Raw genomic sequence first — 61,466 nt, 5'->3', positions numbered from 1 at the left:
TTTCGAACTCGATCGTGTGATTTGTGGTATGTTTTATCCCATCACTTTTATTCGTCCAAGGATCCAGTTCCCGTCATCACCTAGCTCCGTCACATCTAGTCATCCTGCATCACCCTTCAACCTTCAACGAACTTGATAGATTGCAAAGAAAAATGTCAAAGGGTGAGAGTTAGGGTGCCCACCCTTTCACTTTTATAGAGGGAAGATGGATAGGCCCTTAACAAGCTAACAAAAGAAAGAAAGAAGAGAGGGGAGAAGTGTTCTAGGCCCATTAGTGGGATGGAGGGGAAAATCCTTATAGGTTCGATTTCCCCTCGCTACAACAGATAAGTGAAGGGGCGAGATAAAAGAATGGAAAGACAAGAGATAAAGACGAAAGAAAAGGAAAAGGAAATGCGGATGAAAGTTCGAATGAAAACAACGAAAGAAACGATGATAGCTTGCCCGTTACCCGGGATATTTGAATCCGGGCTTACGCGTCGTCGCCTTGGCTTGCCGTGCGGGCTGGACGCAAACCGGCGGTGATGTCGATGACGATGGCGACTCTCCAAAGACCATCCTGGGGGCTTGGGCTGCGTCGCGCCATCATGAGGTATTAGTAGGGGAGGGGCACACATTTTAGGCACTCTGGCCAGCCAAAGTTGGGTGCCCCTTCCTTATTCTTCCTTCTTATATTCTCCATCAATGATGTAACACGACAGACGCCAGGATCGAACGGCTCGTGTTACACCACAGGGAGGACGGGGCAGTCATGTCATGCAGCAGAGACGAATAATGTGGATGTAATATTAATGATAATGTGACAATAAAATCGATGAGAAGTATAAATCCGGTGTCGACATACGCCAACGTCCACTAGGCTTGGTAAGTGTGACCAGGGAATGCCACTATGCTCCCGATGCCCCGGATGACAGGTTGAGGGCGGATAGTGCGAGTACGACTATTGCCACTTGTGCGTGCACCGTTCGACGCACCAACAAAGATCGTACCAATAGAAACCTATTCCCACTGACATATTCCTATCTATCACTAACCTAACCCGACGTTGGAGACATGCTTGGGAGGCACTGAAATAAATAATTGAACACGTAAGAAGGAAGAAGTGTGATGCATGACAGCTAGATGATGGATGCAAAATGACCCAGGAGACACGAAGTGAGGACAACAGGTTTCGGATGCTAATAGGGTGTAGGATCGAAGGGATAAACCACACCACAAATCCACACGATCTGTTTTGTAAACTTAAATCCGATGAAATAATGGTGGTGCAGCCCCTTTCCTCGTCGAGGGCGGGAGTATTATCTTCAACCACTGCAATGATGCCTAAGCACCAAATCCAATACTTCGAATTCGCGTTCGCAGGGAAAACTCACGAAAGGCATAATCCACTATTTGTTGAAATTCAAAGAAGCTCAAAGAAAATCCGACGGCGGTGAACAAATTCTCGAGGAATACTAGACGAAGAACACAAGACACCAAAGAGTTCAGGCGTACCTCAGCACCGGAGTGCGTGTTGAGGCTGCGGAGAATTCTGGTCGTAATGAGGCTCGGCGATTCGGGCGTTGCGTGGCCTTGACGGTGGGGTGTCTCTGCACCAGGGGTGCGTGACGAGGATGCGGGAAATTCACGACGTGTCGCTGGCGGGACAATTGATGTGCGCTTCGACAGGATGTCGCGGATCCAACTACGAGGTCAGTTGGCGAGGGGTCAAGAGGGGAGTCACCCCCTTGCGGGGTTCACGGCAGCGCCCCGAAATCTAAACGGTATTTGCGGCGGCAAGTAGCTTCAAGGGCGTCAAGAAGTACGGGCAGCTGGGCGCGTGGCGTGCGCGGGCGGCCGGGTGCGCGGCATGCGTGGGCAGCCGGGCCACGCGCGCTTGGGGCTGAGGGCGAGGCTGGTGGGCGCTGGCGGCTGGCGCGCTGTGTGTGGGGGCGTCCGTGCATGCGGCGGTGCCGGAGGCAGGGCGAGTGGAGGGCATGGGCGGCCGGGAGTGGGGCTGATTCTAGAGAAGGGTGAGGACCTCTTTGTCGACGGTGGCGGCGGCAACGGCGGCGGCTGCGGTGGCAGCGGCAACGGTGGCGAAGGTCCAGCGACGCTAGGGTTAAGGCAAGCTTTTCCAAGAAGAAAACTCAATTCTTGAAATAAACTTTGCCAAGTGTTTCTTACGACATTGGTCTTCATATAGGCCATGGAGGAAAGAGAAAATATGGGAAATGACGTAAAAAATAAAACGTGGGAGACGTGTAATCATGTCACATCAAAGGGCAGTTCTGGATCTGTCATTGACGACGTGTCATGACGTGGGACGTCTCGGGAGGGGGTGGTGGCACGTCCGAAGTCTGGCGGTTATTTGGTTGATGTCGATGAGGAGTCTGCATGCCCGACATGTCTGATGATGTTGGTGGCGCGTTCGATGTCGATGCGTTGATGTCATCGCCACCAAAGTGTGGGTGTACCCGATTCCTGACGGTTGGCCTGACGTTTGTACAGCGATAACGGGGCCGACAGGCGACTCGGTAAGTGGTCGGGAGATGACGAGCGATGATGGGTGATAACTTGCAAATTAACGTGATTAATTAATGAATTTTACATTATATTTATTTGTTTTAATGATTATATCTGCATGTTATCATATTAAAATAAAGATAAATCACTGACAGTTTCATTTTATTATTATTTCTGTTTTTTTATCATATATTACATGGAATTTAACCTCATTGTAGTGAATAAATATTTTTTGCAGGGCCCTCAATATTTGGCTTAAGGTTGGTAAGGGTTTTTTAAATTTTTCTGGAATTTTTCCATATTTTTATATAATTTTTTGACCTTTATATAGCCAAGAAATGATTTTTATATATTTAAATAATACATATTTAATTTATTTGGCATTTTATAATGTATTTATATATATACTAAAGGGGCATCCACGTCATTCGCCCAAAATTCGGGTGAATGAGTGGAAGATTATTATCAAATAATAAGAGAGAGAGAGAGCGCTTGAAATTTTTTTAGAAAAAATAAGGCCACCGACATGCACGTGCGTTAAAAAATTACGCAGCGCGCATGCGGTGTCGAGTTGAATTTAAATCAAACAATGCGGCACAATTACTTTTTAGTCATCAAATGCCGCAGCCGATTCGCCACGTGCATTTAATGCACGCGGTAACCGACAGCATGTGTGTATTATTTAACGCACGCGGTAATCAAGCTGCGTGCTTTAAAAATGCGGTAACCTGACCTCTTTTTATTATTTATTATTCTTTTGTAGGCGCTAACGACGACGTGGCTTCTTTATATCCATTAAAATAAATGCATTATTCTCCAACGGACGCGCACAACGACGTGTCAGAGCGCGATCTGAGAAGGCAGAAAATGAGAAAAACAGATGCCGACCAATAGAAAAATGCCATTTCCAAACTTCTTGGAGGAGAGATAAATAAATCCCACGGCCTAGATTAATCCTCACTAAAACCTTGATATCTTGAGATCTAGATGTCCGATTGGGCTGAAATTTTGAGGGTAGATTCGTCTTTTCTCCCTCTGCAATCCAGACAGTTGGATCTTTAAAAGGAGGTCTAGAAATGGACGAAAATTACTTTTTGAAGCTCTCTCCAAGGAATTGGCCAGGAAGGACGCAACGGATGCTTTGGAAGTCAAAATTCTTGATTGTGCACTCAAAGTTGTAAGTTTCTGATTTGTATTTCAATCTTCTTCTTGAAAGATTCTAAAACACAAAGGCATGGGCAAAATGTCAATGCCCTAGAAGTTGGTTTTGAATGAAATTAGCACTGCATTTTGATTCTGATTCAAGATCTGATTTTGGATTATTAATTCTACATTAATTTAGAACATTTCTGCTTCATTAGATTTTTAATTTAGGGTTGGATTTCATCATTTCCCCAAATTCTTCTCTTTCTCTCTCTAGGTTAATTTGTCTAGTTCCTCTCCCTAGATTTCGGTTTTTATTGTTTAGGAATTTAATTTAATATATAAAAAACCTAAAAATAAAATTTGATTCGAAAATTCATCCATCTTGAAGTCCAATTTAAAAATCCCTTTCTTGATTATTTAATTCCCAATTTTAATTTATAAAAATTGTCTTAAAATTTTATAATAATTGGGGAATTAATAATCTGAATTAGTCTGATCTTAAAATTCAAATATTTCTATCTTGAGATTTCTGACCGAAATATTTAAAATCAAAATAAAGTTTTACTTGATTTTGATTAATTAAAAACATTATTAAGCATAATTAAGATTTATTAATTACAAAATTAATTTATCTTTGAATTAATTCATTAAAAAATTCTTAGTTGTTGCCTCCCTGTGGTTCGACCCCTTGCTTACTCTATATTCCATATTTAATGATTGAGGGAAATTATACATTTTATTGTATAAGTCTAAACCCCAAATCAACGACATATTTACGTGCATTTTTAGGATTATCAATGGGGGCACTAACGAACGACGGCAGTGATGGGAGCATCAACGGCGGTGATGCACGTGGTGGCGGTGTCGATCAATGTGGTGGCGGTGACGATGGTGCAATAGCAGAGTGGCGCGAGCGTGGCGGTGGGGGGAGGCTGGAGCAGCAGCGGACACAGCAGCGAGGCATGGTGAAGGGTACCGTGACAGACGTAGAGGCCGGCGCACCAAAGGGCGCTACAACAAAAGCGGCGTTAGGTTCGGTGGCGTAAACACCAACACGGCTCAGCGGCGTAAGCGACAATGGGAGCAGAACAGGCGCAACGATGATAGGGCGCGGTGGCGCAGAGGCGGCAAAGTGAGGTCGTGCGGTGATGCGAGAGAAAGTAGGACGCGATAGCTAGGCGACAAGGTGCGGCGGTAGCGGCAGGCGGCTGGCGGCCGCGGTGGCAGTTGCAGCTGCGGCAGCGGTTGGCCGCCACGGCTGCGGCTTGCGGCCACAGTGTCAGACGTGGCTGCGACAAGCGACTGCGGCCGCTGTTGCAGCTATGACTACGGGTGATGGCCAGAAGGCCAAGGTGGCGGCGTGGTCCGCCGCAACGGCGGCACCGGCAACCTAGGGCACGGCGGGCGCAAGCGGGAAGGCCACCGTTGGCGACGGCGATTTTTGGCAATCTCTAGGGTTTTTTTCTCTCTCCTAACTTTGTAGTGGCATTTTTGTAAAATGGCAAAACTCAATAAAACACTAAAAAAATAGGAAAAATCCTTTAAAATCTTTTTTAAGGATTTTTCCTTATGGGCTTCAATCTTTTTTCTCCTTTCTCTCCTATGGGCTGCCCCACCTTTTATAGGGGCAAATATGGGCCGTCCCCCTTATAAACAAAGGGGAGAAGGCCCAATTAAAGTAATTAGGGCCCCCTAATAGGAGAGAGAGACCTACTAACATGCCCACACTCCCGCTCACACATGCACTAATATTTTGGTCCGTACAGCGGCCCCAAACACGTGCGAATGAACGAAAAAACAAACACATAAGCGGCCGACATGCAAGGTCTACTAAACAAAGAAAACATAAGGAAAGATAACGTCAAACTTTTTTGGCCCGTTGACGAGGCCGGGTACACCGAAGGCCGGGTCTTGCGCGTGAGCCCTCGCACGACGAACTGGTTCGATGGGGTCTTCGATGCTGGATGGTCCCCCAACAATCAACCAAGAAGAGTGTCTTCATGGTGATAAGATCTAAAAAATCTTCAAGAAGGCTTAAGGAGGAAGTTGAGATCAAAGACCTTGGTTGTGTGGATACTTCTAGTTGGTAGGACATGTGAACAGCTTCAGAAAAATTTCCAAGGGATGAAGGCAAGAATAGAACAAGTTCCCCACAAGGTAAATGTCATGTGTTCTATTTTAGTTATTGATTTATAATTGATCATAGCTTCTGTTTAATAGAATACTGTTTTATAGCCATCAATAAAATCACCATAACCCAAAATTCCATTCGAAATTCATTGAAACAAGTTGAAAATGTATATGCCCTAACCACATGCCGTGTAGTTTCAACGCCTCACATCCACACTTAAAACAATTTCATGTGTTTGATCAATATATTGTTGTTTGAGTTAAATTAGAATTTAATGTGACGAAAGACCAGTTGGTTCTATGATAGCTTTCAAATGGACAAGATTGGCAGAAATGTTGTACAACGCCAGCAATAGCTTTCATCTTATGAATTTCTATTCTATAATACCAGGTTATATATTTTTTGTCCAGGTGGGAGATTCTTGAGTTGCAATTTCTTATATGGACTATATTATATTTATTTGTAGTTATAAGTTTTCATTTAATCCCCAAATAAAGTGATCCATTATGTTAATCTTGGGATTAAAATATTTCATTTTTTTTGGGGATTAATAGTTATGTGTCGACACTAAGTCAAACTTGAACATGATGATGGGTTAATTCAATGGAGACTAAAAAGGATAAGGATGCTCATCTGGCGTATAAATAAGGGTAGTCCTTATGTGACATGTATGGTTTTATTTGAAATATCACATTATTCTCAATACTTAGGGAACTAACTGTTATCTAAAAATACTACCTCTCAAGATCAATAACTACATGGGATCGGGTATATTCTGTTATTCATGCTCTATTAGTTATTGATTCGTCCTTAAGATATTAATACAAGATATCCTGAAGATTTTAATTCACTTTTCTTTAGTAGAGGACTCTTGTTAAACTCAAATCAGCATGTAAGGTCATATGCATGTGGTCAGATAATGGTGGAGAATATGTGACCTATAAGAAATTATAATTGAAGAAGGGGATTATTATAGAGAAGGTGATTCAAAATATGCCATGAAAAATTGTAGTTTCATAGAGCATTGAAAAAATAAATTTTAGAGTTAAAATTATGTTGGTGTTTTGAGTTTAATAAATAAAATTTATACACCAGTACTCATTTAGTAATTTTAGCATGTTGTTGAGTATGGATTGTCTCCATAGAGAACAGATCTTAGGGATTAAGTTATCTCTAAATAGTGATGTGGATAGGATGAGATGGAATATGTATATTGTAAGGGGTAGTGATGCAATGGAAACAGTGAGATGAGATGTATTTATTAAGTACTTAACTAGGGTGTGGTAATATGCAAGAAGAGACGTAGGTGAGATGACATGAATAAGATGAGTGGGAATGAGGGAGTAAGAGAGGTGAAGATATAAGGGGAAGACAGTGGATATAGGAGATGAGTGAGGAGGTAGATAGAGGAAGAAAGTGGTTTAGGGTTTATGCTTCAAATAGAGGAGAGAACATTGGACAAGATCATGATGATGTAGATGATACGTGACACATGTGGTAGATGGTGATGGATGATGATAGGTGTTGATGGATGATGATGGATGGAGATGGATGATGGTGTATGGTGGTGAGAATGGTGGTGTTGATCTAGGTAATCTGTGTTGAAGAAAAACCAGTGTAAGGCAAGAGATTAACCTTAGATTCCTTTGTTCTGCCGGTATCACGAAGATTTAGTGAAACAGATAAGCTCTCCTCTTTTGTGTTCACCTTCTGTAAGCACTGAAGACACAAAGAAAACCCTTCATGGACCTTCAAAGCCTCACTCTCTTTCAATTTACCTCTCTAGGAGGAATTGAGTTTAAAGATATTTTTTACAACGATCAAGGGCTCAATTTATAGATCCAACCACATGCAAGGACAGAGGAGAGAAAGAAAAACCTACCCCAAGATTTTTCCTTGATTAGTCTTCTAGATCATTAGATATCAAGCCCTAGCCATTGAGCCATTGATTTAATCCAAATATTTCTCTCTCCTCCGCTTCTTTAGCGCCGTGACATTGGCCTCGGAGTTTTTTTCTTTATCCTTGCATTAAATGTAATGATTGGCTCTGATTCATCTGCATCATCCTCAATTGATAGCTCCCATTATGCCATGTGTCCCTGCAGTAAAAAGACAAAAATAAGGAATAGCGGTTTATGATTAGTATAGACAATACTATTGATATAATAAAGAATATGTGTGACATGGTGAGGCATCAGCCTGCGCCACATCATTGCATTTAAAAAAACTATAAAATAAGGATGCCTGCACACCACGTGTGCACATGGCACCTTGTGTCTCGTGACATGTTGGTCGTGCTGCCCTTGTTGACCAGTCAAAGGTGGAAACAATTATAAAACAGTAACTTTTTAAAATTCTGATCTCTACCTCACATTTATTGTAAAAATAGCTCTTTTTTATTTGGGGGACATCATCGCTGTGGTTAAAGTAATAAGAAAATTAAACGCTAGTCATTAATGCTATTATGACATTGCTAATTGTGATGTCATAAATTATAATGGTTGGCTAATGCCAATCATTAGCGAGAGTTAATGATTTGCAGATGTCAATCATTACTTTGAATGATCTATGGTTGAATTTTGACAAATCGAATGACAACATTTGGCGCGATGGTAATAAGGCCCCTTAATAATTCATATAAAATTAAATAGAAATCCAAAAATATATAAATAAAAAATATTTCAACTTAGAAAAAATATATATTCATGGATATAATGCCCACATATTCAGCACAAATCATATACCGACCCAAAAAATGGTTTTCATTCAGAATATAACATCAGAAAAATCCCAAAGATACTCAAAAACTCACAAATTTTGAAAAATGCTCTAAAAATGGATTTTATCATTTTAGTCTTGATAAACAATTTAGTGTGAATAAACATGTAAATATTGTCATATTAAAATTTTAATAAGGTATGTTATCAAGCATGAATAAACTTCAAAGATTGGACAAGCAAATTTGGATTTACAAATTCAATCAATATGATTTCATTTGTAGAAATTGATTCAAATGTTATTCGAATTGAGTGATCTCTCTCCCATGCTAGCTCACTCTCTATCTCATTTGTTCTCTCTCTCATGCTCACACACTCTCTCACTATCTCATTTCTTTCTCTCTCTGTTTTGTTCTCTCTCCCTCTTCCCCCCTTTCTCTCTCTTATTCTCTATATTTATCACTCTATCTCTCATCAGGAACAGTCATCTTCTCCTGGGCTCCATCTTCTAAACCAAATCTTACATTCTCTAATGGAAAATACCTCTCTCTAACCTCGAATTGTGTACAAGTCAAAGAGGGCATGTGACTTGAGAATGGGCCACATCATTAAAAATGTGAAGATTATTCCTGTATGATGGGACTCCATCACTAGCATTCCCGAGGTTTAAGGCTCATTGCATGCTTCACTCTTCCTGGAAACTGTTATTTTTGGGGTTCCCATGATAAGAACATAAATGATTACTCTCTATGTCTCTTTATATTTTATTTCAATGGTTACCCATCTCACTAGGCATTCAATCTACAACAATCTAATTATGTGAATCCACTAAATCATATTGAAAATGAGTTGTCTCTCTAACCCTCACTCTCTCACTCACACACTTTCAATCTCTAGCTATATATTTATCTATCTATTTATCTATGTATCTTAACTAACTCTCTCTTTATCAATCTATATATATGTCCCTCTCCTTGACAGAATGTAGAGTGTTGATTGAGTAAGTGAGGACTGCAAGCAAAAAAGGAACCTCCATGAGATGAAACAAATCCAAGGCCTCTAGGTCTCCACCTGAGCTTTGGGAGCAAGAGGGAGAGTGATGTAGGAATAATAAGAGCAAAAATGAGAAACTTTTGTTCCATCGGTGAAATGCCCTAATTTGTACATAGTTATTGGATCCTCTACCTGTTAGAATGATCTGGACTTCAGTGTACATGGGGTACAGCGGAAAAAACTCATACAGGAACATATGGACAATTGTATGAGCTTGTGGGTAGACTGTAAATAGTAAAGAAAAATGTCTTCTCTCCAACACTCCTACAACTAGAGACAACTAACATGAGGATGTAAATATTAATGTAAGTTTTCATGTGAAATCTGTGGATGTAGATGTAAATATTTATGTTTCTTGGTGCTTTTGTTTTAACTGATGTAAGAAAGAGAAAGATCACAGGAGACAGTTTTGGTGTGGATGTCAAGATTTATATTTCTCACAGTTATTGCTCAAACCAATGGAGAGAGAGAGAGAGAGAGAAATAAACAAAGAGATATTACTCTTTTTTTAACACGATATTAGTAGATTGTATGACCTAAGGGAGAGGAGTCCTTGAAAATTGGTAGTTATAGAGGGAAAGAAAAAGACAGGGCTTCAGATAGTAACTTTGAGAATTTCTCAAAGTAACTTCATACATGATTCATCTTAGTTCAAAAGTGTGTTGCATATCATCAGATGATAAAACACAAAACTGGGCCCAGGCCTTCATAGCAGTAATTGACAATTCCATCGAGCAATGATACCCCCCAAAAGAAGAAAACTGAGATAGAGACCAAGAGGCAGAAATGAATAAAAAGACAGAGAATGATAAAGAGAAAGAGAGAGGAAGAGAAAAACAGAGAATGAGAGAAAGAGAGAGGATGTGAAAGAGAGAGAGAGAGAGAGAGAGAGAGAGAGTGGAAGAGAGAGAGAATGAGAAGGAGAGATAGTGGAAGAGAGAGAGAATGAGAAGGAGAGAAAGTAGAAGATAGAGAGAATGAGAAAGATAGACAGAGATAAAGAAAGATAGACAGAGAATAAGAAAGATAAAGAGAGAATCAGAAAGATAGATAGAGAGAATGAGAAAGAAAAACAAAGATAGAGAGAATGAGATAGACAGATATAGATAGTGTCAAAGATAAAGAAAGATAGAGAGTGGATGAGAATGAAAAAGAGAAAGAGAGAGAAAAATAATGAGAAAGAGAAAGAGAATGAGAGAGAGAATGAGAGAGAGATAGAATGAGAGAGAGAGAGAGAGAGAGAAAGAGAAAGAGAGAGAATGAGAAAGATAAGAAATATAGAGAGAGAATGAGAATGAGAAGAGAAAGAGAGAGAGTGTGTGAGAAACAGAGAGAATGAGAAAGAGAAGAGAAAGAGAGAGAGTGAGAAACAGAGAGAATGAGAAAGAGAAGAGAAAGAGTAGAAGAGAGAGAATGAGAAAGATGGAGAGTAGAAGAGAGAGAGAATGAGAAAGATGGAGAGTGGAAGAGAGAGAGAGAGAGAGAGAGAGAGAGAATGAGAAAGATGGAGAGTGGAAGAGAGAGAGAGAATGAGAAAGATGGAGAGTAGAAGAGAGGGAAAATGAGAAAGATGGAGAGTAGAAGAGAGAAAAAAGGAGAAAGAGACAGAGTAGAAGAGAGAGAGAGAATGAGAGAGACTAGAAGAGAGAGAATGAGAAAGACTAAAAGAGAGAGAGAATGAGAAAGAGAGAGAGCGAGAGAGACTAGAAGAGAGAGAATAAGAAAGATAGAGTGTGAGAGAGAGAGAGAGACTAGAAGAGAGAGAATGAGAAAGACTAGAAGAAAGAGAGAATGAGAGAGAGAGAGAGAGAGTGGAAGAGAAAACAGAGAGAGAGAGAGAGAGAGAATGAGAATGAGAAAGGGAGAGAGAGTATGTGTCAAAGAGAAGAGGGAGGGGGCAAAAGCGAGAGAAAGGGAGAGAAGATAGAGAGAGGGGGCAAGAGCGAGAGAGGGAGAGAAGAGAGAGAAAGAGTCACGGAGAGAGAGAGAAACACAGACACAGACAGAATGACTACCCTGTTCGGTCCGATGAGGGAAAAACCCACAAACCATCCCTACCATCTCCATCATCGGGCCTGCCGTCTGAGCCCTTTCTATCTTCACCTTGCAAACCACCATAACTTTCCATCCACTGAAGAATCTCGCCTTCTTCTCCCCAGTTTAGCCTCTCCTGCTCACCACCCATTCCCTGTGCAACTCTCTCCGACATCACCAAAGAAGATCCAACGCAAGACTGAATCTTTGACCCCTTCAACGTCTGGACACCGCCAGTCGAAAGAGAAGAGGGAGAAGAAGAAGAAGAAGAAGGGATGGCAAAAGGACTGAGGAGAGATAGATTCGAAGAAGACGACGAGAAGGGTACTGCCGGAAGGCCTGTGAATTCCTGCACCATGGCACGAAAATTAGAAGTGTCCGTCGCCATCACTGTCGTCAACTCTCGGCGACTCTTCCTTGGCCGCTTCATTGAAGCGCGAGAAGCGCCGTTCAGAGGAGAATGGCGCCGAGGCAGAGAACGAGGTTGAGCGATGGCGTTGGGATGGACTGAAGAAGAGGGAAGAGAAGGGTCGAGAGAAGAGAGAGAAGGGTTGAAAGAGGACTGCATGCTGCTGCTGCTGCCGGAGTCCATTGGAGACTGCCGAACTGGTCTAGAGAGAGAAAGAGATCAACGGGTGGGGAGTTTTCTGTGAAGGGTTGTGTGAAGTGTTCGTTATGAAGGGGCTAGAGAGAGAGAGAGAGAGAGAGAGAGAGAGAGGGTTGTAGGGTTGTTCCGTCTTTCTAAACTTGGAAGGTATTTTAGAAGCTGGAAGGAGAATAGAAGAGGAGAGGAGAAAAGAGAGGAGGTGCCGGAAAGGGAAGGCCAGAGGGTAGGAAAAGCTGGTACACGGATGGATGGGTTGAGAGCAAGAAAAAGAAGGCCTGGTTGCTGTCTGGATTAAATTGTAAAAGTTGAGCGCCGACTGGGAGTTTAGATTGGGAGAGATAAGCAGAGACGGAGAGAGAGAGGGAGAGATAGGTGAAGAAAGAGAGGTCTAGAAAGGTATATATGAAGATAAAGAGAGAGAGAGAGAGAGAGAGAGAGAGAGCTGAAGAAATAGATAAAGAGAGAGAGAGAGTTGAAGAAAGAGATAAAGAGAGAGAGAGAGAGTTGAAGAAAGAGATAAAGGGAGAGAGAGAGTTGAAGAAACCGATAAAGAGATAAAGAGAGAGAGATAGGTAGAGAAATATATTTACAGGGAGCAACAGGTAGATAAATAGAGAGAAATATATGTGGAGAAAGTGAGAGAGAGAGATAGAGAAATATATTTACAGATAGAGCAACATGTAGATAAATAGAGAGAGAGAGAGAGAGAAATGTAGATAAAGAGACAGATAGAGAGAGAGAGAGAGGGAGAGATTCAGCCCATGCTCCTCACATCATTCCATGCAGATACGACGAGAAAATGAAAAAACCTTTCAGAACATGGGCCATAAAAGTGGATAGGCTATATTTAAGTTCCTAGGGTAGCCTTCCCATCAATGATAGAATCCAATCGAAACTAGAAAAGAAGATAGAGAGAGAGAGAGAGACTGACTAGGTCGACAAAAGATAAGAACTATCACGGAAAAACTACAATAAATTGGTAATGATATGGACAGATAGGGATATCTAGAAGCAGTAATAAAGATGTAGGAATACATGTAGATATAGAGTTTACCAGGTGTATGGGTGTCAATCATTTCTGGATAGTAACCCTATCTGGAAGAGAAAGGGTAGCTACGTGACCGTTTTCACTCTAAGGAGAAGTGGCTGAACTCCTAAGCTTCATGACTAGCCTGACGAATGGCCAGTAGATCCCTTTTCCATCAATGGTAATTGGCTTTCGAAGCTTCCCATGAAGGATCTGATAACTTTGAGCTTTAAAATTCGGAGACAATCTTCCCATTGGAAGATATGGATAGATTGTAAGATAGATAGAAAAGGAGAATGTAGAGGTGATAAAAAAAGTAGATACGTATAAGATAGATTCCTGGCTAGAGAGATAAATATATGGTCAAATCAAAGCGTGCATTAAAGATGGATGTGTATACCAGATAGATTCGATGCATGTATCGGTAGATTGATTGATCACCAGGCAGTTTGGTAGACTGGTAGGTAGGTGGATAGATAGGTTGAGGTAGATAGAGTTACTAGCAAACATAAAGATACATGTTTATAAGTAAGAAGATTAATACACAGAACTAAAGATATGTGATACTTCTAGTATACAAGTAGACCTCTTTTTGTAGTCTTACAGAGCATCATAAGATGGTGACTTCAACTCAACTGCCGTCGATTTATGCAACTATTTAATATCATTTAGCAGATATTATATAGTCCACATATTGTTATTTTTTCTGTTTACTGATGGTATATTGGTGCCATGATTCAAGAGTATATAATTAAGGGTAATGTAAAAGATATTAGGTTGGATTCGTATATAGAGTTTATAGTTCTTTTGCGTTGATTGATGGTAAACATCTGTAATAAGAAAGATGCATATAATCAGGTAATAACTGGGTTGATTTTCTGGAATGATAGACTGACAGGTGGGTCTTTCAACTACCAGCAGCTGAATAGTCCAGATATTAAATTGTACTGGTGGGTCTTTAAATAGTCCATATATTGTTCTTTTTTCTGTTTACTGATGGTATATTGCTGCCATGATTCAAGAGTATATAATAAAGGGTAATGTAAAAGATATTAGGTTGGATTCGTATCTAGAGTTTATAGTTCTTTTGCGTTGATTGATGGTAAACATCTGTAATAAGAAAGATGCATATAATCAAGTAATAACTGGGTTGATTTTCTGGAATGATAGACTGACAGGTGGGTCTTTCAACTCCCAGCAGCTGGCATAACCATGAGGGCTGTTCTGTAGAGAACGATTAAAGGGAGCGACAATATTGAGAAGGATAGGGGAAGACTATAATAGATATAAAATTTGATTATTAGTTATAATTACTCTCTTTTTATTGCTCCTATATTTCTGTCATAAGAAAAAAACTAGAGATTGGAAGTTCGTCGTTATGTGGCGAACAAGCGATCTACTTACAAAGTCGTTCATTCTTTCATTATCTAATTATGACTCTGATTATAATATTTAGAAGCTAACGAATGGGAAGAAGAAACTGATGACACAAATATATAGGAGAAATACACAAGTGAAAATGGTGAAAAAACGAAACGAAAAACATTAAAAAAAACTCTCTTTGATACATGATCTGTTTATGAATCTGATTATAACAAATGCGAAGAAGAAGTTCACGACACATGTATTTATCGGAGAAATACACGCTTGCAAACGGTCAAAAAACGAAATGAGAAACACGAGGAAAAAAAACTCTTTTTTGAACATCATCTATTTATGAATCTGATTATAATGTTTAGAGGCTAACAAATGGGAATAAGAAACTGATGACACACGAGTATAAAGGAGAAATACACGCTTGCAAATGCTCAAAAAACGAAATGAAAAACAAGAGAAAAAAACTCTCTTTTATGCACGATAATTTCCCACTGTGAAGAAACTCACGACACGTATTTATCGGAGAAATACACGCTCGCAAACGGTTAAAAAACGAAATGAGAAACACGAGAAGAAAAACTCTTTCTTAAACATTATCCATGTATGAATCTGATTATAATGTTTAGTGGCTAACAAATGGGAATAAGAAACTGATGACACACGAGTATAAAGGTGAAATACACGATAGCGAACGCTCAAAAAACAAAATGAAAAAGAAGAGAAAAAAACCCCTCTTTTATTTACGTTAATTTCCCACTGTGAAGAAAATAAACTCGACGGATATGTTCTTCTGGTCCAAAACACACGCCTTTGTCTTGTTCGTCCGTTCGCGAACATACTTCACCTGGCATTTTCCTGTTCGTCTCCGTTCACGAACGTTAGCATTATAATTAAATAATGCGATTTAATTTTTTGGAAAGATCAGGGGATTGACACGAGGCCTTCTCACCGGCGAGCAGCTGGCAGAAACCGTGAAGGGTGTTCTAGAGATGGAGCTAATGTAACGAAGAGCGCAGTAGAGAGAGAAAGGAGAACAGGGAGGATGTGGGCGAAGTGGAGAAGGCTAGAGAGAGAAGGGTGGAGATGGGCTGGGAGGAGGTATTCGAAGTGGGGAGATCCCGGTGAGACTGAATTTGAGGTGTTGAAAGGCCATCCAAAGGCGAAGGAAGACGCAGTGGCTGCGCGTCTGCGGCGACGTCAGATGATAGGGGACGACAAGGGAAAGAAGATGAAGGAGTTTCAGATTTATCGCTGGAATCCCAACTCCGATCGCAAGCCATTCCTTCAGTCTTTCTTCGTCGACCTCTCAGACTCGGGAACAATGGTATAAGACGTTCTCCGGCCTCTCTCTTTCTCTCTCTCTCTCTCTCTCTCTCTCTCTCTCTCTCTCTCTCTCTCTCTCTCTCTCTCTCTCTCTCTCTCTCTCTCTCTCTCTCTCTCTCTCTCTCTCTCTCTCTCTCTCTCTCTCTCTCTCTCTCTCTCTCTCTCTCTCTCTCTCTCTCTCTCTCTCTCTCGCGCGCTCTCTCGCTCTCTCGCGCTCTCTCTCTCTCTCTCTCTCTCTCTCTCTCTCTCTCTCCTATCATTTTATCTTTATCTATGCAGTTAATATATCTCTCTTCCTCTCTTTCCCTATCATTTTATCTTTATCTATGCAGTCGATATATCTCTCTTCCCCTATCTCACTATCATTTTGTCTTTATCTATGCAGTTAATATATATCTCTTCCTCTCTTTCTCTATCATTTTTTCTTTATCTATGCAGTTAATACATCTCTCCTCCCCTATTTCTATCATTTTATATTTATCTTTGCAGCTAATCTCGCCTTTTTCATCTTTATCTACAGCTGATCCGTCAATTCAATTAAGTGGATACATCAATATAAATGGATAAGTTAAAATAAGATAGGATACACGTATTATATCCTTTTTGCCCACGGGACGTCGCTTGGTTGGTTGGATAGAACACGTTTTATCTGTGTTTTTATGAGTTTTTTTAATTGCATCAACTTCTTCGGTAATGATATAAATCCAACTATCTTATCTAATGTTTTTTCACATCAATTTAATTATTAATGTTATCCATGCATAGCCACTTTTTATGGGCATCCATACAGATCATAAATAAGATATGCTTGCATATAGATACATGCTCTCTGATCTGTAACTACACCTGAGTGCATTTCTAAATGAATAGAAAGTGTGTATCATTAGCTTATTCTCAATATGGAATTTACGGTGTTTAAATCAAAATTTTAACTATCTTGATGTCCAAATGTGAACATATTTCTACTCTTGGTTAAGGTTTTGGACGTGCTGCAGAAGATTAAGGGAGAGCAAGACTCAAGTTTGAGCTATAGAAGATCATGCAGGGAGGGCATATGTGGATCATGTGCCATGAACATAGATGGGCTGAACAATCTGGCCTGTTTAAAGCCTATCAACACCAACCTATCCCAACCCTGCACCATCACCCCTCTTCCTCACTTCTTTGTCATCAAGGACCTCGTCGTCGACCTCTCCAACTTCTACCAACAGTACAAGTATGTCTCTAATTTCCCATTCCCACATATCATGAGAGAAATGAAGGTTTCATCGAGTCAACTGTTAACATTCAACCATCATGTCAACGTTGTCGACTGTTGTTGATGTTGACCAATTTTGGATGGCTGGCTGGCTGAGGGATACGTCATTGACCCTTGGTGACTTTGATGGATTTGGATGTATGGTTAATTGTGACACCATCAGTCATGTTGATGTTGATGGTAATGATGTTGACCCATGTTGACATTGATGAATGATAGATAGATGGTTGGTGGTGACATCTGTGAGGGTTGATGTGGCAACTCTAATGGTCAAGAAGCTTCCGGAATTATCTAGATACTTCTAGAACGTTATAGAAGCGTGTATCTTCAAGATTATTCTTGAAGCTAATGGCTTTCTATAAGAAGCTTGTGGGTCTTTCTAGATGTTCTAGAAAGGTGTAGAAATCTTCTCAGAGAGGGGGGGTCTCTAGGAGTTTCCAGGGAGCTTCATAAAAGGATGTGCTCACCTCATCCTTATGAGAATCCGTGGGAGCATCTTTTGGGAATTTAATCCTTGGAGGGTTTAATCTAAGCTAATTGGGAAGTTGGAGAAAATCTGGGGATGACATAGCATCTTTGAAAGAGGCTTTTGTGCGGAGATGACACTTCGTGTGGAGCTTCTTGTTGGTTAAGTCCCTTTCGTGAACTTGTTCTCCTTTTGTTGTCGATGTTTTGGACCTCTATGAACATTAATTGGACCTCTATTATGAACATTGAGCATCCCATCCAAGATAGTTGGTTTTCTCCATCATTGTGGATTTTGTTTACTCTCATTCTTATACTCTTCGTGATTTTTTAGCGTAGTCAGATAAATATTTTAGGCTCCATTAATTTAAGACCCTCAACAATATCATCGACCATCATTGATGTTGGAAAACTTCAGATGGATGGTGGACAGCAACATCATCGATCCTCGCTGGATGTTGACAAATTTGGGACAGATGGCAGACGGGGATGTCATCGACCATCATTGATGTTGAAGAATTTTGGATGAGTGTTTGACAAGATTATGATCACAAGTCATCGACATGCATCCCCAGGATGAGAAGACGATGATGTGACAAAATCATTGTCATCTCTCATCCATAAGTCAATCAAAACTGGAGAAGATAATGACCTCTTGAGTGACGTACAACAATCCCACCAATGATGAGTTTTGGATGACAGTGATGGGTGGGTCAAATTCTGCCTTATCAGGTCCATAGAGCCATGGCTGAAGAGGAAGAAGGATGCGGAGGAGAATGAAAGGGAGTACAGGCAGTCGCCAAAGGAGAGGAAGAAGCTGGATGGACTGTACGAGTGCATACTTTGTGCTTGCTGCAGCGGTGCCTGTCCCGAGTACTGGTGGAATCCTGAGTCTTTCCTTGGCCCTGCCTCCTTGATTCAAGCTTATAGATGGATCTCTGACAGGTTTCAATTTCTCCTGTTTCTGCCTGCCTTCCATAAATTAGGGTTCAGCACCCGTCAACCTTAACGTCATCCAGCTTCGTTGACGTTGAAGTTGACTCATTTGGGGAGATGGATGGAGTCATCATCTGTAGGTTGTCTCCAGGAGGATGACAATGACTAAATATCCCTCTGCACTCAGTGTGACGAGTGAGGTTGACATATGTCTCATTGACGTTGACTAGACAATATGTGACATTGGCAGCTACCATCAATGGCAACTGCCTAAAGTGCCCACCTCCTTATTAGGGATGGGCACGTCCAGATGACGATGATGTATGATGTCAATTTGATGATGATATCAACATTGACATTAAAGTCAACGTCAATGTCAAAGTCATCAGTGAAATTGAAGTCTCTGACTACGTTTTAATTATCTTGAAGTCTATGACAAGTGAGGTTGACATATGTCTCATTGACGTTGACTAGACAATATGTGACATTTGCAGCTACCGTCAGTGGCAACCGCCCAAAGTGCCCACCTCCTTACTAGGGATGGGCACGTCCAGATGACGATGATGTATGATGTCAATTTGATGATGATATCAACATTGACATCAAAGTCAACGTCAATGTCAAAGTCAGCAATGACATTGAAGTCTATGAATAAGTTGACAATTGTCTTGAAGTATATGACAAAAGAGGTTGACATGTCTCATTGATGTTGACTAGACACTATGTGACATTGGCAGCTACCGTCAATGGCAACCGCCAAAAATGCCCACCTCCTTACTAGGGATCGTCACGTCCAGATGACGATGACGTATGATGTCAGTTTGACGATGATATCAGCATTGGCCTAAAAGTCAACATCGATGTCAAAAGTCAACAGTGGCATTGAAGTTTAGTCCATAGAATGTTTAGTCAACATCCTGCCCAGACTTGCCAAAGGCCCAAAACTTTCCTTTCCCAACTCTGGTGCCTAAATTTTTGTACAACACCGATGATGAAGCCTTCATCATCAAGCATTATTTTTTCATCAACGGCTATTTAATCATGGTAGAAAAGGGTTAGAATAAGAAGTAATGCCGATAATGGGATGTGTAGTCGGGACGAGTATGCGGCGGAGAGGTTGCAGGCAATGACGGAGGACAGAGACAAGTTACACGGGTGCCGACGAGTAGGCAACTGCACAGCCAACTGTCCTAAGAGTCTTGACCCAGAGAGGGCCATCGAAATCATGAAACAGGAGCATCTCTATCCGTCCATCATCCGGCCCTTGCACACTCAGTTGGCTGTGTGACCATTGGATCTTTTACTTCAAAGACATGTAATGCTCTATCTTAACTTTGCATACTTAAGCATAGTTTTGTACCAAAATATCATGGGGAAACATGATTATCACATGTGTGCTACTTATTTTGACTTGTATGCATGTAATGCAGGGTGGAAACATCAGTATTTATCATGGAAAGCTAATTTACCTCCTCAAAAAACTGCTGATTTCCAAAATTCTAGAAGTTTGCAAGATCTTTTTTCATTGACATGCTTCAACTGTATCAATGTTCTTATTCTCTCTCTGCCCAATGGAGGTCGACCAGGTGACTCAGCTGATAGCCCACAAACACAAATTGTCACAATTTTTCATAGTGATAACTGGGGTTGGCCAACCCATGTCTACTCCTAGCCATCATTTCCATGGCTTTTATCCCATTTATTTGAATACATCCATATTAAATGGTTGAAGTTCAATTGCTAGTCAGAGGACAAAGCTCGGAAATGAAGAGGGAAAAAAGGATATTTGTGAACAAAAACAATCAGACGTGCAGTATGATTATATATAGAAAAAAGATGATGAGGAGCTGTATGAGAGTGATGACCTTTTTTTGACAAGGCTATCCACCTAAAGTAGAGTCACATAGGAAGGTGCTAGGTACTATCATCCTTATATCCCACTTATATGTGCTCTAAATGACAAAAATATTAAATGATATTATAAACTAAGAGGAGTTCATAGAACGGTTCAATATTTTTTTTGTTCAGATCTCCTTGAGCGGTTACTTACTATTTAATATACACGAAGTACATGCTAAATTCTTCAAACTGCCGTAAACACCAAGAAGAGAACAAAGAAACATAACTTCTTTCCTTAAAAACCATTATCTTAAATAGAAAATAAGAGTGAATTGGAGGATCTGAGTCTTTTTGTCTCAAAAATGCAATCAAGGCACACCATTTATTCAATATCAGTGGGATGTAAGCTGGGGTAAACATATTTGGTCATAATAAATAAAAACCATTTTTGTGACCTCAATAGCTATAGTTAGACCTAAACTCAGGTCAGTCATCACTTACTGGAGGAAAAACTAAATACCAAGTCCATGGCTGATGGTCGATATATCTTTTTCAGAAGCATTCAATTCCTGTGGCAAAGAACACTTGATTATTATCTTTTTAAGATCAGTTCCCTCAAAACAAAAAATAAGGAGCAAATCAAGTATAGTTTAGATCGTTAATTGATAGTATCAGCAACAGCTATCTCTGCAAATTGGGATGAACATGCACAGAAATTCAAATTGCAAAATAATAATTAAAAATAGATTTTTTTTCTCACCCTTCCCAGAGTGGAAAACCAAAAAACCTAAATATTAGGGATTTGGCATATGATTAAAGAGAGAAAATGACAGTAAAATTGAGAGCCACTTGGATACTAGAGTAAAATCTACTCTATGGTGATTTGATTAGGTTAGAGAGAGAGCTTTACCTCATCATAAACCGCCAGGTTAGAGAGAGAGAGAGAGGCTTCATTCTCCCCCACCTGAGAAATCTAAAAATCTCCATGAGACACTTAACAGTAAATTGAGAACCACCTTAACCTCATCCTTAACAACCTAAGAAACCTAAAAGCTATCAAGAGGCACTTGGACTAAGTTAGAGAGAGAAATTAAGAGAGAGAAAGAGAAAGAGAAAGAGAGAGAGAGAGAGAGAGAGAGAGAGAGAGAGAAATTCTCACCCACCTGAGAAACCTAAGAGCCTCCTCATCCACCAGACCAAAACCCCAGAAGACTCTACAAGGAGCTTTGACCAGGCTAGAGAGAGAAAGAGAGAGGGGGGACAGAGAGAGAGAATAAATACCCGCTCACGCCGGCATCTGGGAGAGGATCAAGGTGAAGACGGAGACGGCGTCCTGGAGATGGCGGCTTCGGAGGTCCTCCGGAGTCGGCGCCCCGACCACCGTCTCGAAGCAGCTCATCTGCGCAGCTGGTGTCGCGCCCTCCGCCGGAACAGACACGAGCAACCCGCAAAGCTCCTCTCCCATCTTTGAATATACAGCCCTGCAGAATCACTCCCTCTTAATTGAATTAATATTGCTAACTTGAATTAATATTGGTAAATTGAATTAATATTGCTAACTTGAATCAATATCGGTAAATTGAATTAATATTGGTAAATTGAATTAATATTGGTAAATTGAAAAGAAGACGGAGAAGGGTGAATTAATTACCGCGCTTGCACCGAGATTTTGCTCCCCCAGACCGCCTGTGATTCTTTCAAACGATTGAAGAAGTTTCTGCACGTGCGGTCTTTCTCCTCCAGCCCAGCATCCTGTTATAGATGACGATGAGTTATACAACGAGATTGAAACCGTGGATACTGAATTCGACTGAATTATATTATACATTCTTCTTTTTTCCCGGAATATTTTGTTTTATCGATTTATTTCATTTCGTGTCCAGCTCTATATGATTAGTGATATGAAAAAGGCACGTCAAGAAATCGAAAATAAGAATATTGAAATCAGTTTGGTAATAAAAAATAGAAGCTTTTCGCACGCTAAATTACATTATGCAGGCCAAAAATAACACTTTCCCCTGGATTAATTTAATTTAATCTTCCTATTTTGATTGTAATTAAATTCCGTTTATTTCCTCTAAATTGTTCTGCTCTCTCAACAAGCTGAAAATGATACTTAATGTTATCCACAAGTTATCCACAGGTTTATCATACTTAATGTTTCCCTATTATTCCGCGGATGGGTTCAAACTTTGCTTTTTATTTCATTCCATTTTATTTTCGTTCTAAATAAAATTTATGGGCAGGGGTTCAATCTTACCGGTTCATCCATGATGTTCTCTTGCAAAAGAGTTTTGATAGAGTAATAATCAATATAAACGCCAGCTCCTATGTCCCAGTCAGGTATTTCTGCCTTATGATCCTCCATCACGCCTGCTAGCCTCCAAATTTCGCCGTGCTGGGCTGGAAAAGGAGAAAAATAATTGTTGTATACGTTAATCGCATACTAGATGAAATCTTTATTTTCTGAATTAAGAGACAAAATGTGATTTTGAGATGTCTGGTAATGAGAACGAAAGACATAAGAGCCACATTCATGTTAAGAATGATCCATACAAATACGAAGAAAAAACACAGGCAAATTGGCAAGATTTCCTAATTTTTCATTTCCCAACACGGAAAAATTATTACACGAAAATCTTTATCAGAAAATTTTCAGGCGTTTACATAGATCAGTCAAAACGCTTCTTAAAATGTAGAACGTATCCCATATTTTATTCCAATGTCAACGGCCAGAAACCCTAAACCTTAAACTTGGATGAAATATATTATACTATCTCAAATATCTAAAAACATCAACATTGTTTTTTCCAGAAAAATTAAGTTTTTACGGGTAAAAAACCATCAAGATGGGATTACGTGTCACCGATAAATTGAGATACGAAAGTTCAAGTTATAACCAAGAATTTAGGAAAAAATACAAAACCAAGCACAACAAGAAACCATGGGTATTTCTGTTAACCAGAAAGAAAATGAGACCAAAATGAACACCACATAAAATAACGAACCATAGGGAAAATGGTGATTACAAATTAGTGTATAACCTATTATTCATCATTACCAAGGAAGGAAACCTCAGAAGTCTATAGAGATAGATAAACGATAACTTCTCCAAGTTGTAGAGCCAATACTTACCAGAGAGAAATAAGGAATGTGCCACTGATGTCATAAATATTGTGTGGGCTTTGTGCCACTTGTGACAGCCAAGAAAATGGTCAAGGGCCGCAGGCATATCGCGATGGTATTCATAATATATTGCCTACGTCAAATGAAGCGATTCCATGAATATAAAACTTGTACATCTTCAGTCCCATGTCAGAACAATAATAATTTAAAACAGCGTATCTTAACCAAAAGAACTCTTATTGTCACAAAGATGAGAAATCAAACGCATCACAAATGCAATGATGAGCCATGATCTAGTTAACCAAGAAACTGATATGCAAAATAACTGTCATGCGGAAAAAAGGATTACACCTGACACCGATCAGAACTGACCAAAATTAAAAGGTGTAATTTATTAATGAAATAAAGATAGAAGTGTACTATATTTAAGAAAACTAATTAATTTTTCGAATATATTAGCAAAATTAGTTATGAAATTCAAACTAGTGATGAAATGAAATAACATATAATTGGTACTAATATTAAATTGATATTACATCAATATATAATTAAATACAAAAATTAGCAAACAATTATCAAATATGAATTCATTGATACAACAAATACTTTCGGCAATCTGGAGAAATCTCTTGCTATTTGTTGTATCTCCTTTAAGGTAATGTAAACGGTTCACGTTGTATTTCCTTTAATGCTCCTAAGTGAGTGGACCACGTTTATAAGAGGTCCACGAGACATGTTTTAAGCTACTCATTCCCCCGTGGGATAAGTCACTTAAGGTGAGTAGAGCCCACTCAATCTTTGTACTGACCAGTATTTAAAACTGTTCGGACAGAACATGGATTATCTCTTTTGGCTTATTCGAAACCCTAGCTGACACAGTGCTATTTCATTCTGTCAGCACAAAAGAAGAGCAGACCACTTTGTTAACCAAATTCTAAGGAATAAATGAAACTAAATTAAAACAATTTTAACTAGACAGAAGTCTTCTTGCACGTAATTTCTTGGAGTTAGTCCCACGATGTTTATTCAGCCAATTGCGGACCTAGTTTAAGGACAAAGAAGTCTTCTGGTTTCATTTGGAAAGGAATAAGAACAAAAAAATGAAGAAGTGTTAAATTAGTCATACATGAAATTTGCCAATTTCATCAAGCTAACAAAGTCGTGAGACAAAAGCACATAATAATTTGATTTGTGTTCAAAGTAGAGCAGATGATTTCGTGGAGGTAAGACGGATACAGAAAAATGTAAATGGAAGGGAGTCGCACGCTCTTCTTCAAAAATGAGGAAAAACGCCATAAATTTCAAGTCTTACCAAAGCCTCATCCATCCAAGCAGATGGAACGCCGAGATCCGCAATGAATTGTTTCTGTACAGCCTGCTTATTCCACGTTTCACAGTATCTAAACAATATTTCCTTAATCAGATAAGCTTGGACGTGAGGAAGATCCTCACTGTGAGGCATGTGAAGAACGACATATATTGCCCAGTGGCAAAGTCCGAGAGATAGCAACTGCGAAGCAAAACTCACGTCAAGCAAATGAAGGTCATTTGAGGTGAAGGTCCCTACAGCTTTCAATACGCCCTTGTAATGCCAAATCATATGATAGTCCAATGGATCAGGAGTCGAAGAAAAGGCACTAAACATAGCTTTCAGATCGCTGAAAACCCCCTCGTCGGTGGCATGAAGAAGCATTAAATAGTAAGTGATGTCAAAACGATCACCAGCATTCCAAATCATGTAATCATCGACTAGCCTTTCATCGATGTACATCGGTACAGGAAAAGGAGCCTTTCCTTCATTAACAAGCTGCTCATAACTGTGAATAATGAAGGATAGAGGAGCATCCGGTGGCAAATGGTACCACATGATCAACCCAAGATACCTCTTCCAGTCAATTTTCGAATCACAAAAGGCAGTTTGAACGTTACCAGATAGCAATTCATACAATTTTAATCTTTCCTTTTCGAGAAAATTGAAGTCAAGGCCATTTGTTCTCCAAATATCCAGTTGTCTGGCAAGATCAGACCGGTTAATCATAGACCCACCAGCCTGGCTAAGTAGAATAGCTAATCTCACATCACCAGATGAAGCTGCCAGTTCTACAGCCTCATCTAACTGCCTTCCAGTCAATAATATCCGCAAATGAGTTAAAACGTCTGAACCACTCAAAGAGCTGACTTCTTCCTGTACATGATGACGAACACTCTCCTGCAACCAGTTGCTGAAATCAGCTCTTCTAATCAAGTGGGCTGCCACTTGATCCACATCAGATGTATCTCTCTTGTCAAGAGCCATGTCATCATCATCAGTGACAACTGCCCTCTCCGAAAACAAGACCCTTATCAACTCCCAAACCACTACCTGATGCATTACTATGATTCGGGAAGAAACTGATAAACTGGGTACTTCAAGTTGAGCCTCTAGAATCTCAACAAAGGCCCGACAGATTTCCGGAAGACCAAATCGGTCAGCTATTAATCTCCGGATCCGAAACTGGGATGATCCAGACAGGACATGTTGGAGAGCATGATCCAAAGAAAAGTGCAGATTAAGCGGTTTGACAAAGCAAAAGTCGACCAGTTCCTCCTTCAACTTACCTTTTTCGTCCCTTGCAACCCCATCAAATGCAACTTTCTCAACACGAATGACTGATGACAACCCACTCGAAGATTTACCAACAGGGGTTCCACAGTGGACAAGAACACCGTTCGGGCCCCAACCAACACGAAACGATCTTCCCATAAGCAACGCAGCGTCAACAATGTTAGATCCGTAGCTACCCTTAACTGGAGTTTCTTCCTTTGCATCCAATTTAAACCCTTCCACCTTGGTCATTTTTGTGAAAAATCCCTTTTTCTGCCGACCCATGAGTATATTTCCATGAATATGGGGCTCAGAATCCAATAATGCGACAGGCAATTTCTTCATGGGACTCACCTTGCTGCTCAATTTCAGTGCAGAGCTCTGCGGGCTCGGCCTGGTAAGAGAAGTTCTTGATTTAGAACCAGGCGAATCGGCACAAAGATATTTCTGCACATGAGAAGTAGCCACTTCCATGTCTTCATGTTCATCCTCCCCTGAAAACATCAACATGCGCATCTCTTGCATCTTGACAGGATCAAGCCCTAAATGAGCGGGGAGCGAATGGGAGAGACTAGCCACAACAGGAGGACTCACCGAAGCATCCATGGGAACGCCCTCCTCTTCATCATGATCATGAGCAACAACAGCATCAGCATCATCATCATCATCAATATCATCATCGAATAATCCGAATCGGCTGAAGTGAGGCACTAGAAACGTCCATTTGGAGTTGATCGGGTCGAATGAAACGAACTGAGCTCCCTGCTTCTCGCACACGCGCTTCAATTTCCGCACCAGGAAGTCCACATCGGCCCCGCCGGAGTCGACGATCAAAGAAACTTCCGCAGATTTGTTCAATCCCTGCCCGATCGGCGGCTTCCTATCCTCATCTTCGTAAACCGCCACCGACTGCCGCTCAAACTTCACAATCTCCTCCAAATCGATCCGCCGAACGTCAGTCAATCCAGAGAACTTCACCTCGCCGTGACCTAATCTCCCGACGACGAACTCCGGCACTCTGCCGCTGAATCCTTCATCGGAGGACTCGCCGGCAGCGATCTCGCCAACGGATGGACGAACATAGTAATCTGGAGACCGAAGAATCGGCAAGAACTCCGGCAAAACCCTAACCTCCTCGCAAGATCGAAACATCGCCGAGTAGGCGAGTACTTCCCGAATCAAACAAAACATCAAAACAGAAACAAGCACCGATCAATCGATTGATCGATGCGGAAGAACAGGAATCGATTACTCACCGGGAACGAGTTGTTCTCACACAGTCCAGCTCCATCGGTTCTAGCAAGACTACAGTCGTCGCGACGAACTCGGGTATTTATAGGGTGGGGTGGGGGCGTTATTAGGCCTGTTTTTCTTATTGGGCTTTTTTAAAAGAGTTGAGCGGTTGGTCCAACAACAGGATAATACAGAGAAGTGTTTTGGGGGGGTATGAGAGCAATTTTAAAAGATACGAGGGTTTGGGGTGGTCATTTCTTGCCGACGAGAGTGAAGATTCTCTTGCAGTATGGGCTCGTTCTGAGGACCCCTTCGTGGGCCCGGATTGCCTCCACCAGCGCGCTCCGACTTGAGCCCTGAGACCGGCGGAGGAGAGAGAGATACAACATTAGAAAAAAAAAAGAAGAGAGAGAGATAGACATAAGTAGCGAGAGAGAGAGACCGCATGTGAGAGAAAGAGGGGATAGAGGATAAGAGAATGTAGAGAGAGAGATGGAGAGAGGGGAAAGAGAGAGGGATATAGGAAATTAGAAAATGTAGAGAGAGATAGACATAGGTAGAGAAGAACTAAATGTGAGAGAAAGAGGATAGAGAGATGGAGAGAGGGGAGAATGTAGAGAGAGATGGAGAAACGGAGAGAGGATAGAGAGAGAGGGATATAGAAAATTAGAAAATGTGGAGAGAGATAGACATATGTAGAGAGAGACCACGTGTGAGAGAAAGAATGGATAGAGAAGTGGAGAGAGGGGAGAAGGTAGAGAGAGATGGAGAGAGGGAATAGAGAGAGAGGGATGTATAAAACTAGAAAATGTAGAGAGAGATGGAGAAACGGAGAGAGGATAGAGAGAGAGGGATATAGAAAATTAGAAAATGTGGAGAGAGATAGACATATGTAGAGAGAGACCACGTGTGAGAGAAAGAATGGATAGAGAAGTGGAGAGAGGGGAGAAGGTAGAGAGAGATGGAGAGAGGGAATAGAGAGAGAGGGATGTATAAAACTAGAAAATGTAGAGAGAGATAGACATAAGTAGAGAAAGAGAGCACATGCGAGAGAAAGAGGGAATAGAGATGGAGAGAGGGGAAATGTAGAGAGAGAAAGAGAGAGAGATGGAGAAAATAAGAAAATAATCTTAGAGAGAGAAAGACAGACATAGACCTTTAGAGAGACAGACAGACATAGACTTTAGAGAGAGAGTGGGATAGACAAACTTTTTGAGAGACCGAAAGAGATAGACACAGACATTTGGAGAGTAAGAGATAGACATAGACTCATAGAGAATTAGAGATAGACATAGACTCGTAGAGAATTAGAGATAGACATAGACTCATGGAGAGTTAGAGATAGACATAGACTCATAGAGAGTTAGAGAGAGAGAGACTTTTAGAGAGAGAGAGTTAGAGAGAGAGAGAGACTTTTAGAGAGAGAGTTAGCGAGAGAGACTTTTAGAGAGAGAGACTTTTAGAGAGAGAGTTAGCGAGAGAGACTTTTAGAGAGAGAGACTTTTTGAGAGAGAGTTAGAGAGAGAGAAACTTTTAGAGTGAGAGTTAGCGAGAGAGACTTTTAGACAGAGACTTTTAGAGAGAGAATTAGAGAGAGAGACTTTTAGAGTGATAGTTAGTGAGAGAGACTTTTAGAGAGAGACTTTTAGAGAGAGTTAGAGAGAGTTAGAGAGAGAGACTTTTAGAGAGAGAGACTTATAGAGAGAGACTTTTAGAGAGAGAGTTAGAGAGAGAGAGAGAGATTTTTAGAGAGAGTCAGAGAGAGACCTTTAGAGAGTTAGAGAGAGTTAGAGAGAGAGAGAGAGACTTTTAGAGGGAGAGTTAGAGAGAGACTTTTAGAGAGAGTTAGAGAGAGACTTTTAGAGAGAGTTAGAGAGAGACTTTTAGAGAGAGAGTTAGAGAGAGAGACTTTAAGAGAGAGAGTTAGAGAGAGAGACTTTTAAAGAGAGAGAGAGACTTTTAGAGAGAGAGACTTTTAGTGAGAGACTTTTAGAGAGAGACTTTTAGAGAGAGAGTTAGAGAGAGAGACTTTTAGTGAGAGACTTTTAGAGAGAGAGTTAGAGAGAGAGACTTTTAGTGAGAGACTATTAGAGAGAAACTTTTAGAGAGAGAGACTTTTAGAGAGAGAGACTTTTAGAGAGAAAGTCAGAGAGAGAGTTAGAGCGAGAGACTTTTAGAGAGAGAGAGAGAGAGAGACGTTTAGAGAGAGAGAGACTTTTAGAGAGAAAGTCAGAGAGAGAGTTAGAGCGAGAGACTTTTAGAGAGAGAGAGACGTTTAGAGAGAGAGAGACTTTTAGAGAGAAAGTCAGAGAGAGAGTTAGAGCGAGAGACTTTTAGAGAGAGAGAGACGTTTAGAGAGAGAGAGACTTTTAGAGAGAAAGTCAGAGAGAGAGTTAGAGCGAGAGACTTTTAGAGAGAGAGAGAGACTTTTAGAGAGAGAGAGAGAGTTAGAGAAGAAGAAGAAGAAGAAGAAGAAGAAGAAGAAGAAGAAGAAGAAGAAGAAGAAGAAGAAGAAGAAGAAGAAGAAGAAGAAGAAGAAGAAGAAAGGTGTAACCTTGGAGGTGAGGAGGGCGGACTGGATGACGTAGTTGGCGTAGGGGTCCTGCAGCAGCTGGTCGAAGCACGGCACGGCCAGCAGCTCCGCCACGATCCCCCGCCGCGCCCCCTCCTCGAACACGCTCAGGCACTTCTCCACCACGTTGCTGCTGAACTTCTGCCTCGCCAGCTCCGCGTACCTCCCCGAGAACCTCCCCTTCAGGCCCTCCGTCGCCCCCTCCTCCCTCATCTCCAGCACGAACTGCACCGCGTAATTCCTGCCCATTTTCCCCATTTTTCTATTTTTCATTTTCGTTTTCTTTAATTTTTATTATTTTTATTTTTATTTGGGGAAGAAGAGGACTGACTGACCCGTAGGCGTCTTGGGCCAGGGCGAGGCCGTGGGCGGCGACCTCGCCCAGCAGCCTGGCTTGGTGCGCGCCGCTCGAGTGGGCGATGCATCGCTGGAGAACGCAGCAGCCGTGCCGGTGCGTCGCGATTTCCACGCAGTGCCGCGCCGCGGCTTCGAATATGAACTGCCAGCGAGGAGGGGGAATTGGCGTTGGTTTTGTGTTTATGAAAAATGTTGAGTGTTGGTGGGGTCAGAAGATTTTATGATTTATGAGTCTGGGAAGGAGAGTTTTAGGAAATTGATGGATGGATGGATGGATGGGTTGATCGTGGGTTGATCACGGGTGGATCATGGGTGGATAGATGAAGCACGGATGGATCATGGTGGATAGATGAATCATGGATGGATGGGTTGATCATGGGTCGAAAGATGAATCATGGATGGATGGGTTGAACATGGTTTGATCATGGTTTGATCATGGGTTGATCATGGGTAGATCATGGGTAGATAGATGAATCATGGATGGATGGGTTGAACATGGTTTGATCATGGTTTGATCATGGTTTGATCATGGGTCGATCATGGGTCGATCATGGGTCGATCATGGGTAGATAGATGAATCATGGATGGATGGGTTGATCATGGGTGGATAGATGAATCATGGATGAATCACGGATGGATGGGTTGATCACGGGTGGCTCGATGAATCATAGATGAATCACGGATGGATGGGTTGATCATGGGTTGATCACAGGTCGATGGATGGATCATGAATCATGTATGGATCATGGATGGAAGATGGATGATGGCCCATGGATCATGGATGGATGATGGCTCATGGATCATGGGTACATCATGGATTGATGGATCATGGATGGATGATGGCTCATGGATGGATGGTTGAGTCATAGATGGATCATGGATCATGGATGGATGGATGAATCACAGATGGATCATGGATCATGGATGTATGAATGATCATAGAGGGGTCGTGGATGGATGGATGAACCATAGATGAATCATGGAACATGGATCGTGGATAGATGTATCACGGATGGATGGATGGATGGATGGATGGGTAGATATATTCCTAATCCAGATAATAGAATTCACACCTTACTGTCTTCGGGAGAGAAATGCTGCAGACAACGCTGAATAACGTGGTTGCCGTTCGGATCCTTAATCAGGCTGAGAAAACCGGGCTGCAGAGCTGAGATAACAAGAGCAATCTGCCTTCTGACCTTAAGCGACTCTATCAGCTTCTGCACTGCTCTCGTTCTGAAATATACTCGTATTTTTCAAATCCCAGGATAAAATAATCATGAAAGTTAAAATCAATCAATCAAAAGTAGATAGATGAAGGTAGAAGCAGCAAATACCCGTGCATATTAAGAGAAATTCGGACAAGCTCAGTAGGATTCTTGGTGAGAACGATGACGATCTCCAGCCGTTGATCCTCTGTACATACTTCTAACACCTTCTGCACAAGATAATTCCCAAAAGGGTTCACCATTAGCTCCGGAACATGATCTATGATCTCGTTGAATATCATCTCTCTCTCCTGCCTCGTCCCCTCATCGAACTTATGCTGCAAGAACCGGCATCCTTGCTGATCCCTCGCCACAAGATTAATAAAACCGCGAATCTCCGCCAGAGATTGGAATCTTTGCACGGTAAATGGAAGATTAAATATCCCATCCTTCGATGCTGTCTTCCTTTGCCCACCGTATAATCCATACCCAGTTCTTCCCGCGGTGTAAAGCTTACCCTGGAGTATAAAACTATCCTCAACGGAGATCCCATCCATGGATGGTGGGTTTGCAGCGGAGGAGAGAGACATCAGATTGCGGCCATTGGACCTGAACGATCGACCAGGGTGATCGTAATCGTCGAAAGACCATGTTCTTGAATCCTCGATCGGATCGTTCTTGGCGAGAAACAGCGGGCGATGATCATTGAGGAAACTCCATGGTTCGGAGCACGGTCTAAGCCAACTGGGCATCGGATGGCGATACGTCTGTGAAGAGAATGAAGAAGACCTTTCGTGATCAGATAAAAACAATGGCGTATGCATCAATAGAGATCTTCTGCTGTCTGATAATCCATCGTTTCCGGATTGGCTCCAAATTCCAGAAGTATTGGGCGGGCTGACATCGATCTCCTTGTCGATGTACAAGGATCTGAACTGCGCAAACAAGTCAGCCTCCTCTCTCTGCTGAAATGGACAGTAGTAGTTCAATACAGACTCCTCGGAAACCGAAGAAACCGAGCCAGATTCCTCCATAAACAACGGAAATCGGTTCGTTTTTCTGCCATCTCCTCCGTGGAACCGCGCACCGATTTCATCAAATTTCTGCATCCCAATATCAATAACAGCAAAGAAAACAGACCGCAACTGAAAATCTACTCGCCTCGAAAAACATGCAACGCATCAAGATCAACGGCATTCCCTTTCTGTACATATCGTACGTGGCCGAACGGCGATCGAAAGCTGGATCAGACGGCGGTTCATCGGAAAAAACTGGGAGAGAAGAAAGTGCAATCGATCGAGCTTGTAGAACACCGATCTTTGATTCAAAAACCTGAGAATCTGACGATTTTGAAGAATAATAATCGTTTAATGGAAGCTTTGTAGATGTTGATCGCGATCGAGAGAGCTTCTTCGTCAGCAAGCAACGGCCATGGCCGTCCACCTCTTCCTTCGTCTTCCTCGAATTAGAAGCCTTAATAGCAACAGTAGTCGAGTGAGATGATACGGTCACCGCCTTACGCTCACCTCCTCTCACCGCCTTTGTAGCCCGCTCCGAGCTTCGGGGGGCGGAGGCGGTGACCGGGATTTCGCTACTCCGCTCTGTAACGGACGAGTAATGTTACCGCTGTTGTTTTATGGTAATTTCCTTTTTTATATTTCCCGGATTGGAAAATCCAGGGGGCTATCGGCCGTTCGTTCTCGGATCGACGGTTGGGATTCTGTGATTTTCCTTGAAGTGGACCCGTACCTCTGTCACCGGCGACGGTAGCTCTTCGCGGTTATCCACGCTGAGGATTACCGTTTATGCCCAGACTCGCCTCGTGAAGTGGTCGCGAACTCTGGGGAGATGTCAGGGGTATTATCGTCATATGGCGCATGTTATTTCGCCCTCTGCTCGAGGTCGTTATGCGAAACGGTCTCCTCTCTGTCTCTCACCTCTCTCTCTTGTCTCTCTCTTCTCTCTCTATCTCTCTCTTCCATCTCTTCGCTCTTTATCTCTCTCTTCCATCTCTTCGCTCTCTATCTCTCTCTATCTCTCTCTTCCATCTCCTCGCTCTCTATCTCTCTCTTCCATCTCTTCGCTCTCTATCTCTCTCTATCTCTCTCTTCCATCTCTTCGCTCTCTATCTCTCTCTATCTCTCTCTTCCATCTCTTCGCTCTCTATCTCTCTCTATCTCTCTCTTCCATCTCTTCGCTCTCTATCTCTCTCTTGCCTCTCTCTTCTCTCTATCTCTCTCTTCTCTCTCTATTTCTCTCTCGTCTCTCTCTTCTCTCTCTTCCATCTCTTCGCTCTCTATCTCTCTCTATCTCTCTCTTCCCTCTCTTCGCTCTCTACCTCCCTCTTGCCTCTCTCTTCTCTCTATCTCTCTCTTCCCTCTCTATTTCTCTCTCGTCTCTCTCTTCTCTCTCTTCCATCTCTTCGCTCTCTATCTCTCTCTTCCATCTCTTCGCTCTCTCTCTCTCTCTATCTCTCTCTTCCATCTCTTCGCTCTCTATCTCTCTCTTGCCTCTCTCTTCTCTCTATCTCTCTCTTCTCTCTCTATTTCTCTCTCGTCTCTCTCTATTTCTCTCTCGTCTCTCTCTTCTCTCTCTTCCATCTCTTCGCTCTCTATCTCTCTCTTGCCTCTCTCTTCTCTCTATCTCTCTCTTCTCTCTCTATTTCTCTCTCGTCTCTCTCTATTTCTCTCTCGTCTCTCTCTTCTCTCTCTTCCATCTCTTCGCTCTCTATCTCTCTCTTCCATCTCTTCGCTCTCTATCTCTCTCTTGCCTCTCTCTTCTCTCTATCTCTCTCTTCTCTCGCTATTTCTCTCTCGTCTCTCTCTATTTCTCTCTCGTCTCCCTCTTCTCTCTCTTCTCTCTCTATTTCGCTCTTGTCTTTCTCTTCTCTCTCTATCTCTCTCTTCCATCTCTTTTCTCTCTATCTCTCTATTGCTTATCTCTCTCTTGTCTCTCTCTATCTCTCTCTATCTCTCTCTATTTATCTCTTGTCTCTCTCTCTCTCTCTTCTCTCTCTTCTCTCTGTCCCTGTTTATCTATCTCTTGTCTCTCTCTCTTCTTTCTCTTCTCTCTCTCTTCTTTCTCTTCTCTCTCTCTTGTCTCCCTCTCTTCTCTCTCCCTATCTATCTATCTCTTCTCTCTCTCTCTTCTTTCTTTATCTCTCTCTCCATCGATCTCTTCTCTCTCGCTTCTTTCTCTATCTCTCTCGCTTCTCTCAGTATCTATTTCTTGTCTCTCTCTCTCTTCTTTCTTTATCTCTCTCCTCTCTCTATCGATCTCTTCTCTTTCTCTTCATTCTCTATCTCTCTCTCGCTTCTCTCTTTATCTATCTCTTGCCTCTCTCTTTCTCGATCTCTCTCTCGCTTCTCTCTCTATCTATCTCCTGTCTCTCTCTCTTCTCTCTATTTCTATCTCTTGTCTATCTCTCTCTCTCTTCTCTCTATCTATCTCTTGTCTATCTCTCTCTCGCTTCTCTCTCCATCTATCTCTTGTCTATCTCTCTTCACTCTCTATCTGTCTCTTGTCCTTCTCTCTCTCGTCTCTCTCTCTCTTCTCTCTTTTCTCTCTCTATCTCTCTCCTTTCTTTTCTCTCTCTATCACACTATTGTCTCTCTCCTGTAACTGTCTGTAGGGCTGAAAGTTCGCCAGTCGCTGTTGCCACGTGGCGCAGTGTAAAGGACCAATCAAAAGAGACAACGCCGCGCCCATTAACGAGAATAACTGCCGCGAAAATATATAAATATATACTTGTCGTAAAAGACAAAGTGGAAATTATTATATTTGTTTTATTTCTTTGGGGTGGAAAATCGTTGAACGGGATGAACCTTCGGTATTTATTAAATTGATGTTTGAAAAAGTCTCGTGTTATGCTCAGGAAAAATCGGGTATTTCAAAGAAATAAGGGAAAAGATATTTCCAGTTCTAATAGAATTTAATTAGAATTCCCTTTTCCCATTCTTTTAATTATCGTGTTTCATTTGTTCAAATGTCTCACTGCTTTGAAATGAACTTGAATGGGGATATATTTCCATCATAGATCCCTGATTTTTGGGGGAAAGGGATTTAAAATTGACATTAAAACCTTATGGTTTTTTTCAGGCACTAGCCATTCTGCAAGTAGCAGAATCCTTTATGCAAGTAGCGATTCACTTCAACGCGGCGCTGACAAGCTCTTCTAATCCTTTCTACTCTTCTCAGCCCTCTAAATATTAAAATTTCCAACCAAGAACTTAAATCCTAAATTACTTATATTCCCAAATTTACGTCAACAATTTTCTTATCACAACATATTTAATCATAAGACAGTAAACACTACATTTTTCCAACAGGATGTTAATTTATTAAATTATTAAACTCATAATTTGCATTATTAAAGTGTAACTATTAATTTTCAATCTTTAAAAAAATTCAATTCTATTCAAGTCTGCGTCAATAAATCCTTACTTTCTCGGTCAATAAATTAATTACTACAATAATTCCTTGCATCCCCTGTCAACAAATTAATTACTTAACTGTATATAAAAAATAATTCAATGTCTTCACTTTTCTGTCAACAAATGAATTACTATATTCTTCAAATTTTCAATGAAGAACTTAATTAATAATTTATCTACATTCCCAATTTTAAGTCAATAATTTGATTATCATAACATATTAATCCATACGTCACAAAATCGTTCATTTTTTCACATTTCCCGGGAACAAATTAATTCTTAAAATGTATTTAATAAAAAAAATTTCCCTTTATCTGTCCCCAAATTCATTATTAAATTTTATTAAAAATCCGTCACGGACGTCATCCGTGACGAACCTTTTGTCACGTCACGCCTCCGGACTACCTCGTCATCGTCATGTCACCATCACGCCCCACAGAATCTGTCACCGTCACCATCGCGCGTCCGTCACGATGATGTGTGACATGACAGATGACGTTTGCCGATCCCTAATTGTGCGTCGTGGTGATGCATTTCTGTATGCCACTTCAGCATCAGGTGTACTTTAAATTATCTCAACAACACATGATGGTGCACAATTGAAGGCAAATAATAATAATAAATCATTATAAAATGAATACTAATTCATAACATATAATATATATTGACTTATAAAATTAATATCCCTGTGAATATAATATAATAAATATATCATGTTCTTAATTTCTTTAAGAACATGATGTCAAAAAATCCTTAAAAACACCATTAAATCCACAAAAACTAGAGTACCACTCCAAACATAGATTTAATCATATCAATATTCATAACATGTATTTCTAAATATATTAATGCATACAAATATTTAAAGTTATTAACAATAACCAAATAACTTGTGTCGTCAGCCATACATGTGCATACTCTATAAGTATCCACATGGTCCTAGACATATCATTTTTTTATTTTTCTCATCGATTCGAGATGGATGTTCATGATTTGCATCACACAGGCAAGGGAGGGCATCCAATGAGAGGCGGGAGATGAAGAACGGGTGAAGTACAATATTTTTTTACATCATCATCATTACTCAATTTACATATTAATTACATTTATTATTATATATGCATGTTAGCAAGATTAAAATTATTAAATATATTTTTTATTAATATTTTGAATTTTAATTTTTTTTTTAATTTCATAGTTTTTTCTGACATAGGGTTTATACAGATATTAATTTTATAAATTCAAGTATATTTGGCTGAAGTTTTGAAGTGATTTAAAGATTTTTGTGGGGTTTATTTTGAATTTCACACGTGTCCCGATACCATTAATTTGGATACTCCCAAATCATTGACCACAGACAGCCTATTCATTAATTTTCAAAATATGGATATTTATGTATGTAAATGAAGAAAATGTTAATTCAGGTTTTTTTGGAATTTTCTAAATTAGAACATATTTTTCTTAAAAAAACACTCAAGGGGTTTTAAGATGTTTGGATTTATTTAGTTCATCATGTGTCACAGTCAGACACCAATCATTAGGCATAACAAATCTATGATGTGATCATTGATTGGCCTCCCAATTCATTGCAAAAAGTGCTACTATTGTGAAATATACATGTGATACTATTTCTATGAACTCATTTCTATGAACTCTATTTACCATTTATATTATGGTAAATTCCTTTTTATGCGCAGGGACACATGCCATCAGAATAAAAAGTCTAAAATTATTTTTGAATAGATGAGATGTAAAATGTGAGCATGAGTTTGTGTCATAACATCTAGTGATTAAACTTATCACAAATGGAATGCTGAAATAATGACAGATTTAAATATATATGGTCATAAAGCCAATCTCACATTCCATATCTTGTTTCATTTTCATGAATAAAATATATTCATTATAGTGTATGCGTGCTACTTATAATAATAACCGAAGTTATACATGATCCAACAGAGTCTTGAGAAAATAAGGATGGATAGTGAATGCTCTTTGGGGAAATAGGTTGCTGAATTGATTTCATGTAAATCCCTGAAATTTATTATACCAAACTGTAAATGAATATTGATTCATATAACAATTGCGTAATTGGTCTTTAGGCTTGAGACACTAGAGACATACTATGGATGGATGGTTGTACTTCTTCTATGAACTAGATGTTAGAAATATAAAAAATAAAACCCTCAGAATAACTCAAATGTGGGTTTAAAGTTACATCATTGTCTATTTGAGTTTAATCAATACAATTATAAACCAAAAGTGACGTAATAAATCTATCTAGTGGATGAGTAATTCTAGTGGATGACGTATGGATCTTAGGGATATAATTATCTCAACATACTGATTCGGGTAGGATGAGAAGGAATATATAAAAGTTAAGAGGTATGTGATGGTGAGTGATGATGGATTGGAATGGAGGTGACGAGGGAGGAGATATGGATGTAACTAATGAATGTGATGGAGAATTAAAATGAAAGGGAAGATATTAACCTAAAATCCATACATTCTGCCAATATCAAAGTAATTTTATGATGCAGATCATCCTGCCCACCTCTATGTTGATTTCTCCAAGCACTCAAGACACTAAAAAACCTTGATGGACCTTCAAAAAACCCCCCTCTCTTTTTCAATTTTCCTCCCTTAGGGGAAGCGAATTCAAAGATTTTTTTTACAAGTATCTTGAATTTTGATAAACTCAAAGTTCCCTCCATAATTTTGATAAACTCAAATTTAGTATAAGATTAAATCATATATTATTTGAGTTTAATCAATAAAAGTTATAATATTCAGATAGATGTGCTAGATAGTAGATGAGTATGGGTAGTCTCCACAGAGTGGATCTTAGGGAAATAACTTGCTCTCAATATGATGATTTTATGTGAACGAGGCATAGCATGTTAGGATAAGAGGTAGTGATAAGATGAAAATGGTGGTATGAGATGGGGATAATAACTATATTAATATGAATAAGATGAATAATACCATGAGTGATGGAAAGTGGAATGTGAACGAAGCGAGTAAAAATGAGAGAGTGGGATAGAGGAAGATAAGAGGAGGTGATGGTAAGAAGAGATGATGTAAAAGGGGAATGATAAGAATAAATATTGAAATTAGGGTTTATGATTTGTTTTGGGGTTTGAAGATGAGGTACGATGGAGATGATGGGATGAGACATAGTGATGAAGGTTGTGGATGTAGGGGTTGAGTGAGGAATTTTTTTGTAAAAAATATTGGAAAAAAACACGGTGCCGGTTACGGCCAACCCGAGGGTTGTGCCCGTAGACCGATCCATCCGTGCCCTGGACGCCACCCAAGGGGATTTTATTTATAAAGTGAAGTGTTTGTCAATGTTTATAGGCGTGGAGCGAGTATAAATATCCCAATTACACTCGGAACCCACTCATCCACGCCCATGTTGAGAAAAAGAAAAGATACATAAATGATACCTTGCAGGCGCTCGGGGAAGTGTGCACGTCGTCGTCCCACTAGATCTGCCCCGCGATGATGATGTCGTTTAGGAGATGTCCACGCCTCTGTAGAATGGGGTCGATGAAGGGCGTGGTGAGGACTCTAGTCGAGGCGGGCGTAGTCCACCCCTCTTGCTCCAGCGTTCCACACAATCCTCCAATCCTGTGGGCTTACGAGGATGCGTCGTGTGCGGAGGGTCGGCATGGCGAGACGATCGACGCGATAACATCCTCTAGCTGTCGGAGGAAGCGCCTGCCAAGAAAGAAAGATGGAGGAGGGGGTTCGTGCATGTACCGCATGGTTGGCGAGAGCATCTGCTATCTGGTTGCCCTTCCGCAGCTGATGACGAAAGCATCTTGTGCGAGGTCGGCACCGCATGATGTCCTGCCATACTCGGTGTAGTCACCACTGGGAGCATGTACCTAGACGAAGCATATCAACTAATATCTGTGAGTCCGATTCCACGACGATATTGTGAAGGTTCCGTTCCTCATAGAGGAGTAGACCATCACGGATCGCCATAGCCTCGGCTACTGTATTAGTCTGTATGTCGTAGAAAGAAGAAAAGGCAAAGAGTATACTCCCCGTATGGTCCCGGAGGATACCCCCTCCCCCTGGCCCCGAGTTCCCTTTGGCCGCACCATCCACATTCAATTTAAGGATGCCTATTGGCGGTGGAAGCCAATAAACAACTCGATATTGAATGTGGATGGGGGTGGGGGTCACTTGAATGCCCACGGAGCGAAGGAGGTCGCACGCGAGTGTTGATCTGCTGGCGCGAGGGGGGATTAGATGGTGGACGCGCCTTAGCCATAGTTAGACTCGACGCATGATATCCACGACGCGCATGGGCGTACCTGCAAAGCGAGAAGAATTTCGCCCTTTCCATATCTCTTATAGTAGATAAGCTATGGTGATATGTAGGATGGGACTCCGTGTAGAGCGTGTTGGCGAGATAAGAAACTTGCCAAAACACTCAGATGGGGTTATAGGATGACAATGTTCGGTGATGACGCGCCAGCATGCGAGTGTTGTCTCACTCTGGAAGAAAAGGTGGTCCATGGTCTCAGTGTGTGGAGCTGTGGGACAGTAGTGACACCGGGAACCTAGAGAGTAACCTCTATGGGTCACACGATCATCAGTCGGTAGGCCGCGATGCAAGAGTCTCTAGAGGAAAAAGGAGGCTCGAGGAAGGATCGCCGGATGCCAGATGCGGCGACCCTAGTGTTGGATGGGGGATTTCTCACGAAAATGTTCCCATGAATTTGTACGAGTATGTTCCTTTGGTTGTGAGCGTCCAAATGGCAAAGTCAGGAGTGGACCCGAGTGAGGTTCTCTAGACCTCAAGTAACGTATCTAGGGGGAGGCCATGCTGCTGCAGTAGCTGTTGCGTGTTTCTCCTAAGCAGTTGTACCACTGTTAGTCTCACCTCATGTGGGACAAACTGTGGATGGCACGCGAGTGGTTCATCAGCATGCCAGGTATCAAACCAGGCGCTAATCTCGCCTCGTCCAATGTGCCAGTGGGTGACCTAGGCAAGCTGAAGCCAGTGGCGCTGCCACGTCCGCCATCGCCGAGGACCCCGAATGTCAACCTCTCGATGGGCCCACTCGCCATACTTGGTGTAAATGAAACAACCCAATAATGAGTATGTGGTGCGCAATCGCCATACGAGCTTCTTTTGGAGCATGTCCTGGACATTCGTGAGGCGTCTGATCCCTAGACCCCCTCGTCCGTCGGCCGACATGCTTTCTCCCAAGAAACCCAATGGTGGCGGTACTCTCCCTCGAGGTGACATGACCATAAGAAACGGGCGCATAGTCGTTCCACTGAGCAGCGGACCGTAGAAGACAGTGAATGAACCGCCAGGATATGCAATGGGATACTCATGAGGACATGTCAAATAAGTTGGATACGCCCACCAGGTGATAGGAAACAGAGTTTCCATCCCTCTAGTTTCTTTCGGAGTTTACCCAACAAGGTATCAAAGTAATAATGCCTCGTGGGTCCCAAAAAGATATGGCATGCAATATATTCAAAAGGAAGACATCCTCGTGAGTATCGAGTATAGTGTTGGATGATCTGAGTGCGCTTTATAGTAGTGGAAGGACCAACTATAAAGATACTCTTCGAGGTGTTTACGAGCTGGCCCGAAGCTTGCTCGTATGTCGTGAGGACACTCATAAGTTTGTGTGAGGAATGATATGGAGGAAGATTGTAATCTAGGGTTTTTTAGGTGACTAGAGAGAGAAACATGAGACAAGAGCGTAGATGATACATGACGTAGGTGGTAAATGATATGGGACATAGATGGTATATGATGATGGATAATAATGAATGATGGTGGATAGTGATGATGAAAGGGATATGATCTACCTAAGTGGATTTATTGAAGATAGATCAATGTAATGCAAGATATTAATCTTAAATCCCTATGTTTCATCACGATCACGACATTTTCATGATGCAGATCAGCCTCTACACTTCTCTGTTGACTTTTTCCAAGCACTCAATACACCAAGAACACCCTTGATGGACCTTCAAATCTTCAATCTATTTCATTCTACCTCTCTAGGATGAAGTGAGTTTAAATATGTAATTTACAAGTACATGGGGCTCAATTTTCAGATATCGACCCCTCAATTTAGACAATTCATAGCCTCTAATTTTATCTAAATATTTCCTCTCCTCATTCTCTTAGCCATTGCCACATTGCCTTTAAGGTTTTTTCTATAGTTAGGCATCAAATGTGATCATTCATCGTGATTACTCTGCGTCATCCTTCATCTATGGCTTGTATCCTGCCACGTGTCCTTGTAGGGAAAAGCCAAAAAACAGGGTCAACAGATCATATTATTATAAATAATAATAATCTATACTACTATAATAGCAATTGGTGTACCCTTCTGGACTCTGATTGGCTTAAAAGAGAGTGAGAGAGAAGAGAGAGAGTGATAGAGAAGAGAGAGAATGAGAGAGAGAGAGAGAGTTGAAAAACGGTTGAGAACGTTGACAGTTGCTTCGAGAAAAACTCTGATATATACTGAGAGTCAAAAAACTGTAGAGAAAGTAAATGGTTGCTCCGTGTTTATTCACATTTCATCATCATCCATCGATCAGAATCTTTTCATATATATAGAGAGAAGAAACCGAAAGGAAAGATCGATGTTGGAGAAAAAAAATCGAGGCGAACGTGGAAAATGACGGCGCGATTGTCCAAGAGAAATTTCTAATTGGTAATCCCGTTTACCTCGCTATGTTTCAAGTTTATTATTTTTGTTGTTAACACTATTTTTTATCGTTGTTTACTTATTTCTTCTCTCGCGTAGTGGAATTTTGTACGAACTGGGCCAGTAGTTTTATCGACTGGAAGTAATAGTCATGTCTTTCTTCATTTTTACCGCAATATATTATTTTGCTTGAAGGAATACGCTGGAGCCCAAAAAGTTTGAATTTCCATCAAAGGTTGGTTTTTATGATCTAAAAATCATTGATCTCCAATCCGCGTTTGGTCCGATCAAATCTGTTTTTTTAAAAGATTTTATCAAGTCCAATTTCATCGCAGATTTTCGATCATAATTCTCTTTTCGTATCGATCTGTAATCGCGGCGTGATGTAAGAAAATCTTTTTGTCATGTAACAAAATCTTTGTAGCTTGGCTACAGAGAACCGTTTTTTTCAGATTTTCAATCAGAATCTTGTTGTATCATTCTGTAATGGCACTTCGTTTTTGCCGCAATATATTTTGTTGCTCTAAGGAATACGCTGGAAGACCAAAAAGTTTGAATTTCCATCAGAGGTTCATTTTTTTATTTAAAAACCGTTGATCTCCAATCCGTGGTTTGTCCGATCAAATCAGTTTTTCTTTCAGATTTTAGCAAGTCCGATTTCATCACAGATTTTCGATCAAAATCTTTTCGTATCGATATATAATCGCACTTCGTCTTTGCCGCAATATATTTTTTTGCTCCAAGGAATATGCTAAAAACTCAAAAAGTTTGAACTTCCATCAAAGGTTGGTTTTTTTGATAGTTCTTTGTACTTTAAATGGGATAATTCTATCATCGTCATCTGTTAGCGAGGATCGAAGCAAGGATTCTAGCCAAGCTATAATCATCTTTTCTTAACAGTTCTTTGTACTTTTACCAATTTCATTTACAAATTTGAGTATATTTACCTATTTGTTGAAAAAAATAGACGTATGATGTTCATCCTGGCCTCTGATTGGCTGTACCTTCCTTCACCTGTGAAAGATAAGGAAGGTTATTGTTTTCGTTCATGGGTTTCCCATTAGAAATGCTCTTTTACATAAAACGGTTACAGAAGCAGAGGGCAGTAGGGTCAACTTGAATGCACGCTCATTAGAAAATGTGGTTCAACTGCAGGGACTCTGATGTTCTCCAGCGTTGTTCTCCAGCATCATCCACGCCGTCGGCAATGTCCTCGAAGGCTCCCTGGATTTCCTCTCTGGCAACGCTTTCAGGTTTCATTTCCTCTCTTTCTCCCCTGTTCTCTCTCTCTCTCTCTCTCGATCTCTATCTGGTGGCGATGATGCCAACGCATCGACACCAGACACGTCACCACTGTCATTTGAAGTCAATACGACTGTTGAAGACATGCCGCCATCGTCACCGGATCAAGTCAACACGCCAGCATCAGGTGAGTCTCCACCCACACACACCCTGATGGGGGACCATCTGCAAGCCGAAGCACAAGGTCAACCCCCAGCGACACGTCAGCAACCACGTCACGACGCCCGAGCTGACGAGAAGGACCGGAGTTCAAATACACGGCGTGACGAGGAGGCTTCCCCCAATTTATTTTCCTTGCGTTTTCCTAAACTTTCTCGTTGTGTTTTGTTTGGGGAGGGCCTCCACGTTTTGGCCCTTCCGTTGCACTTCAAACCGCGTTTTACGGCTCGGTTAGGGGTTTTCCCAAATTAGGGGCCGACCCCTAGGGTTTCCTCTCTCCCCCTATAAAAGGAGAAGAGATGCCCTAGAGGAGATAGAGAAAATTTGAGTAGTTTTTGCAGATTGTTAGAAGAGGAGAAACCCTCCAAGAGGAGGGAGGGATCCTTGAGGGAGAAGAGGGAGCCGCCGCCGCCGCCAACTGCCGTTGAGCTGAAGACTGAACCTGCTACGCCGAAATGTGCAGCCGCCGCCGCGTTGCCGCCACCGCCCCACTTCCGTCTCTTGAAGGAGACACCGCCGGAGCCCGCCGCCCGCCACCGCCGAGACGCCTTTCCTCCACCGCCGCAGCCGATGACTCCGGTGCCCAGCAGCCGCCGCCGGCACCCAGCATAGGCGCCCGTCGTCGTTGCCCGTTCAACGCTCGCCCCGATTGCCGTTGTTCACCAGCGGACGTTCGCCAGGAGTCCGCCGCCCGCCGTTGGTCACAACTTCCCTACCCGCCGCTGCCGGCCCATCTTTCACCCGACCTGCCGCTCTGTCCGGGTGCTTGTCCCCCCCGCCGGCCGCGCCCGACACCAAGGACGCCCCCCAACCCGCCGAGCCTACACTGCCCGACCAAGGGTCCGGTCATTCTATCCGCTTGCTCGCCCCACATAATCTACGAGACACCGCCGAACCGCTAGACGAATGCCCTTAGACTGCCTGAGCGTCCAGCCGCCACCGTCGAAATGTCGGCCGCTCTGGAGCGCCGCTACCAGAAGTCCTCGCCAGGGGAAGAGGACGATGAGTCGGGACCGGCTTGACTCAGTGCGGTCGGACCGACCCCGCGCTGAGTCGACCCGATTCGACCCGGTTACAAGAGGCCGGTGAGTCACGACCGAGTCGACTCAGTGTCGACTCGGATCAGTAGCCACCGTCACAGCCGTCGCTCGCCGATACCGATCGCCTCCGGCCCCGCCGCCACTGCTCGCCGCCGCTAGCTGCCGATGACATCATTCGTCCCACTACGGCCGCCGCAGCCACCACCATTCGCCGCTCGCAGCCGCCACTCACCGTAGCTTGCTATAGCCGCCGCCGCTTGCTGCTCACCGCCATCACAGCCGCCGCTAGCCGTTGCTGCCACTGCCGCTCGCCACCACCGCCCGCCGCTAGCCTTCGGTCGACGCTGCTGCCGCCGTTCGCCTTCCCTCGCCGTCGCGCGCCACCGCCACCACCGACGCCGCTCGCCACCGTCGACGCCGCTTGCCGCCGCCGACGCCAGTCGCCGCTGCCGTCGCCGCGCACCACCACCGTTGCGGCTCGCCAAGCGCCGCCAACCGACCGTCCCAACTCGACCCCGGCCGCTCCGAATCGGACTGTCACGCCAATTAAAACTCGGCTTCAATCCACCGCGACTATCGGACCCAAGTCCGCAGGTCACGACGCTAACCCCTCTATTGCGTATTATTATCTCTTGCAATACTATCTCACGTGCTCCACCGTCGGGGCTCGTCCTTACCGTCTCTCGCACTTTGGGGTTTGGGGTAGAGATTTTCCCTTTGTTATTCTGTTCACCATCATTGTCGGGAATAGTCAGTTGGATCGAGGATACCCGCATCGACGATGTCCTTCGATTGATCTACCGGGTCATTAGGAGTCAGATCGTACGTGACACGTACGGGAACTCTTCCAGGGTGCCCGTCCTAACTCAATTGCTGTCGTGCTTCTCGTTATTTTCTATAAACGTTGCATCACCGCATTCGTCGTCGAGTTTTACGCTTCGTTCGCTTCTCCACCCTATGTTGCAACGCGCGTCGTCGATCCCGGCCGTACGTGTTGCATCATGCCGCTTCACGCGTCCTGACACGTCGCCAAAGGCAGATATGGAACTGCCCCCTATAGTGACATGAAACCACGTCGTTCGTCACGTCGCTCATCTTTATTTTTCTTTCTTTTAACTGTATTTCTCTTTCCTCCAAGGCCTATATGTATAGGCCAATGTTTCAAGAAATAGTTAGACAGTCATTATTCAGGAATTGAGTTTGTTTTAACTCTTCTTCGAGGACTGCCCTAGCCTCCCATATCCCCCCCTCCCCTTTTTGGTCGCCGCCACCACCACCATCTTCGTCGCTGCCGCTGGCCACCGTTTCCTTCTCTCTTTCGTCCATCCTCTCCCTCTTCCTTCCCTCCTCCCTTCCTTTCATTTTATTTCTCCCTCTCGCCCTTTCTCTTCTCTCTTCTAGACCGTCCGGCACCCGAGTCACCAGGCCGCCCAGCGCCCAGCGCCAGGCCGTGTCGCGCCCAGCGCCAGGCCACCCAGCGCCCCGGCGCTAGGCCGCTCCACGCCCGCGCGCGAGGACACCTTGCGCTCAGGCGCACGACACCCCCACGCCCAGGCGCCGGGCCGTCCTGCACCAAGCTGCAAGATAACCCTGCCCCCAGGCGCATGACTACCCCGTGCCCGTGATGAAAGCAAATTGCGGTGTTAATTTTAATGGTCGTTGTAATTTTAATTTGCCTACAATCAAATAAATTAATAAAATGTATAGAAACTTACTCATGTATAGCGTGAGTAAGGTCGTCTCCACAGGGACTGGCCTTTAGCTTTAAGTTAAATAATTGAGTTATCTTTATTAAAATGTAGTAATAATACTAAAGATAATAAGAATAAGAAGAGATAGGTAACTTGATGTCCAGATGAAATCGTCGTAACTTGTATTTTTTTTTATCGAATTGGATTGAGTCGAGAACTAAACTAATCACAGTCAAAATGATGATGAAATCTAATTAAATTTCAACAAGATTTACTGGAAAAAGAACTCACTGATCCGCCTTGATTTGAAGACAAGAGTGGCGGCGCCGATCGCCGCCGCCTAACTTCGGTTTGCGGTTCTCTCGTTCTTCTCCTCCGTCCTGGCACAGATCCGAGTTTCTCCAGTCTCTCTTGAAGCTTCCCCCAGTCTTCCACAATCGTCTGCGCTGTCACGACGCCACAATCTTCCTCCGACTCCGAGAAGGATCCCCGTCGCAGGTGAAGGCTAAATGGTCGAAAGATGTTGAAATTGGGGGCCCTCGGCCCCTTTTAACGGCGTGGGACAGGTCCCAGATGACGTTCGATGGAGGGGGACAGCCCTGGTGGCCCTCCCCAGCCGTCGGATCACAGCTGGTCCCCCCTCGCCGGCTGAGAACGGCCTCCGGCCGGCAGAGTCAACGGCTAGGGGCGGAAGAGGACGTAAATGCCCCTGGCTGTCCGATCATCCTTATAGATGTCCAAAGGCTGCGATTAAATCGCAGCCGTGGACCCTTCTTCCGGTGGACCCCTGCTCCTGCCTCGTCAGCGCCCCGTCATTGTCCACACAAGCAGTCCACGTTGCCGTTGCCATCTCTTGATTTGTCCGTCAACGGGTCCCGCGGCCGTGTCAGCCTAAAGAAAGAAAGAAAAATATGTTAAATAGACGGAATAGATCTCTGTCCTCCGATCTTCTTTAAAAAGATTGGACGGCTATGATCTTATCCATCTTTTAAATAAGCCCGACAAGAGCCGGGCTTCGGGCCTGATTGGCTTGAAGCCCGGTTCATTTTTCCTTCTTATTCTCTTCAGATCACGGCCCGTTGGCCCGCGATTGTGTTCTCTCTTTGTGGCCCGGCCCGATGCGAATCTGATTGCAAGTGGGATTTCGCAATCCCATATTGAAAATTCTTAAAGTAAAATACAGTATATAAACTATCGCCATTACACTGGTTGGATTAAAACGAAATGCTTACCTCTCTTGTGCGATCGCTGTGGGCCCGTGCGTGGTCGGACTGAGATAGCTATTCAGGCTGACTGGGCTACTCGTGAATGAGCTTCCCTGGCGGCTGGGCCGGCTCGAGCACCCTGCGTTCGCTGGCCTGGCTGCTTGCTTGAGGCCCTAGACCTGGGTTGCTCTTTAGTCGGCCCATTAAGTATTTTTCTTTTTTCTTTTTATATATATATTTTTCTTTTTAAATAATATTTTTATATCTCTTCTTGCAAATTAAATACAGATATTTCTCCTGCGATTTCATAGAGAGGATACTAAATAGAACACGAGATGATTAAAAAGATAGTAAATGCGTCTATCAACTAATAAAAATATTTAAATTGTACAACATGCATAAAATGACATTAAAAATGCACCATTTTCATCATTTGTTTCATTTAGTGCATAACATGCAATATTTCATAAAATAGAGTGAAATACACATGAAATGATCCTAAAATGCCCTTAAAATATGTATAATTACCTCACATATTTTAGGTCTATCAGCCCGCGCGCAAGGACACCCCACGCCAAGGCGCAAGGCAACCCCATGCCCAAGCGCCGGACCTCCCTGCGCCAAGGCGCCAGCGCCCGCGCGCGCCAACCTTGCTAGCGCCCGCGAGAGCCAACCGCGCGGTGAGGAGCGTGAAAATTTTCCCAGCCCCGCCCGCGCCTGCACTCGATCGCTTCCACTCAGCAGCCTCAGTCCGCCCTCCGTCTGCGTTCGATACTCGTCCATCACGCTCCTCGCCAGGGCCGCTCAACGCCCGAAACGCCCAAACACTTCGTCCAGTGGGCCATACAACGCCCGGATCACCCAATCGCTTTACGACCAGAATTTCCCGCATCCTCAACATGCACTACGGTGCCGAGGTACGCCTGAACTCCTTCAGTGTCATGTGTTCTTCGTCCAGTGTTCCACGAGGATTCGTCCACTGCCGTCAGATTTGATTTGAATTTCTCTGTCCTTACGCTAAATTCTTCCTCTCGTGAGACTTCTCGTGACGTGAATTCGAGAATTGGATTTGGTGCTTCGGCATCGTCGCGGTTGTTGAAGACATTACTCCCGTCCTCGATGAGGAACGGGGCTGCACCACCATCATATCATCGGTTTTAGGTTTTCGAATTTGATCGTGTGAACTTGTGGCCTGTTTTATTCCTCTATCCAAATTCGAGTATCATCTTCCACTGTCATTGTCATACTCATCTCCCTAGTCGTCTCTCCCCTAGTCGTTCTATGTCTTCCATCCCTCGTCATCATTCCCGTCTCCCATAGTCGTCCTGCATCACTATCTCTCTCTCCATCTCTCTGGTTTTCTCTCTCTTCACCTATATCCCTCTATCTCTATCTCTCTCTCTCTATCTCTCTCTATTTTATAGATCTCACTCAATCTCTCTCAAATTGTATCTATCTCCCTCTTTCTGTATCTGTCTTGCTCTATCTCGCTCTATATGTATCTATCTCGCTCTATCTCTCTCTATCTCGCTCTATCTCTCTCTATCTCACTCTATCTCTCTCTATCTCGCTCTATATCTCTCTATCTCTATCTATCTCTATCTATCTATCTACTATAGTAGTATAGATTAGGCACATCATCTGTCCAATTATGTATTTATTTAGTTTTCAAGTAGATTAAACTATCTCTTGATCTAATTCATGGGTCAACTAATCAAGTAGATTAAACTGTCCAATTATGAATTAATCACACCATTTGTACAATACTCAATAATTTATTTAGTTCTCAAATATTAAACTATCTCTTGATCTAATTCATGGGTTGATTATTCACAACTGTAAAATATCATTCTAAAATGATTGTTTATGCACAGATGTCTGCATTGTTGGTGTTGCCGATGGGATGTTTTTTAGGCTCCCTTTCATCCTTGCCTGCTACCAAACTTAAATCGATTGCTATTGTCCTTATACCCTACTTAATTAACCGAAAAAAATTTTTGGCACCGTATATCCCAAACTCGCTAAGTCGACGTCGACATATCCCGGTGATGATGTGGAATCCATTGTGGCTGCCAGGTGGATCTCTGGCCAGATTTTGACCTGGCGGAACCCACCTGGCAGCCACGCTGGATTCCACGTCATAACGGGGATATGTCGACCTGCCAAGGGTTTTCTGATAAGAGAGAGAGAGAGAGGCATTCTAGAGAGAGAGAGAAGGAGAGAGAGAGAGGCATGCTAGAGATATGTAATCAATTATATGAAAATAACATGTAAACTTGTCAAATTAACATATTAAGAATGTGTGTTATCACCCATATCATTCAAGGAACCAATAAATCATGGATACGATACGTGCACATATAATTTGATCATTGTTTTACAATCGTCTTTATGAAGATCAAAGTTTGAAAAATGCATGGATGGATGGCAAAAATAAGCAGCCAAGAAGTGGAAAAGGATGCTAATTTTTGGATAATCATACGACATAGTTGAAGTACATGTTAGACTGAGATGATTAATGTAAAATATGAATCATAATCTTCAAGGAATTTGAGGATTCCATTGGCACATTGGCAATCTGACACGTGAATTGACCAATGGAGGAAAAATTTAGACCGTATTATGCATGGAATTTTAAATGACTTCCTGTAGGTACTTTTATAGATTTACATTTAGAATACCACTGGGCGCTACATTGAAACCCTTGAATGCAGAGTATAAAAAGGAATCAAGATATTTGAATAGAAAATACTGTGTATGAAATTTTCAATGGCGTGATAAAGTTAATATCCTTAAAATTTGGCACATAAAATCAATGTCGAATCTAATCTACATAATTGGCCAATATCATTCAAACTAGTGCAAAATACATTAAATATTTTTAGAACCAATAGGAATGTGAAGTGTATATTTAAAATTTCACTAAAGCTTTGTGTTATGGTTGACCTCTTTATTATTTTAAAATAAACTGATGACTAATAATAAAATACTCTAATTCTAGATAAAATGAAGCTATAAAGGACAAAAGGATTTGACAGTAGAGAAATTTAAATTGATAATTTCTGAAGTAATTACCTCAATCATGCAATTTTATTTTCTGGTATTATGTCTTTTGAAAGAAATATTGTTTGAGCTTCGAGATAGATAAAACATCTGCTAAATTTTCACCACCCCCACTAAATTAATGTTACATAAATCATGATAAATGTGATCATGATAGCTGTGGAAAAATACTTATTCACGAGCTTTTTAAGGAAAGGCGGTGGGAAAAAAACTTTTTCCAACCTCACCTAATAGTACATTATATCATTGGATAGGTTTGCACGTTGCTTTTGTTTTAAAAATAATTTTCAAATGAAAACTAACAGTTTATTTAAATATTAACTTTTATTAATTGAAAAATCATGAAGCTTTACTGGGCAATGTTCCTAATGAAACTATACAAGCTTATCAAGACTGGTGCTTCATGACTATCTTTTCTAAAGTTTTTGTTTCTCATGTATTTACAACATTCGATTAATTCATAATAGCTAGAGCAAGCCTTGTAGGTAGTGTTTACCAGTCCCATATACCTATAACAAATACCGACATCGTTTTGGATGACAAATCAGATATTGGATCGGGGAATACTGATATCTGCTAGAGCTGATATCTGAATAATAGTTACCGACATAAGATATTGGTTGCTACACTACCAAAATCTTTAATCAATATTCTTCCAAATATTGGATTCTTAAATCGGATATTGGTTGCTATAGTACCGAAATCCAACAATCAATATCCATCCCAATATAGACATCGCCATGCAGGTTTGCATGCCGATGTCAGATATCAAATGCTGATTTTCAGATATCCAACGTATAAATTTTATTACACTTGTATAATATTCTGACTGCACATTTCAGCTTAACACCTCATGATTTTTGTCTCACACTTCTTTTCATTAAGTATTTACAGCATTGGATTAGATTAACTCATACCATCAAGAACATTTTTTTTTCAGCTTGATGGGTTGGATCTTGATTGGCCCATTAACATTAGAAGAGGGGATTCAACAATGGGTTTAAAATCCCCACCTTGACAATCACTACCTTGCTCTCCCGCCACCGTTTCTCATCTCCCGCCGCCATTTCTCGTCTCCCGTCGCCTTCCAGAGAGACCTTGATCGACTATACCATCGTCTTCCTCACAATCTTTTGTGTTCAGCAAGTGGGTATCGATCTCCAATCAATGGGTCTTTTGGGTTTCTTAGCGCGTTTAATTTTCGGCCTATCTTATCTGACTTACGATTTCGAGCTTGCCCATTTGATTTTTACGTCCCTCGTAATCTTGGGAAGTTTGTTTGATGATCATGTAGTCTTGTTTGATTGATTGCTTCAGAAGGTTTTGTCACTCAGAGTGGTTCTTTGATTGACGTCGGTATTACTGGATTGTTTCTTGATTGATTTAAATTGCTGCTTTAGCAAGTGGGTATCAATCTTCAATCAATGGCTCTCTTGGATTTCTTAGCGCATTTAATTTTCAGCCTATCTTATCTGACTGGTGATTTCGAGCTTGCCCATTTGATTTTTACGCCCGGCTTGCGTGTCCCACGCCCACGCAGAGTGCTTCCTGCTCCTGCACGGTGCTCGTCACGCACGCGCAGTGTTGGCGCGCGGCGCTCGGCGCGTGCACTCTCACGCCTGTTGGCCCACACACCCATCACGCACGGACCTCACCTGATCCATTCCACCTTAGACGTGAACGGGCACGCGCACCGTCCGCAGTGTATCACCACATGCGGGGGGTGATGGCCTGAAAGATCAGGTTTGGGCATCACTACCCATAGATGACTCAGTCCTCAAATGTCATGCGTCTAAAACGCGAACACACCCTCCTAATAAGCACGGAGGCCTCTCGGCATGGAATGCCGCATAGTTAGGGGCCTAACACCTACTCATAGAGTGGCACCTCACTTAAGCTCAATGTTTAGGTCCGCCCATAAGAAACAAGAAAATTATACTCGAGAGACAAATTAAAACAACAGGAGAAATAGAACAAAAAAGGCTATGAGATAAATTATGTCCAAAAAAAGCATTGGAATGGGGATTCATAACATACCTTCATAAAAAAAAAGTCTTTCTCCCCCTTGCTAAATGAAGGTGTGAGTCACGTCCAATACTACAAAGTAAAAATCAACTCAATGCTCTCTACATCGTGTCCTGTTTTTTGTACATCACTATGACATGGCCCAACCAGAAGAAATGCTAAATCAACAAACTTGTAACTGACATTGAGAGGTATTCCATTACCAACTTTTTTTTAAAATTGAACAAGTTTGCACGTAAGTATTCATCCCACAATGTAGAGAGTTATCCTTGTACTTATGAAAGCTCGTGTATGGGTCCTACTATGAACATCGACTTGATGCCAACTTTTTCATGCTTTATTACCCTTGAAATGGACATTGGATCATGACAGAGATGACCTTCGTGTTGTAAATGTATGTGGCCTACAATCTAATAGCACATTCCCTGTCTCAATCAATACTCGTTTATACAAGTTTCCATTATAATGCACGTGCGATTCTTATAAATGAAGTATACAAATGCATACACAGTATTAGTGAGCTATGATAAAATAATAATACTGTGATCAATATGTAGTAAGCATGTATTATAAATATTCTTATTCAAACCATACTTGAAAGGACATTCAAATACCTAGAGAGAATATCATTGTCTATTGTGACTCAGTATGGTCGATAGCCATGTGTGGAGATACTATGGACTGATGGTGGGTTCTCTTTTGGAAAAATGTTCACTAAAGTGATCCATATGAACCCTTGAATGGCATTATGTATAACATCATTCTAGCTTATTCATGTCTCACATGTGTAAACGATCCTTAGACTTGAGACACGAAAGACACCTTGTGAATATACGGTGGTGTTTTGACTATGAACTACAAGTATGCAATCAAGAGATTCCAAATCAACATAGCTTATACGTATCAACACTTCGATAAAGTTAATGATGTGGATCGTTCACCCTTAGTATGAGGAAATTGAATCAAGGAAAACAGTAGTTAAATACATACCTAAGGTAGGGGAAATATTGGAGAAGGTGTTTGCCAAAGATTTTCTACACATCCAGACTGAGGCCTAAATTGACTTTTTAGGATTTGATGTCTTTCCATATTAAGTCCTACGGGAGTGCCAAATACAAGAAAAATTACACAATCATCATAATTCATGATGGTAAAGGTTTTATGATAGAGTTGATATACTCATTTGTATCTTTGTAGCTCGAAAATGCGCCATCGCTAGATGCATTACAGTCATCAATAACCAATCCTAATGCATAATTAACATCAATTGTATTCATGTTATAATATATTTATATATATCATAATAGCATTCATCTCATTTGTGCACTCATTGTATTATAGATAACTAGTGTGGCCCGGACAATGCTCGCTTAGGGTAGAGAGAAATTTTGAAATTCTTAAGGAACTCTTAAGTATCAATGCGATGCTTGCAATTTCAAAAACTAAATTTGAATTGCGCTTCTGACCAAGTTCTTAAAAGGGAAATTTGAATTGTGTGTCCGATCGGATATTCGAACACTAACTTAAAATTGCGCTTCTAAGAGCATTTTCAAAAATGAAATTTTAATTATGTCTGATTGAAATTTTGGAAACTAAATTAGAATTGCGCCTCTGATCGAATTATCGAAAACAAAATTTGAATTGCTAGCCAGATCGCATTTGAAAACAAAACTTGAATTGTGCTTCTGATCGATTTCTTAAAAGTGAAATTTGAATTGTGTGTCCGATCGGATCTTAGAAGACTAACTTGAAGTTGCGCTTCTCAGAGCATTTTCAAAAGTGAAATTTAAATTATGTTTGATCCAAATTTCAAAATATAAATTTGAATTGCGCTTCTGATCGAATTCTTAAAAAGGAAATTTGAATTGTGTGTCTGATCGGATCTTCAAAAACTAACTTAAAATTGCACTTTTGAGAGCATTATCAAAAAAAAAATTTAATTATGTCTGATCAAAATTTTGGAAACTAATTTAGAATTGCGCCTCTGATCGAATTGTCGAAAACAGAATTTAAATTGCTACTCTGATCGCATTCGAAAACAACCTCAAACCATAAGGAAATTGATAGCGTGCCAGAGGAGGAGCCCTTAGCAATTAGAAGGTTATGGTCTCGTCGCTAACCCTAAACTATAAATAGAGCGAGGAAAAATGGGTGGGGGAGAAGAAGGAAGTTTTGTTGATTTGAGGATGATGAAGACCATGGTTAAATTCTTTGGAGGCTGCTCCAAAGTTGAAAACGAATAGTTGAATTGCGAATAGTTGTAAACGAATAGTTGAAAATGAAATTTGAATTGCGATTTTGATCGAATCCTCCAAAATGAAATTAAAATGCGCTTGTGATCGAAATCATAAAAAAAAATTTGATTTGTGTTCCCGATAGAATCGTCGAAAACTAACTTCAAATTGCACTTCTGATCGAAATCTTCTAAAACTAAATTTGAATTGCACATCTGATCGAACTATATACAGCATGAAACATGAAATGTATGTTTAATCAAATTACTGAGAACAAAATCTGAGCACTCTCACGGGCCATTAAAGTCTCAAAGAAGAAAAGGAAGAAGAAGATCTCAATCTCGATCTCTCCTCTGTGATCTTCTTCTTTTATCTGAGAGAGTTTTTTGTTGGTGGCCGGCAAAGATGAACAGTCGCTATCTCTGAATGTCTTTCAAGAGGAGACGGCAGAGAGAGTGCCGGTGGATCATTGGCCTTTCGCCTCCGGTGGTTATCTCCGTGATCGTGTTCTTCTTGTTCTTGATCTTTGTCTTGGTATTTTTCTTCGGCCCTCTACTCGTCGATCAGACCGCCTTCTGTGGTAGGCTCCGTTCCATCTCACCGATATTGGTAAATATGTACTCATTTTTTTTATTTTCGCTCTGTGATCGCGACGCATTGGGACTGTTTTTCGCTCTTTTTGTTTTGATATGGCAGTTCATAACCTCCACTTTTCTTCTCATATCCCCATTGCTTGGATCCCCTTTGATGCTTCTCTCTCTTGTGCACGACATAACCTCCCAAACAAAGGCTTCTCGCTCTCTCTTCTCTCTCACTCTCTTGTCAGCCAATCAGAGGCCAGAAGCGCACATGTATTCCTATTATAGTAGTATAGAAGATATGACTATTTTTCAGGTTTGATATTTTCTAGGTCAAACCATTGTAAATTCATACTTTTGAGTTCATGATATTGATGGAAAAATATGTGCCGGCAAGCCAATCACACATTCCACGTCTCATTCCATGTTCATTAATAGAACATATTCATTATCGTACATGTGTGATGCTTATCATGAAGTCCATAAATATGTTCCATGATGAATAATGATGAGATCGTAATACAGAGATCACTAGTCATTTTAAGTATGGGGTCTAAACATTCCTATTTGAAGGACATGAGAGAAGGGCATTGATGTTGGACGTCGTTGACGTCATCGTCCGGCGTGTAAATTCACTAGGTGCATGTAACTACGTGATGCGATGTGACCTAGGAGAATGTTCGTGCAGGCCCCGACTCGTGATATTTCGCCAAACTCTAAGCTCCAAAGCAGACGATCGGTGACAATGACGGTGACCTTCTGACCCTCGTCGAAGCAACAACGGCGACTACGATGCCAAATGGAACAAGTCCATAGGGGCTCACACGTAACGGACAAGCTTGACCCAAACCTAGGAAGACACTCAATTCGTGGTTTTCTCGAAGTGATTCTCTCTCCCTAATCTAACCCGAGCGCGATGGAGTACAGTTGAAAATATACTATAAGAAGTAATATAACTGACGAGCAAGGGAACGACATACCTTGTTGGTGGTAGTGTTAGTCGTCGGTATCGTCGTCGATGCACGGGCTAGCGCGGAAGCAGTGGAGAGGTGCGGGAGAGGAACGACTGCTCGGCTGGTGAACAAGTGCAAGAGCGGTTGACGAATTCCAGAGGCGAGAGGTTGAGGGAGGAGCGGTGGAGAGAGAGAATTGGTCTCGACAGCATCACTCTAATGTATGGTGATCGTCGACCGACAATATCCCAACTGGCCACGGCTCGAGTTGAGTCGGTTGTCTGTGGAACAAGAGTCTTCAGTGATGGGTACAGGCAAGCCAGACGAGTGGCCGCTCCTGTTAGCGAGTGAGGGCCAATCGACCACTTGCGTGGATCAGCGTCCCGCGGGGAGAGATCCATCCAAGACGGAGCAAATGCATTAGGTGCACTCGTTGGAGGGCGTGAGTCAGCCGATCGATGGTGTAGATCAGGAATCTGTAGAGAGAAACTTGGCCGCGGCGTGCAGGAGATCCACGCAGGATGGCACCTGTATGACAGTCTGGACAAGCTGTGACTGGCGTGGATCAACAACTCACATGGTGAGATCTATGAGCTACGGTGCAGAGGCCAATGACGGTTGCACCGTTCGAGGTCGTGGGTCAATCGGTCGCTGGTGTGGATCAGCAATTCTGTGGAGAGGACCCCGTCCACGATGGTGCAAGGGACTCACGATGGGATTTTGTACCACCCGAGAGCTCTGGTCGGCCTATTGCTGGCATGGGACCAATGCTCTACCGAGAGAGTTCTCCCGGTCCCGTTATCACATGGGTTCGGTAGCTGACGACCATCGCACAAGTATGCAAGTATAGAATGCAACTGCACCGGCGGTGGGGCCTCAATCGGGCGACAAGAAGGTGGTGATTCTCAAGAGATGATGGCTGCTCGTTGACTCCCAAGGGGCGGGAAAGAATCCAGTCCGGGCAATGATTTTCTTCCATTCCTTGCTCTTTCTCTTCCTCCTCTCCTCCTCCTCTTCTTCTTCTTCCTCTTCTCCTTCCTCTCTTTCTTCTATAAGGTGAGATCTGATAATACCAGATCTGAGTGTACGTATTCCATCATGGCCTCATATAGGGGCCATGATGGACCCATTACACAACACATATAGGGGCCCAATAAGGGACCCCTTTACAACACTTAAAACAAGAAATACACGAGAAACTAAATAAATGACTCAAGATAAAATGAGGGATTAAAACAAGATGAACACGTCATGCTGAGTATGGGGAACTCATCTTGACGAACACAAACATGAAATCAACAGACTGAAAACAGATAATGAAAGCACGAGATACAAGCGCAGACGTGCTCTACCCGGGGTATTTAAACCCGGGCATCTTCACGGATGCTTTGGCATGGCGGTCAGGTTGGACACAGACCGATGGTGATGCTGATGACGGCGATGATGACTCGATGATGATTCGTTGGTGCCGTTGGGAGGCGCTCCATCAGACATCAAAGTATCCGGATAGAATAACACTATCTAACCTCATTCATATGATGAGTATGGCTGGTCCCGTAGCCATTAGTGTGGAGACACAAAGGATAGATAGCGGGTGCTCTTTAATGGAAAGAGCTCACAAAATTGATCTGTACAAATCCCTGAATGGTATTATATCAAACTGTCAATTAGGTTGATTCACGTCGTGGTTGTGTAAGTGGTCCTTGGACTTGAGACACCAAAGACGTCTTGTGGACAAACGATTGTACTTTGACTATCACCAAACGAGTCTCTAATCATGGGATTCTAAATGGTCTTAATTTGGGTAGATCAAGAAGTTCATGAAGATGATTGAGTGGTCCACCCTCGGTATAATAGGTGACAGCTAAAGGAAGATAATGTGATGAAATCCTGAGCCAAGGCAGTGGAATATCGGGAAAGAGTTCTCTGATGATTTCAAATGCATCAGTACAAACTCAGATGACCAATTAGGGTTTTACAGTTGGGCATACCCTAAGTCATCCAAGGAGCATCAAGCAGATGAGGGACTATACATACACGGTAACCGATGACGAACAGGTTCCATGAAGTAGATACACACACCTTTGTATCTTCTAGAACACAAGGTGTAGCTTGGCACCCCACATGTTAGGGACTCAACCTATCGATTGGATTAAATAGTTAATTAATTTGAAAGAACAATAAAGTTTATTGGGTTGTTGGAGTCGTAAACTAGACTGGTACATGGGCCTAGAGGGTCACACGCAAATGGTCTTTAGGACTTTGGAAGATATACTTAAGTTTTGGGGGTTTTATGAAAAATACCCACTTAGTATAAATAGGGGAAGGCCGTGAACAAATCCACCCTGGCCAGAATTGTTCAGAGGCCTTTCCCTTTCTTCTCCCTTCTCCCCACACCCCCTCTCCATCCCCGATGTGATTGGGACGACATAACAACGACGACGGAGATTGAACGTGGCTCATCAACTAGAAGAATGAGATTTGGCATGTCGAGGATCGCGTGGATACATCTAGAGGCTGCATACTTAAGCAGCTTGACTCGTCTCGCTCGGGGATCAATGAAATCACTGATGTGATCCGTGCAAAGGTACTTCATTTGATGATATTACTGATATCATTTGATTTTCGTTGAAGCCTTCCACTATGAAATATTTTGATTTAATCATCCATATCAAGGCCCCTAGAACCCAACAGTTTTAGGATCCAAAATGAAGGAAATAATGAAGAATGGTCAGTGTGTACAAAACACTTTTACACGTTTTTAAAACCCAAGTGAAGTGCCATCTTTGACACCATTTTTAACTGCCTTAATGGCATCAGTTTAAAATGTAGCATGAATGAAATGAAATCCCTCTAAAAAATATTGGGACTAGGTGAAAATTTAATGGACAAAAAGATACAACCGCGCAAAGTTAGAAGAAATTTCAATTTTAAAATCTGTTTTTAATGATTGTGTTCCATTTTTATAAGCGATATAAAAAAGAAAATAAAAAATGGAATAATCACGTGGTAATTACAACTCTGCCTAGTTCTACTTGGGCGTCGTCTCTGCACAACCGCACAAAAAATTTGATTATCAACTAGCAAATTTGAGTTTAGATAAAAACAAGAATTTTCACTCCCTAGCTCACTTGTCTTGCCACCAAATTCTAGCGCACCTATCTCCACTTGTTAGGCCCCTAACTAGCGGCATTCCCTGCCCATAGGCCTGCGTGCTTATTGGGAGGGCGTGTCCGCATTTTAGACTCACGATATTAAAGGACTGAGTCATTATGGGTGGCGATGTCCAAACCTGATCTTTCAGGCCATCGCCTCTATATATGGTGATACACTACAGACGGTGCACGTGCCCGTCCACGCCCAAGGTGGGACAGATCAGATGAAGTCCGCACGTACTGGGCGCGCGGGCCGACAGGTGTGAGAGCGCGCGCGGCGCTTGGCACAGCGCAGGCGCCAACGCTACGCCCAAGCGCCAAGTGCTGCGCGAGAGCGCAAAGTGCTGCGCGTGGGCATAGGACGCGCGAGTCAAGCGACGTGCCATGGGTGCAGCGCGCGGAGTTGTGCGGGGTGCCACGCAACGGCCGCGCAGGCAGCACGCGCATTGCGTGTGCAGGGCGTGGGATAGGGAGACATCCCGCCAGGAGACTAAGGCATGTGGCAAACTGAGAGCGCCGAGGCAGCATAGAGGGCGCGTAATGCTCCCGGGGGTAGTGCTGGGCGCACAACGCCCAACTTGAGATGCCGAATGCGGCAGCCCCACACGGACTGCATGGGAAGGTGTCGACGCCGGTACTGGTGGCGTGTGCGATCGCCACGCACGCGCGCGCATGGCGCTGACCGGGGGCACATGTGTGTCGGCAAAGCAAGCGCGCGCGCGTGGAGCGGCGGCCTCAAGGTGGAGAGGTGACACTACCTTGGCGCAAGGCACCGCGTCTCGTTCATTTGTATCACCCCTCATCTTCCCCCATGTAATTGTCCCAACTACGATGTAACCTTTCAGGTATAAAAGAAATGACCATATTCCCTAACGGGGATGCATCCCCACCACCTCCTCTAACCCCTTCTATGCGATCTTAAGCAATTGCAAAGACTTCCACTGCAAGAGATCAAGGCTGCTCAGTGTTTGGCTCAGCGCAATGAGGCCGGCACACGTCAGATTCGAGCAAGAGACCTAGATTGGGATTTGACCGTGTGACAATTGGTATCAATATAGAGTTTCTCAGGCAACATTCAAGTAGAAATAGTCGCACTCCACTTCACTATTTATTCTACTTAGTCCTCCATCCTAAATAAAATGGATCATTTCATTTTAATTTTTTTAATGAGTTGTGAAGACCATTGAGAAGCTGAAAATTAGGAGTTTAATTCGTCACCTGTGTTCTTTAGTTTAATAAACAAAAACATAAACATGTACTTACTTAACTAAACTTAGCTAGTGATAAATCTGCAACATCTCAATGGGGAAAAATGACTAAGGATTTAATATTCTTTAGATTGTGATTAGTGTGATGAGATGAGTTTCTTGTGAAATAAATATTCATATGACAAGTAAATGCAAGTTGAGACACTGATAATTTGTAATGT

General features: G+C 42.2%; 3 protein-coding genes across 6 annotated transcripts; 1 reads left to right on the top strand and 2 right to left on the bottom strand.

Annotated features, from left to right (window-relative positions):
* The first annotated feature begins 15,564 nt into the window (after positions 1–15,564).
* On the top strand, positions 15,565–20,173 carry LOC144714037 (succinate dehydrogenase [ubiquinone] iron-sulfur subunit 3, mitochondrial-like). The gene is made up of 4 exons (XM_078588775.1): positions 15,565–15,921; positions 16,898–17,136; positions 18,376–18,588; positions 19,672–20,173. The coding sequence occupies exons 1-4, from the start codon at positions 15,640–15,642 to the stop codon at positions 19,865–19,867; spliced, it is 930 nt and encodes a 309-aa protein (XP_078444901.1). The 5' UTR covers positions 15,565–15,639; the 3' UTR covers positions 19,868–20,173.
* A 577-nt stretch (positions 20,174–20,750) lies between these two features.
* Positions 20,751–27,444, bottom strand: SAR3 (SUPPRESSOR OF AUXIN RESISTANCE 3). Of its 4 annotated transcripts, none has more exons than XM_078588004.1 (8): positions 27,385–27,444; positions 24,857–27,254; positions 23,554–23,677; positions 22,679–22,821; positions 22,070–22,170; positions 21,700–21,899; positions 21,329–21,391; positions 20,751–20,987 (listed from the first exon to the last, which is right to left on the bottom strand). In XM_078588004.1, exons 1-6 carry the CDS (start codon positions 27,417–27,419, stop codon positions 21,704–21,706), a joined length of 2,997 nt encoding a protein of 998 aa, XP_078444130.1. In that variant the 5' UTR covers positions 27,420–27,444; the 3' UTR covers positions 20,751–20,987; positions 21,329–21,391; positions 21,700–21,703. The 4 variants fall into 4 exon arrangements, with proteins under 4 accessions (XP_078444130.1, XP_078444131.1, XP_078444128.1 ...); XM_078588005.1 differs by having other exon boundaries at positions 24,857–27,297; positions 27,385–27,426; XM_078588002.1 differs by having other exon boundaries at positions 24,857–27,423.
* Positions 27,445–27,485: 41 nt separating this feature from the next.
* Positions 27,486–32,930, bottom strand: LOC144713451 (putative pumilio homolog 8, chloroplastic). The gene is made up of 5 exons (XM_078588006.1): positions 31,628–32,930; positions 31,364–31,526; positions 30,269–30,432; positions 29,916–30,174; positions 27,486–27,717 (listed from the first exon to the last, which is right to left on the bottom strand). The coding sequence occupies exons 1-5, from the start codon at positions 32,605–32,607 to the stop codon at positions 27,613–27,615; spliced, it is 1,671 nt and encodes a 556-aa protein (XP_078444132.1). The 5' UTR covers positions 32,608–32,930; the 3' UTR covers positions 27,486–27,612.
* Positions 32,931–61,466: the final 28,536 nt, after the last annotated feature.

Source organism: Wolffia australiana, chromosome 16, assembly GCF_029677425.1.
Source record: "Wolffia australiana isolate 7733 chromosome 16, ASM2967742v1".
Classification (NCBI taxonomy): Eukaryota; Viridiplantae; Streptophyta; class Magnoliopsida; order Alismatales; family Araceae; genus Wolffia; species Wolffia australiana.
Note: the sequence above shows the minus strand (reverse complement) of the source record. Positions and strands in the feature narration are given on the sequence as shown.

Coding starts and splice junctions, on each gene's coding strand:
- LOC144713451 (XM_078588006.1), bottom strand. CDS start 32,607: ATGCAGAAATTTGATGAAATCGGTGCGCGGTTCCACGGAGGAGATGGC. Junction 31,527..31,627: donor ATTTCTCTTAATATGCACGG/GTATTTGCTGCT, acceptor AGTATATTTCAG/AACGAGAGCAGTGCAGAAGC. Junction 30,175..30,268: donor CTGGCCCAAGACGCCTACGG/GTCAGTCAGTCC, acceptor GAAAATGGGCAG/GAATTACGCGGTGCAGTTCG.
- LOC144714037 (XM_078588775.1), top strand. CDS start 15,640: ATGTGGGCGAAGTGGAGAAGGCTAGAGAGAGAAGGGTGGAGATGGGCT. Junction 17,137..18,375: donor AACTTCTACCAACAGTACAA/GTATGTCTCTAA, acceptor CTGCCTTATCAG/GTCCATAGAGCCATGGCTGA. Junction 18,589..19,671: donor TATAGATGGATCTCTGACAG/GTTTCAATTTCT, acceptor TGGGATGTGTAG/TCGGGACGAGTATGCGGCGG.
- SAR3 (XM_078588002.1), bottom strand. CDS start 27,319: ATGTTTTGTTTGATTCGGGAAGTACTCGCCTACTCGGCGATGTTTCGA. Junction 22,822..23,553: donor ACATTCCTTATTTCTCTCTG/GTAAGTATTGGC, acceptor CTCCTTTTCCAG/CCCAGCACGGCGAAATTTGG. Junction 22,171..22,678: donor AGAACATCATGGATGAACCG/GTAAGATTGAAC, acceptor CATCTATAACAG/GATGCTGGGCTGGAGGAGAA.